The 71,338-nt window shown below is 39.2% G+C and overlaps 5 protein-coding genes and 1 long non-coding RNA gene across 7 annotated transcripts; all 6 read right to left on the reverse strand.

Annotated features, from left to right (window-relative positions):
• Positions 1-13,608: 13,608 nt before the first annotated feature.
• On the reverse strand, positions 13,609-24,357 carry LOC141362862 (cytochrome P450 2K1-like). Of its 2 annotated transcripts, none has more exons than XM_073865120.1 (9): positions 24,087-24,357; positions 17,941-18,103; positions 17,251-17,400; positions 17,009-17,169; positions 16,135-16,314; positions 15,054-15,195; positions 14,743-14,936; positions 14,434-14,575; positions 13,609-14,184 (listed from the first exon to the last, which is right to left on the reverse strand). In XM_073865120.1, exons 1-9 carry the CDS (start codon positions 24,282-24,284, stop codon positions 13,973-13,975), a joined length of 1,542 nt encoding a protein of 513 aa, XP_073721221.1. In that variant the 5' UTR covers positions 24,285-24,357; the 3' UTR covers positions 13,609-13,972. The 2 variants fall into 2 exon arrangements, with proteins under 2 accessions (XP_073721221.1, XP_073721222.1); XM_073865121.1 differs by having other exon boundaries at positions 14,752-14,936; positions 24,087-24,356.
• A 167-nt stretch (positions 24,358-24,524) lies between these two features.
• On the reverse strand, positions 24,525-34,838 carry LOC129436637 (cytochrome P450 2K6). The gene is made up of 9 exons (XM_055194872.2): positions 34,040-34,838; positions 31,964-32,126; positions 31,586-31,735; positions 31,176-31,336; positions 30,844-31,023; positions 30,231-30,372; positions 29,705-29,889; positions 27,676-27,817; positions 24,525-26,568 (listed from the first exon to the last, which is right to left on the reverse strand). The coding sequence occupies exons 1-9, from the start codon at positions 34,235-34,237 to the stop codon at positions 26,381-26,383; spliced, it is 1,509 nt and encodes a 502-aa protein (XP_055050847.2). The 5' UTR covers positions 34,238-34,838; the 3' UTR covers positions 24,525-26,380.
• Positions 34,839-38,486: 3,648 nt separating this feature from the next.
• Positions 38,487-45,438, reverse strand: LOC141362866 (cytochrome P450 2K1-like). Its single transcript, XM_073865126.1, has 9 exons — positions 45,195-45,438; positions 43,811-43,973; positions 43,499-43,648; positions 43,257-43,417; positions 41,572-41,751; positions 41,269-41,410; positions 40,993-41,177; positions 38,801-38,942; positions 38,487-38,711 (listed from the first exon to the last, which is right to left on the reverse strand). The coding sequence occupies exons 1-9, from the start codon at positions 45,396-45,398 to the stop codon at positions 38,524-38,526; spliced, it is 1,515 nt and encodes a 504-aa protein (XP_073721227.1). The 5' UTR covers positions 45,399-45,438; the 3' UTR covers positions 38,487-38,523.
• On the reverse strand, positions 39,086-40,817 carry LOC141362868 (uncharacterized). Its single transcript, XR_012368429.1, has 2 exons — positions 39,913-40,817; positions 39,086-39,634 (listed from the first exon to the last, which is right to left on the reverse strand). It is a non-coding gene; the product is annotated as an uncharacterized lncRNA (long non-coding RNA).
• Positions 45,439-52,131: 6,693 nt separating the features above from the next.
• Positions 52,132-59,463, reverse strand: LOC129436642 (cytochrome P450 2K1). The gene is made up of 9 exons (XM_055194878.2): positions 56,884-59,463; positions 56,648-56,810; positions 56,317-56,466; positions 56,075-56,235; positions 53,665-53,844; positions 53,349-53,490; positions 53,077-53,261; positions 52,721-52,862; positions 52,132-52,606 (listed from the first exon to the last, which is right to left on the reverse strand). Exons 1-9 carry the CDS (start codon positions 57,085-57,087, stop codon positions 52,419-52,421), a joined length of 1,515 nt encoding a protein of 504 aa, XP_055050853.2. The 5' UTR covers positions 57,088-59,463; the 3' UTR covers positions 52,132-52,418.
• Positions 59,464-59,608: 145 nt separating this feature from the next.
• On the reverse strand, positions 59,609-70,127 carry LOC129436640 (cytochrome P450 2K1-like). Its single transcript, XM_055194875.2, has 9 exons — positions 69,531-70,127; positions 69,295-69,457; positions 68,965-69,114; positions 68,727-68,887; positions 61,210-61,389; positions 60,890-61,031; positions 60,618-60,802; positions 60,257-60,398; positions 59,609-60,115 (listed from the first exon to the last, which is right to left on the reverse strand). Exons 1-9 carry the CDS (start codon positions 69,792-69,794, stop codon positions 59,928-59,930), a joined length of 1,575 nt encoding a protein of 524 aa, XP_055050850.2. The 5' UTR covers positions 69,795-70,127; the 3' UTR covers positions 59,609-59,927.
• Between the last annotated feature and the right edge of the window lie 1,211 nt (positions 70,128-71,338).

The following is a 71,338-nucleotide window of genomic DNA, read 5'->3' on the forward strand; positions in this document are numbered from 1 at the left end:
AATCTTGGCATACTTCCACCTGGAACAAAATACAGAAAGTTGCAGTGTTGTGAAATCAGTCTACATGTAATTTTTATACGCTTCAAGAAAAAAACAGTATTGTAAATGTAGTCCGTATGACTTGTGCATTGTATTCTGTGTCTGTTTTGTAAGAATGGTTGCTCCCTAGACCAAACTAAAATGCATAAAACTTTTCTATACATGTTTCTCAAACCATTCTTAATATTTCACCACAAAATCTAACATCTTCTATCCATCTTATAAAGTGGATCTTGGCTCCAACTGAAGATTACAGTACATATATGAATCCATCTGAATCTGATTGAGTAACTACTGTGGACTGTAGATCAGTGAAAGGCTTATGTTAAATATTGTGTAGTAAAACAAACAATAAGTTACTTGCTCATCATTTTGACCCAGATATACTATTTGAGTTTTGTGCACTAAAGAAAACAAGCATGTGATTTTATTTCAATGGTTCAAAGGGGACATTTTACAAGACTTTTTTTAAGATGTAAAATACAATTTTGGTGTCCTCAATGTAAATACGTGAAGTTTTATCTCAAAATACTAGACAGATAATTTATTGTAACATGTTAAAATTGCCACTTTGTAGGTGTGAGCAAAAATGTGCAGTTTTTGGGTGTGTCCTTTAAAATGCAAATGAGCTGATGAAATGCAAACACTGATCACCATAATGATGGTTTATAATTGAAATTGAAACTCAATTGCTGTCAATTCTCTCTCTCTCTCTCTCTCTCTCTCTCTCTCTCTCTCTCTCTCTCTCTCTCTCTCTCTCTCTCTCTCTCTCTCTCTCTCTCTCTCTTTCTCAGTAAGTGCAATAAACTTATATAATTAATGATCAAATATCTTTACAGATATCTAGTCATTTGTCTTACAGATCACATATCTATCACACAAAGAAACTTTACAGCATCAGGAGCAGGAGCACAGACGAGATCCGCATGATGACAATCATCATGCAGCCCTAATCGTGAGCCTCAAACAAACGATTGGTTCCCCCTTCTTATGTATACATTGTGCATGCAAAAGACCGCTGGAAAACAGGCCAATCTCAACCAGAACACCAACTGTGACGTTACAGACGTGATGTACACCTTCAACATTAAATTACACATTAAATTCAATGTTAACCCTTTAGGCGCCAGAGGTTTTTTCCTAAAACATTTAATTTTGACATGTTACTTTCAAAAGGCTATATCTTAAACGTGATAAGAGATAGAGACTTTCTGTAAATTAGAGAAATATTAAGGATGAAACACTTTATGGAGGGAAATAAAAATTAATTAAATTTAATCATTAAATTTGCATATTATGACGTCATATGTGGCAGCCATCTTGAATTTTCATGAAAAGTCACATGTTTGAATGATAAAATGCAGCACTTCTTTCCCCCCAAAATGTCCCTCACCTTCTGTATGCTATATTGCACAATACTGAATGCTCAGGTAAATAGTAGGTAGTAAACAAACTGATCTGCGCGCCGATAGACTAACGTTATGCATAATGGCTCTGCCCCGTGTAATGTAACTCCGCCTCTGCTCCTGCTACGGCTCTTTGATTCGGCTCTTTCGGCTCAAGCACTGGCTCTACATTTTAGTGATGGCAGTCCGGCTCTCTTCATAGATTCGGCTCTTCTGGCTCGGCTCCCTTAGAAGAGCCGGCTCCCCTGCATGCGTCTGAAGATTCGGCTCTGCTCGTTCGCTACAAAGAATCAGCTCTTAGAGCCGCTCGTTCGCCAACGACCCATCACTAAAGGGCGATTTATAGTCGTGCGTAGGTCCTACGGCGTAGCTACGGCGTAGGCTATCCGTAGCCTGTGCGTAGCTCTGCGTAGCCTGACGCGCACCTCACAAAATTTCTAACAGCGCGTCGGCTCTACGCGGACCGTAAGCGCTGTGATTGGTCCACCAGAACCCCTCCCGTCAGGTAAAAAAACTGCGTCATAGGTATTTCCGTTTGAGACGGTGAAAACAAAGATGAGCCAAGTTGAGGAGTGATTTAACTCAAACTTTAACATAAGTCGCTTTTTATTTACTTCCATCATTGCTGGTCTTCTCAAATTATACACAACAAGTTGCTATTTCTTCTTCGTTTGTGGGTTTACTTGCTTAGCTTCTTCTTCTGTGACGACTTCTGCTGCTACTGTGGTTACACGCGTGATTACTGCCAACCAGCGGTTTCGCGTGTGTTTGCACGTCGACGCGGACGGCGACGCACAAGTATAAATGAAAACCGACGCGGAACCTACGCCGTCGCTGCTACGCCGTAGGACCTACGCACGACTATAACGAGCCCTTAATGGCCAGATCTTCCTTGCATGAGCCCCGAGTGGAGAGAATTTGCACAGCTTGGACTATTGCCTTTACTGTCGCCGTGATTGTGTGCACGGGACGGAGCACTGGAAGTCGTCCGCTCGCCCGACAGACTCCCAGGGCCCGTCGGGAAGACGCAGCTCGCTCTACATTGCTTGCACGGTAAAAAGACTGGACGCGCATATTACCTCCAGCCTCATTCCCCACACCTGTAACACGCCCGCTAACCCGATGAATTATCCGACCCCGTGTAACATTCCCACCACTGACATTGGGCAAAGGATTCATCATGTGCTTGGTGTATAACTTAGCTACACTTTCACTTTGTCCAGCCGCACGATTGCAAAGCAGGGGCGCGTCTGAATCGTGGTCACTAAATGAATCACCAGCATCTTCTGAAGGCAGATATTCCCCTTCATAATCATTGTCAGCGAATATAAGACCCAATACTTCATTGCAGGTAAGCTTTTTTGATGCCATTATATGATCATGTATTGAAAAAACTCGCTGAGGTTATCGCTCTGATAAAATGACTCACTTGCACACTAGCTTTGCTGTTGCGCACTTCAATGCGCTCTTGCTCTAATAGTTTGTATAGAAGCATGATGTTTTTCTGAGTCGGGTATAAAGTATGACATGTCTGCCATCTAGTGGAGGGGGGGATGAACGAAATTTGACACCCTATGTGACAAAATCGGCAGTTACATTCAGTGACGCATCTTGTCGACAAAAGTCGACCGTGGCGCCTAGAGGGTTAATCAATTAAAGTTCAATGTTGTTACAATATTTAAAACAAAGTTGTGACAGCTGAGTTAGCGCTATATGCTAGCATTTAGGCTGAAGTTTTAGTATTGATGTAAAATTACGTTTCGCAGGTCCATACTGAAAAAAAAACACATTCAGAAAAGACCATTAACCATCTTCAAACAATTTATTATTTCTCAAACTCTGTATCTTTTTCTGATACAGGCTTAAAAATAAAGTCTGTTTACACACACAGAGCTACTGAAATGAGCTGTTCTGTGAAACAGCCAATCAGAGCAGAGATCAACATTATTATTCATAACAGTGCATTCACAAGGAGCGTAAGCGTTAACGCTTCCCATTCACTTTTAATGGGTGACATCATGCATTGCCGAACTGAATTGTGGATCCGTTGGCGCCGCGTCAGTGCCGTTGCTCGCGCCAGAAGTTGAACATTCCTTAACTTTTCAAGCGGCAATGCGTGTGTCAGCCAATCAGATCGACTTATGCAAATAACCTAGGCAGAGCCAGCCAATAACGTTTATGGAAGACCGGGGCATGTGTATCGGCCACTGTGATTGGCTGTTGGCCACGCTTCAGACAAGCCTTCCGTTAAGCGTTAACGCTTATGGCCTGTGTGAATGTACCGTAACCCTTTCAAATGAGGTAATAATAAATAGATTAAAGAGATGTTGCTGATAAGAGAGACATCAGAGAGTCTGTGGTACAAGGCAGAGGATTTTTTTACATGTAACAGTTTATTTGGAATGTCTGAGGAGCATGTCATTCAAAAATATTGTTTGCCAAGCCATGTTATTTTTTATTTGCCGAAGGAAATAATATCAGGTGTTTCAAAACTTCTTGTGAGCCTTCTTTTTTTTTGTTGGTTCTTTTTAGTGTCCTATGGTTTTGTTAGCTGGGATTTTACCCCAAAATTTTAACTATAATGTCGGTGGTGCTGAACTCAAGTTTATCAGGCATTAGATCACCCACATGAGCATCAGCTCTGCTTATTTGTGGCCCTGAACTAATTTGTGCTGCTCTTAGTAGATTATTGGTCATTATGGAAATCAGCTGTTGTGTCTCTGTTATTTCATTTGTGCATTTTTTTTTGTCAATAACCTGCATATATGACCATTCCCATCAGCACTTTTTTTGGAATTGTGCTTCCGTGCCAATTTGCCCCGTTTAGTAAATCTTGCCCTAAGTATGTAACAATGAAATGTCTCCAAATTAGTACTCTTAATATTTTAAATCTTGAAAGAAATTATTTGTTTTTGCACGTGTCTGTGAACATTTAGTGTGGGGAATATAAACTCAGCTGATGTAGCTCTTACCATTCTAATAAAAACAATATTAATCAACCTACCTAGGTCAAATCTTAAACACGTTTTTTTTAAAAGTTGTCAGGTATGTAATACTTTATGGTTATAGCCATAGAACAATTTACCATTGTTTTGCTCATCCTGCACAAACCAATGGCACTAATTCCTACAATTTTAAATGACTTCAATTGAATGACCTCATAATACAGAGCACAGGCCATATAAAAATCTTTTTTTTTTTTAACTGGCAGATGTGTTATTGCATGGATATGAGTTATTAAGATTCATCTTTTGTGTAATGCAGAAAAATATGCAGTGAGGGTGGAAAACAATGAAAGACTTTAAAATTGTGATGACAATTTCTTTAAGAAAGCCTTATATTAAAAGGGATTATTTATACTGTAGGTCTATATCCCTGTGGTATATTAGCTGACACAAGATTGTTGAGTTGTTATGGGCAGTGTGAGATGTAGTCACATATTTTGGGGCAAACAAGACAAACCAGTTCTGCTCTGACTTCGAGCCCTCAGCCCTAGATGACTAGGGGAGTAAAGACACCACACATAACATACAAGACACAACTCGCCCAAGTGTAAATACATCTGGTTACCACATTTACAAAACATTTTCCCCCAAACCGAACAACATCACACTTATTTACAAAAAGTAAATGGCATGTGGGCTGAAGAGAGCGTGTGGCAGTAGATCACCTTATTAAAATTAAAAAATGTATATAATTTATAAAAAAGCTTTAATTTGGGTCCAGTGCACCGTCACACACAAAGACCTATAAATATCACCGTGTTTGTGAATTAATCACTGTAGCTGTGTGAAATAACAGCCAGGATAGGCAAATATAAATATGGCTAAACAGATCAGAAGTCATTTGGTTTCATAAGTAGGTAGCATATTTATCCAGTGGTTATTGGTCTGTAAATCAGTACATTTATCACAGAAACAAGCCTACTGGGGTAACTTATTAATATTTTGGGCTATAACTAACAATCCTATCGTAACTTATTTCAATGATTTTAAGCAAGGGGTTTTTTTTTAATTGATTTAGTTAAAATTTTTTAGAAACAAAAATATATACACTGCAAATGTATGGTTATATTTACTGGATTATGATCCTGAACTCTGTCTGCTATACTAAAGTTCACATTCTAGACTTTATTTAAATCAGTTATTTATCAGTCTGTCAATATTCAGTCGCAACCTTGAGTTATATGTAGAAATTGACTGAGAGCTTATAAAACCTCTTTTGGAATATGAGCTACCAACTTTTATCCAGGTTGCCAAATATAAGTTCTCGGAGAAGATCAGGCAATCCACCTCACCAACATACAGGTGCTGGTCATATAGTTAGAATATCATCAAAAAGTTGATTTATTTCCCTGTAGCCAGCAAACTCACCTGACCTTAACCCTATAGAAAATCTATGGGGTATTGTGAAGAGGAATAACACCTGAGCAGTGCCACAGACTGATCGACGCCATGCCAGGCTGCATTGCTGCAGTAATTCAGGCAAAAGGAGCTAAGTATGGGTGCTGTACATGCTCATACTTTTCATGTTCATACTTTTCAGTAGGCCAAGATTTCTAAAAATCCTTTCTCTGTATTATTCTTAAGTAATATTCAAACTTTCTGGGATACATATTTGGGGATTTTTCTTAGTTGTCACTAATAATCATCAAAATTTAAAGAAATAAACATTTGAAATATATCAGTGTGTGTGAATGAATATATTGCTACATCAAACAAGTAATTTAATTGTGGCAGGCCGAGACCAATGAGAAGAGTCAACCTGATCTCACGAATTTCCGTGGCATAGTCACAGAATTTTTTGCTCATTTTTCCGTGACATTCTCACGGATCTCCGCATATTTTCGTGGCCCTGCCACGGACTTTCTTTTCCGTGGCATTCTCACGGATTGGTTACTCAACTGTTTTGTCCTATTTTCTTATCATTGTCGCTTCGGTTTAGGGTTAGATTTACATAAAATGACATCCCTACCCAAACCCAACTCTAACCCCAATGCCAGGTGACAATTGATTAAAGTTTAGAAAATATAAAAGAATACATCAGAAAAAATTTTATAAACCAATACTCAGAGGTGGAAAAAGTACTAAAATATTGTACTCAAGTAAAAGTAAAGTTACTTTAATAATATTTTACTTAAGTAAAAGTAAAGTTACTTGTCTAAAAATCTACTCAAGTAAAAGTAAAAAGTAAGTCATTTTAACTTTACTCAGAGTAAAAGTTACTTTTTTAACAGCGGGGAGAGGTGGAGGATTCTAGTATAGTTCAAAAACGACAAGGGAATATAAATCTCAAACTAGTTGTTTTTAATTGTAGGAACATCTTTACAATTAAAGTGCAATAACAAAAAGTTAATAAAATAAAAAGCTTTTTTAAAGTAAGAAACATTTATGGAATTGTTTAATGATTTTTACATGTGAGTTATGCACTTTTGAAGGTGGTCAGCAGCTTGTAAATACAATCACTATAGTAAGGTTGTAATTGATGTATTGCTGGTAACATACATTATTTTATTAAACTATATATAGTTTAAATGAGCATACAATGAGATGAGTGCCATGTCTATATACATTTGACACGTTTATTATTTTCTTATCACTGACCTGGGTACCTGATGACCTTTATTCTTCTCTCTCTCTCTCTCTCTCTCTCTCTCTCTCTCTCTCTCTCTCTCTGCAATGTCTAATGACCTGCGCATTCTCGAAGACGTTTTGAAGTTGTGTTTGACTTGACGCGAAACTGCTAGACCTCGGAAGATAATGCGCATGATATTAAAAACGCGTCGTGCAATTTCGTACTTAAGAGCATGAATCCTACCTTTCATAGAAATGAAACACTTGCTTCGCGTCAGTGGAAAGTGGTCGCTTAAATATGACCAGGGGTTTCTTTCATAAGATTTGAACTGAGGCGGGTCTGCATTAGCGCGCGACTGTCTCGTCCGTCTCCATGGTTCTTTTTGCGCGTTCCCCGGGCCCCGCCCATTTACATCCGTTTCGCGTCTTTATCACTTTGCTTTTTTAAATATTTTTTTACTCAGTAACGGATATGATTTAAAATGTAGCGAAGTACAATACTTTAAATAAAACATACTTAAGTAAAAGTAAAAGTACAGATTTTAAAAACTACTCAAAAAAGTAAAAATACACAAAAAAACTACTCAATTACAGTAACGTGAGTAAATGTAATTCGTTACTTTCCACCTCTGCCAATACTTACAGTGACAAAGTAACGCAAGCACCAAATCTAACCCTAAACCGAAGCGACAACTTCCGGAAGACGCACCTGCAATCCTGGACAGGACGCGTCCGGGAAGAAAGGCATGTATGGTCACCCTAGCTTTAATTGGATAGAAGGTCATGTAACAAAGGTTGCATATCTCTAAAATCATTTATAATTCGGTGAAGCAACCAAATTTAACAGCCTCACTTTCACTTTACAGCATTCATATTATTAAAATGAGACATATTTGTAGCCCCAATTGTGTATGATGTAGATAACTCACTTGAGGATAATGTCTGAAAGAACTAATGGAACAGGGAGAAAAAAATTTGGGAAAATTCCATGATAATGGCATCACGATTTGACATTTGGATAAATATATGTTTTGACAAAAAGGATATTGTCAGAACTTGGTTTAATCTGTGAGCTGCAACGACATTGCCAATTTCACAATAGTACACACTGTCAAAAATAAAGGTACAAAGCTGTCACTGGGGCAGTACCCTTTCAAAAAGGTCCTAAAATGTACCATTTAGGTACAAATATGTATCTTTAAACTGCCAATATGTACCTTTGAAGTACTAATATGCACATTTTGGGTACAAATGTGTAACTTTTTAAAAGGGTACTGTCCCAGTGTCAACTTTTGTACCTTTATTTCTGAGAGTGCAGTTAACTAGGGAAATCTGTAAAAAACTGACTATAACTTTCTCCTGTTACAAACAAAAAATAAACTGTTGTAGCTGAATATTTTTTGATATGTGTGAGAAATGCCTTCAGATACACACTCCCCAGATACTGAAATGGCTTGTGTGCTAGTTAACTTAGCACAGGCCATTAGTATATTAATTTGAAAATTATTAAATCTTGTTACGAACCCCTGCTCTTTATTTTTGTGTAGTTTGTGTTTTTCTCTCTCCATGTAGTGGTTATCCATTTGGAATTGGACGGAAACCAATGATCTATGACACCTGAGGTCTTACTATTTAAGAGCAGTTGTGGTACCTTACAGAGGAGAGCTACCCATATGTTTGGAAACCTTTCAATTGTTGACATTTCTTTTGGTCTCGAACAGTGAGTTTGACTTTGTCTAGTTAAACTTGCTCAGAGAAAGTGTGGGTAACTGAGCTGACCCGGAAAACAATTTCCTGTGTTTGTTATTTTCTTTCTCGGAAGTTAGGAAAGTTTTAACTCAGGAGATCTTATAGTTCAGACTAGCTAGCTCACTGTCCTGACCTTATGTAAGTATTAAGCTTGGTCTTTAGTGCCATTATATTTTCCATTAGTTTGTTTTGGTTTTAATTTTGTTTTGATATGTTGCTTGGCCACAGTGACTTGTTTTCTATTTTTGACTGGCTTAATATGTTGGTCCCTGAATTAGACCGTAACAAACCTGATGAGCATACTGATCCCTGACTTGCCAATTTATATATGATTGAATAGGTTGTATTGATTAGCCAAGAGTAATACAAAATGGTTTCTGAATTCCAAATCTGGATTTAAAGGACGGCCACTACTATTCATAATTCAGTTCCTGAGATGAACGCCACCATGCTCGCTTCAGTTCTCAAGTTGGCCCCCACCATGCTCGATTTATTCTCTGGGGTGGTCGCCGCCTTTCACGAGCCTGTTTCCAAGACGGTCGAATCTTCTGAGTCGGTTCCCGAGACGGTCGAATCTTCTGAGTCGGTTCCCGAGACGGTTGAATCTTCTGAGTCGGTTCCCGAGACGGTCGAATCTTCTGAGTCGGTTCCCGAGACTGTCAAATCTTCTTAGTCGGTTCCCGAGACGGTCGAATCGTCGGACGAAGGCTCTGCCTGGATCAAGATGGTCGGTCCTGTTCTGTCGGATCCGTCCTGGCCACCCGATCTACCAGCTCCACCCTGGTTTCTTGACCCTAAGTCCCTCCCCCAGATCCACCCACCTAGACTTGAATTTTATACACACATATACTCGTATTATAAAAAGAGTGTCTCAGATAGCACCCTTGGTGACCGGAAAAGCCAGGTGTTCCTCTGAAAACGAAGAATCTCTGGGTTCCATCACCATGTAGCCGCTGGAATCATACCCGTTGCACCAAAACCACACACACAACACCATTATATTACTAAAGTAGATTATCTAGATACTTTGACTACTGATCTATGATACTACTGAAATGTTACTGTTGTATTACACTATTGTAGTATTTATTTACCTACACTGAGACATTTTTACTTGATTCTTTTATGTATTACTTATCATGACTTATTTTGATTGATATATTTTCTTTCTGCATTATTTTTAGTGATGATAAGTTTTACACCTTTTAAAGTTACTGAATTTGATTTCACATGTGTCTATTTCTTGATTACAAATAATGAGATATTAATAGTTTTTTTTTACATTTTCATATTTGGGTTGCTTTTAGTATGCACAGGGTCTAAGAATATTTTTTGCCTTCCTTTAAGCTAATATACTCACTTAAACAAACAAGAATGGTGCCATTTTGGGAAGGTTTTTGGTTCTTGTTCCCTTAAGGGAGTGAGTGCTGCATCTTAACCTCTTCTGTGTTAGGATCTACATGGAACTTTTGATCCATGAAAGCTCTTAGCTAGTATAACATCATGTGCGACAACGTTCTGCTGCAGCACTCTCATTATGTGATGGTTTTCTTAAAAGTACCCCCTCATGTTTGATGGACTCAGGAGTCCATGAGGGGGGAATATATAGTAGTTTTTGTTGGGTATATTACTGGTCATATGCTGTAATAATATTATATTAGGCTTAAGGCCTATTGTTTCTACACAAGGCTATAATGACACCCAGTTAAACTTCTAAGGCCTATTGCTTTTACACAAGGATATAAGACACCCAGTTAAACTTTCGTTTTCTCAGTTAACTTTCGTTTCCTAATCAAAAGAGACCAGGTGCAATCCTACGACTATACCCGATTGTTCTCGCCACGATTATCTTGAGAAGCAAGGTCGAAACAACCGATAAACAAGAGTACATCATTTTAGATTAGAGAATTCGTCCAGATGTACTTCGCTACATTAACAATAAGGTATCTGTGCAAGCTAGGCCAAGGCCATGAGAACCAATAAGCAGAATAGAGATGAGGAAGGATTCAGCTGCACTTCTGCTACATCAAACAAATAAAATTAATTGTGGTAGACCGAGACCAATGGGAAGAATGTACGTCATCTCAGATAAGAAGTGTTTGATCTTACTGTATAAAAATGGAGTCAGATGTTGGGAGGGCAGATGATCTTTGACCACCTCTTTGAGGGGTGTTGATTGTCTCACTTTGTTGGCTCAAGCAAATAAAGTAATTTTTGTTTGGCACCTGGAACCTTTGTCTCCTGAGTATTTTTCTTATGAAGATTCAAACTAAGACTATTTACCACTACAGTCGTGGCCTATGCCAGCAAAGCACTCAGTGGTGTAGATATTAAGTTCTCAGACACAGTGTGGACGACTGAACATTTGCGTAGCTATATTGGTGGACAAAAAGTCATAATTCAAACTTGTCATCAGCCTGTTCAGTTCCTTAATAGCCAAAGACTGAGAGATGATAGAGTGTCAAAGAGTCGTATTGCAACATGGATGATGGCGTTACAGGGCTATGAGGTGGAGGTTAGGTATGCCCAAAACAACAGGATGGCACTAGGCCAGTGGTTCTCAATCCTGGTCCTGGAGCCCCACTGCTCTGCACGTTTTGTATGTCTCTCTTATCTGACAGACGATGAGATCTCTGCTAATGAGCTGATGATTTGAATCAGCTGTGTTAAACAAGGGAGACATACAAAATGTGCAGAGCAGTGGGGCTCCAGGACCAGGATTGAGAACCACTGGACTAGGCCAAGGCCTGGCGGCATACCAGCATTGTAGTGATGAAGAGTACAATTCAGAAAGCAGTACAGTGACTACTGTAACCCCACTGACATCAGACCATAATTTTTATGATGAAAATGTCTGTACAGGTCTTCCAAAGGCTTACATTGATGGATGCTTATATCGGCATGAAGAGCAGGTACAAGTTGGAGTGGGGATGGTCTGGGATAAGGTGTAGCCAAGAGTGCTCCAGACCTACCTTTCGAACGTATAACTTACAGGGATATACGTAACAGAGAATGTTTCGGGAAACACATATTACGCACATGCAATTTATATGGCAAGCTTCTTGCGGGCTAAAAATTTTAATAACAATCCGCAGTGTCACGTGAAAACTCAGATCTTGCACGTGCAACCTTGCGTTGTTTGGTTGTCTCGCATGCATTTAGCTGTGAAACGTAGTCTGCGGACCGGGACAAAGTTGTCGGCGATTCTTCCTATGGTAAAGACATGCCGTGTGAAACCCCCTGTCACCGATCCGTTGTGCAGTGTGAAAACAGCAGCGACTGAATACTACCCCGGATAGTCATGCAGTGTGAGATCTGTGACCCGACTACTGTGACCCGACTACTTTGTGCCTAAAATAAATCAAACATTTTTAAATGAGATGGTGCTGCTCCCTGCTGGACGTTTGTTACAAAATCAAACCTGGCATGAAAATAGAGACAATGTGATACACATGTAAGTAATGCCGAGTTCAGACTGGATCATCCAAATGTCCAGCAGGGAGCAGCACCATCTCATTTAAAAAAAAAATGTTTTTTTTAGGCACATAATGAAGAACATGTAGTGAAATGAGTAAAAGCTGTGACTAATTTGCAGTCTTCTTATCAAAATATGAATGAAGCTGATTTGATTTCATCTAGAAGAGTATTTTATTTAATCATTACAGAAATATCATGTTCCTGTGCTCAACTTGTAGATCATTGGGTTAGCAGCAAGAAGATCATGGGTTTGATTCCCAGTGAACACACACTGATAAATGTATAGCTTAAATGCCCTGTAAGTCAGTTTGCATACAAGTATCTGTCAAATGCATACATGATCTACATATGAAGAGTTTGGTTCCAAAACGCAATAAACGCCATTTTTGAAAAAAATGAGTTACTGCCAAAATCAGTATTATATCAGGTCAGTAGTTAAAAGTAAATTCTTAATTTTACGCAAAATCCAATATCCGCCGTGTTATTCTGTCATCTTTTCTCCCTTTTTTCCCAAAATGCGATAAACGCCACTCCCCCTTTTTTACAGAACACAATAACTCCATTTCTGATATTACAGCCCACCGTTCACGCAATGTAAACAAACAATGGCGGACGCGCTGAGTACACGGAGTCCTGGTTTTCCTCATCTACTTTGTATTACGTGATCAACAAACAAAACAAAATAATACTTTAATTGCATTGATAAACCTGTGATGGTTTTCTCGTTGAGGGGAGGAAACGTAAGCCATCAGCATCTAATAATTTCCCTGAGAGGCACTCGGGAGACGGGTGCTTGTTCTCCCGACAGCATCAAGCTTCTCATGCTAACACATTGACCCCAGAGGATCTTATGAAAAACTTTACATTATTTTACTCAAAGTCAACGAAAATCGAGCAGGACCAAAAACATTTTACAGCTGATCGCTGTGAAAGACGTTAAGCGAAGACGTCAAGTAACCGCAATGACAGGGTTCTTAATATGACAAAGTAAGTGTTTTGATTAATGACATTAATGTTTATATTTTTAATTAGTGTGTACAACTAGTCAACTAAATGAATATAACATGGCAAAGATGAATGCACATTTATATAGGCTATTGATTCAATAGATTTATAGCATTTTGAATAAAAACTTGTCATGGATTTATTGCATTTTGTGGAAAAAATAATCCGTTTTTATAATAAATCTTTGAAAATCAACTTATGGATTTGAATTTTTTATGTTTTTATAACCTAAAGATGCTGTGTGAAAGTTTGTAACAGAAAATAGTTGTTTTCATCTTGTCACTTTCTTGGTATAGAAAACACGTTTTTACCAAAATTTGTCAAAATGGATTTATTGCGTTTTGGAACCAAACTCTTCATATATTTATACAGCATATACATTTTTACTCCAACTTGAAATACAATTGAATTTGTTTAGGCACAGAATATACATGTGTAATGTAAAAGCTAATGAGATAATATAATAGTCTAAGAGTCTTATAATGTGATATAAGAGTCCAGTGGCAGCTGGTGACTTCTCTTCGGGGTGCGATTTTAAAATATGTGTTCGATCATGCGTCATGTAATCTTATGTGCATCATGCGTCAAGTAAAAATATGATGCACATGTGTCGAAATGGTTAATGAGAAAAAAGACGTGCGCCCTCGAACAAGAAGTCACTGGACGACACAGTAAGTGTTATTACAATTATGAGGTATATATTTAACTGTTTATTCTGCTATTTTATTTATGAATTGAGGTTGTTTTTTCTGCCCTATTGACTGCACACAGTTTGTGTGGTGAGGGGTTCAAGACGATACCCACAACCGGTGTAAGATCCAATTCATCTTCAGAGACTCCAGGTGGAGGAGTGAAGTGAAAACACTGAAGAAGAGAAGTGAAGAACAGAAAGAGCTCCATCCTGGCCAAACCCTCTCCTAAACAAACCCTGCGACCTGAGAGAAAAGAAGGGAATGTGTTTGGTAATGACATACTACAGTACATACAGACTGTACTATTTTTGCATTATGTGCACCATGTTCTGTATTTATGGGTAATATCCCACATTTACCAACCATAGTGCATGTTTCAGTATTAAGCAATGTGCTTAAGCTGCGCTTAAATTTAGAATTTATTTAAATATAGTATACAGTATATATATTTTATGCTAAGCAGCATTCTATTAACCCTGTAAAGTTTATTACCTGCAGAGAAGGGCATGAAGGCGTCACGTTTGATCAGCTGACCGTTCTCATTCAGGAAGTGTTTAGGGTTGAAAGTGTTGGGCGTCTCCCACTCGCTCTCATCTCTCAAAACAGAATACAGCAGTGGCAGAACACACGTCCCCTAGATTTCAGAAAAAAACACAGACAACATTAGTGTGCTAAAGACTGGGGGTTTCGAAGCCTTAATTTTGACCGGAAACAAGAACAACAAAAGGAATTTTAAAGAAAAACTAATGACAGATAAGTTGAGCTGGACAACAGACTGTATAGTGTAAATAATCGCTATACAATACGAGCCTTCTTGATGAGATATCCATTGAAGTTGACATCACAGCTGGTTTTATGTGGCAGACTCAATGGCGCTATACTCGCCAGTCTCTGGATTTCATGGATCACAGCGTCTGTGTAAGGTAAATTCTTCCTGTCCTCTATAACTGGTTCACGTCCATCAAGCACCCTGTCAATTTCCTCATGAACCCGATCTATGACCCAGAAGATCACATAGAAACGTTTCATATCAGTGAGACATTTTATCCAATACAGATGTAATTTCATACATCTTTCCTCACTTTTGTAAATATAAAGAGAACAGTTATTACCTTGTATGTGAGGATATTTGGCCATGAGCAGTAAACCCCAGCGTAGCGTTGTACCGGTGGTGTCAGTACCGGCAGCAAACAGGTTGGACACAGTCATGAGCAGGTTCAGATCATTAAATTGAGAATCATTTTCTCCAGATTCCTGTTGTAAAAAACATGCTTTATTATTATTTAAGATGAGAATTCATTTTAAACATATGGTATGCTGTAATATTTTAGTATATCTTCTCAAGGGACAATACTATATTGGATTTCTTTTAGAGTAGTCAATGTGCTGCTTATATAGCCAGGGGTGGATATACTCCATGCATCATTGGTAAGAATTATAACAAAGGTTTTAAAAGTAATGTGTTGTTAGCAGCAAAACAACAGTCACTGCCCGATTGGTCAATTTAAGTATTTAAAGGACAAGTTCTGTATTTTACACTGTTTTCAGGGGCCTATTTTTCCAAACGCCTCACACCCGTATATTCTTCCATTGAGACCTTGAATAATAGACACTCCAGCCCAGTTGGTGGCGATAATCCGCCTTTGCCAATTGCAAGAATACAAACAAAGTTCCCGGCAGCGGAGTAATACCGTACCTCACACATCTAATAGAAGTCAATGGAGTTGGACAAAAACTACAATAAAGCCCTTTTGGAAAGCATCTTTTGCAGCGATTTTTGTGTGAGCATATCAGTGAACACCCCTGACCACTCGGTGAGTTTCACATCGTTGTAAACGAAAGTTTAATGCATTTTAGGAAGGATTGTTCCAGTGCACCTATACAGCCATTATAGATGTGGTGGGGTGATACAACAAACACCCGAAAATTCTCGGGCCAGAATCATGTGTCCAAATTTCAGTCAAAACCGTTTTATTTCATCATAAACAATCTGAAAACAGGGCTTTGAGAAATACCAAACTTGTCCTATAAGTTATTTTCAGAGGACAGTAAATCTATACTAGTATACAAGCAGCACTACTCTAAAATATATACAAATTTAATTTCTATTTGTATTGTCCCTTGAAAAGATATACAAAAATATTTGCGTACTCACCTTTGTGACATACTGTTTGTAAATTCATGATATTTTACCTCTAAGCTTTGTTTTTGGATGAGGAAGGCATCAATGAATCCTCTGCAGTCGAGAGGGTTTAAAGTCTCCCGTAAGCGATCCACCAGCACCTGCATGTCAGCCAGGTTGCTCTGGATATATTCAATTAGCAGTTTCCAGGTCTTTAACAACGGCCCAAGCACTGGTATTATGTTGTAGATCTGCGGGTCGAGCCACACAATAAAGTACAACATAAACACCAGGAGATCAGGCTGACTTTTCACAATTCTGCATTCTTGTAAAATTTACAGAACAGTTATGTAAATTTGTTGCAGCTTTACAGTAAATACATGTTAGTACAGATAGTAGAAACTAAGGTTGGGAATCTAATTTCAATTCCAATTGTGGGTGAATTCTGCACATTTTGACTGCCGACTCTGCTGATTGTTATTTATTAGTCGACACGTCAATAACCGGCACATGCTACACACACTAATTTGTTTAAAGGTGTAATATGTTTTAGCTGCATCTACTGGTGTAATTGCAAATTGCAACCAACCTCAATTCCTAAACGCAAAGACAAGCTATGGTATCTGCCACAGGACTTAACACGTTCTATAGAGCAGATTGTCCGTTTATGGCAACTATAAAAACATGACGGCAACTTCCATGTAAGTTGAAGTTTTAAGGTAATAAAAACAATACAGTTCAATATGTAAGGTCTTTTTACATCACTGATAACACTGTCAACACCTAAAAGTGACACAATGCACCTTTAATAAAAATAAAAAATAGCAATAATACCTTATAAGAAGTAATCATATAAATACCACAAACATCTTAATTTTCTAAACAATCTCGGCCTGTTTACAAAGGTTAAAAATATCACCTAGAGAGAAACTTCAAAATGGGAACCTGTATGGAAGCAGAGCCGGTCAAGAAGATGATCTGGTTTGCTCTGTTAACCATTTCTTTAAACTTTGGGTCATCATATTCAAACCGATTTCCATAAACAATAGCTGAGATGATGTTGGAAACGGCATAATTTACTGGCTGGGTTGTATCAAAAGGATTTCCTGCAAGAGATACAGAAACGAAGATCAGATTTTGTTAAACATCAGCACTCAAATTCGTATTTATAAACCGTTGATGTATACCTTGGAAGTTCTCAAACACTTCCCGCAGATATCGCGTCTCCTGAATTATTTTCTCTTCGCTCAGTTTCTTTCCCATCCCAAAGTCTCGAAGAGTTGAGACAGCAAATCTTCTCATGGTTTTCCACGTGTCACCATTCGTAAAAAGGATTCCTGCAGGAAAACAGCATCTTTTAGTTTGTGCTTATAACATTTTCATACTGTTTGTTGATATCTAATCTTTCTTCGGTGGCATAAAGGCTCTGGGAAACACATTATTTTTTTTTTTAAATATAAACAAAGAGCGCCTTTGTGATAACTAATCTTATATTTGAAAACTACAATACTAATTTCTCCCTAGAAATGCAATCAAAAGTGAAAATATAACTTTATTTGCACATAATTTGTGCTCCAGCTGCTTGGCTGCCATTTTATTTTTTTTAACTTGACCACCCTCGACCAATCACACCCCCCCCCCACACACACGCATAGAGTTGTGGGACAAGACAATGAAGGTATCTCAGGAGACAGGAAGTAAACCAAACATTGGATTACAATGTGCCTTGATGCCTTCATGCATTGGAATACTGCTTCATTACATTTAAATATACTCAAATTACAAAGTACAGACAAACAAAAAACAAATAAATAGAAATAAATAAAAAAATTGTTTAACTGACAGTCAATAGTAAAACCGTTAATGTGGTGTGTTACCGTGTTCTTTATTGATGTCTTGGACTATGCGTGTGATGTCCCTTTCCCCAAATTCGTCAGCCTGGTTCACCAGTGCTTGTTTAACCGTCTTGTATCCGGCCAAAACCACAATCTTTTTGGGTCCAAGATGAACTTTGAACACTGACCCATATTTCTTGGATAACTGAACCAGTAAACAAGAGCAAGGAAAACAGTTTAAACATTAACAAGCCTGTCCAACATAACATTACAAATTAAAAGCACTGATAAAACAGTTACATTCTATAAACAATGCAAGCTATGTGTTTCATGCAGATTGCATTCAATAGTTTTGTCAAAGTTTTGAAATCAATGTTTTTAATAGTATTCAACATGTGCTCTAGTTTTTTTTTCATTCTGTGTAATAAAGTCCATTCACAGAATGGAACTTTGTTTCCTTTATAGTTTGTTTCCGACACTGCAGCTAGCAACGTGTTAGAGACTATGGATCGGCCTAAAAGACAGAATAAATTGCTTTCTTATGTGGGTGACTATGAAGTTGGCTAGTCGCCTATTGTGGACCCTCCTCTAATCGATACCGTCCCATAGTAGAGCCAGCTCTTACTAAATCCAGTTGCCAATCCAGTATTATTGACATTCATGCTACATCTGCATTTACAAGCAGCCATATTAGGAAAAAAATAAAGCAGCGCCAGTACAATGACCTCGTTCAACAAATGGAGGAGGACAGGTTGGCAAAGCTGGAGTTACAGCAACTACAAACTCAAACTAAAGATGCCCAACGACCTGCTTAGGAAGAGGCTCTTATGGCAAAGTAGGCTTTAACTAACCAACTGGAAAGACGGCGGAAATAAAAAAGGCAGAAATCGAACCGGAGGTGGTGAGTTCTCTGCTTATCATTAAGTCAAATTGATCTAGAACAGGGATGGGCAACTTCGGTCCTGGAGGGCCAGTGTCCTGCAGAGTTTAGCTCCAACCATAATTAAACACAGCTGAAGCAGCCAATTAAGGTCTTACTAGGCATACTAGAAACTTTTAGGCAGGTGTGCTGAGGCAAGTTGGAGCTAAACTCTGCAGGACACTGGCACTCCAGGACTGAAGTTGCCCATTTCTGATCTAGAAACTCAAACATCACCTGACTCAACCTAGCCACAACCTTCGTTCCAACATGCCAGTTCAGTCCAACCAGCTATGTTTGTCCATCCAAAGTTCTTAACATGCCCACTAGTGATTGGACAGATAAGGCAAATGAGTCAAAGGCACTGGATTAGCCTATTTTGAGTGGGGGGGATGCTCATTATGGCCCCTAACTCCTTAACTCAGACTGTACGAACTGCCTAGTCTGGACGTATTTCTCCTGTAAAGCTTGTAAAGCAGGAGTATATGGTTGAGGATGGTGCATGTATGCCTTAACCAGCTGCTGGGCGCTAGGGAATTTTTAGATGGCTTAGTAACAATTGATATTTGTACTGCCACCTGCTTATTGAGACAGCTTTGCAAAATACTGCCTAAGCCATGGCATTCTCCAAACTGGTAGTGATTGAACCTAAACTCTTCCTGAGTGCAGTGCTCGGCCCTCCAGGGTCAGATTTGAATGGCCTGCCCTACAATATCATGCCCAAGAGCACAAAGACACCATGACTGGCTTAGCTTACATAGTGGAGAACTCATTTTATGTAGACAACTGCCTGCACAACGCTCCAGACCAGGGTGATGCCAAAGACATGAAAGACGGACTGCGTCAGTCTCTACTGAAAGGAGGCTTCGAAAAAAGGCAGTGGTCATGTAATATACCTGCAGATCTCAAGCACCTGCCACCAGAGGCCAGATCTGCTAGCAGCGAGTGCTGGTTGTCTGAAACTAGCAATGACATGCAGGAACTTACCCTCAAGCCTTCAATGGAACTGCAATGATGACACTCTTGGATATAAGAACTGATTAGCAGAGACCATACCATGAGAAACCTGTACAAGACTTTGGCAAGCCAGTTTGATCCCCTGGGGTTTATCATCCCATTTACCACACGTGCTAAGACCCTCATTCAAGACCTTTGGAAACGTTACCTCGGTTGGGATGATCCAATTGAACATCTGCATTTGAGTGAGAACTGCCATATATGGGTTTCAGAGCTTTATGAAATCACTAAACTACAACTGCCTTGTTCGTATGTTCCAGCCTATGCAGACACTCCTTCAACTGTCAGGGACTTGCATGTCTTTTGTGATGCTTCAGAGAAACCATGCAGTTCTGTAGCCTATCCTTGGGCCACAGATGAACATCTTGACTCAAGCCTTAGCTATGTTGCCATCGGCACCCTTTTTTCTTTCCTTGCGTTGCTTTATAGCTTGGAGAGGGAAACCATTTGAAATATTGGGCGACAACTGTACTAACTTTGTAGGAAGTGATCGTGAGCTTAGAGACACATTTAACCAAATGGCCCCGGAGCTTCAAGAACAGTTGGCCGAACAACAGATTCAGTTTTGCTATAACCCAACAAGTGCTCCACACTTTTGGTGGAACATGGGACATGGGTGGAACTCATTGCGAGTGGTTCTGAGAGAGCAGTCTGTAACCGACTCTGTCTTGCCAACATTATTAGTGGAGGTGGAAGGAATTCTCAATTCAAAGCCACTTGGCTATGTCTCCTCAGATATTGCAGATCCAGATCCTGTGACCCCATATATACTCCTCATGGGGCGCCATGATGCCTCTCTACTGCAAGTCCTCTTTGACTCCAACCAACTCTAGGAGAGTTGAACTACAGGGTAGACAGAAATGGAAATCAGATGGCAAAGAGCTGGCAGTGGGGCAAGTGGTACTCTTAATTAATCATCAACTTCCACAAGCTCTGTGCCTGTGGGTACTGTGGCGGAGACATATGCAAGAGCTAATGGATGGATTAGAACAGCTAAGGTCCAAGTAAAAAACAAGATGTGCATTCTCCCAGTTGTAAAACTCATTCAGATTCCTCAATTCATAGATGATTAGTCAAAAACTGACTTTCTTAAAGCTCCGCTGTGTACTTCTTTTAGTTAATTCTTAGCAAAAACCCATGTTTTCTTTCAAAAGTATGTGCTCATTCATGTGTAATTACTTCAACCCCACTAATCAAAGTATTCTCGTAAGTGTAGAATCTGCTATTTAAAATACATACCGCCGTAACGCTCTCTGGCTGAATCCATGTTGTGCCTCCATCTTTGAAATACATTCGCCGACGAGGGACATTCCTGAAATTCAAGCTCCGACTTTCGCGCTTTCAGACAACACTAACGCTAGTTGCACGGAGGTTGCATGTGTAGGCGGTATACGTCATCAAGACAGACTTATTTCAGAATATTAACAATTATAAAGCTGACAATTATTCTTAGTTAATTGTAAATTGATGTAATATGCTTATGACTTGCGAATGTAATGCTCAGTTAATTTAAATAAACCAGGCTTGATGACGTATGCAGCCTGCGACCTGCGTAGACTGAATCCTTCGGCCGCACGCCGTGATAAACCTGCGATCTAATGCTTTGATTTGAAAGCCTGTTGAAGACATATTCTCGAGGACATTAAAACAAGTCGCCAAGGAAGCGAAACGGGGATTTTAAACAACAACGCGACAGGAAAAACATCAAGACCAAAGTCAATATTGGAGTTAGTTTTCCAAGATGGGGCTCAATCAATGGACACTGAAGTTACTTTCTATCTTCACCACAGGTAATTCAGCATATTCGTTTACATCTATACAGTCTATGTTGTAAACTTGAAGTTTTATAGTTCCTTGGCTAACTATAGCATGGTTATGCAGTTACTGTAAACACGCATGTGGTTTTGTGTGCTCGAACACCCACACGCCGTCTCTCCGCCCATTTATGTAATCTGAGGTACTGAGATAAATGTTTTTCATCTTTTCTGACCTCTAGCACAAACACACGGTGACAGCGCTATTTTTAGCCTTTCATTGATAAAACGCAGCTGATCTGCGCGTCGTTCGTTTCATTTTACAAGCGTCCTCAGTAATCTGGAAAGAAGCGGTCGAAAATGGACAAAAAGAGACGGATTTAAACACCAAGTGTAAACGTAATGTGTCTCTCTCGTCCACTTGTGATCTGATCGACGAAAACACATCTAAATACCAAGTGTAACAGCCCCTGTGATATTTTTCCTCGCGTGGATGAAAAAGGAGTGTCTAAGCTACGTTTATGGTTGTTTTTTGTATGTGATTTTAAGCGGACATATCATGACAATCAGACTTTTTACATGTTTAACATAAATCTGTGTGCTTTGACGGATCACACGATTGCAAATTGTTCATTTTTTTCATTGCTTTAGCTTTAGCTACTGGAAGCCATGTTAACCTTGACATGACAGGGCCACCGTACTAGTTAAAACGCGTTCCGAATGGTGGGGGCTAGAGCGTAATAATCAGTTGGTTGTCATATAGATTTTTACCGCTAGATGGGAGTAGATCCTACACAGTGGGGCTTTAAGAAAAATTAATTATCCTGACAGATAATTGGGGGCGGCTGTATCATAGGGCCTTTTTACACCTGGTCACTTCATGTGTTTTCTCTGATCGGATAGCTATCTGATTTGTTAAAACTGTTCCATTTACATTTGGCCACATAAATGCGTCTTGGCAAAACGGATATGAATCTGATCTTTTACCCCCGCCCAAAATGCAAATACAATATTTATTACTCCGCCTTAAAAAAACTTAAGATGACGTTTATGCAACAATAGGCAGCACTTACTATATGTTGTCCTGTATGTTGGGCAGGGGACGCGCGTCTCCTTGCTCGGCATGAGCTGAAGCTCGCAGTACAGCGCAGCAGGAGAGTGACAGCGCGGTGATTTAATGTACAGGTAGATGACGGGAAAAACATTCACAAAACTCTCTCTTAAAGTTTTATTTCTTTGTTTAATGTCATTTGTGTTTATCATTAGACTCTATTATTGATTCTAGGAAGCTATTTTACCCGCTGTCGTCGCTCCATAAAGCAACGAGCGCGTCGTCTTTGTTTGTTTGCCTCTTTAACGGCTAACTTCTGAGTGACGTGCTTACGTTTGGGAGGAGTTATGCACTGAAAGATGTGGTTTCATCAACCAGATGTATTTACACTTGTCCAGTTTCATCTGAAATCCGTCCCAGACCACCTCCTGAAGTAGTTTGAGCGATCGGAATTAAATTCGTCTCGAAAACGTTTCAGAGGGCATTTACACCTGGTCTTTTTACGATCAGATCCGATCAGAGAAAACACATGAAGTGACCAGGTGTAAAAAGCCCCATAATGTCCGTTTACGGAATTGAACTTTGTTTCGTTTATAGTTTGTTTAAGACGGACCAATAAGAGGTTGCCACTGATCAAGTGGTGTGACAGACAGCTAAGCTGTCTAATATTGTTCATGTTGTGTGTTCATGTAAAATATGTTAGTAATCATGCAAACTGTTACTTCTTTAGCCTGCTTTTATGAATGAATGATGTTATGCCAGTGTTTAATATAAGTGCGATCGCAGTAATTCCATATGTATATTATTTATTTTTTTATTTTTACAGACCACATTGTACTCCTACAATACTCATACAATGTCCATACTCCTAGCACTGTATATGGCTATCATTGCTTGGCCACTTAAATATAATAAACAGAAGTTTGAGGAAATAACTTCTCCATTGACTGATTCTCTAACAGAAATCTTTGTTCATATTTATCCGCTATGAGAGCAGTGAATTAAAACAGATGTGGGAAGGCTTCCACACATTCTCTCATACCCATGAGACACTACATAAGACAAGTATTGACAACAAAAAAAAGAGTAAAATATAATAATAAAAATTAAATGCTAAGGTAAATAGAATATAGAAATAAAAATTAAATAAGAATACAAAAATACAATGTGTGCCATTTTAGATATTTAACATTAAAGACACATGGAAGTATGTAATATTTACATTGTTGTGCAGACAGCGTAGCAGCGTAGTACAAAATCCATGTTACACAGGTGTTGCTTAATCTATGAACTACACACTAAGCCTTGTATCACACTCACGTTATAAAAACGTGCAAGACTTAAAACATTTTTGGTCTGTTTACACAATTTTGAGACAACCGTGCATTTCATTGGGACTGTAATTGGAAACTAAATCTGGGAAATTAATTCAAAAAAGTCTACTCACATTCCAGAGGCTCACATGAAGTTGTTTAAGGTCCAGAATGTGCAGGTTTCCCACGAGTGGCAGTGGTTTGGGTCCTGGAGATTCTTGGTCATCTTCTGGAGACCTGAAGCAGAAATAAATAACCAAAAGCAGCAGAAGAGCAGCGAGTAAAGCTCCTGTGCTGGAGACATTCAGGAGAAGTGTTTCCACTAAAGCCATAATAAAAGAGATTTACACACAGCTGTAGTGAGGCTTCAGACTGAACAGATAAGAATTCATGCCAGGACATGTGAGGGAGGTGCCAGGAAATATTTGCAACACAAACACAACAGCAGTAGGGTCAGTCGGTCCACAGTGGCCACAAAAGTATTTGGATAAGAAAAAAACATATGCATTATTATTTACAATAATATTTGAAGAGAGAGACACAAGACTCTAACATTGCATCTTATTGTTTTTTTATTTTGATTATGAATCAACCAAAATAAGCAAACATGATGTGTGTTGACAATAGTAGTTACAACAGTAGTGTCATTTTCATAGAAGAATTGGCTCATTTTTAAACCCTGAAACTGTAACAGCTAAAATTCCCATCATTTTGCTGAGGAAAATAACATCTCTTCACTCCAAACATTTTATTCTGTTTGATTATTTCCATATGAATATTTCGATTTGGCAAACTTTATCACAGACATACAAAAATTACAACACAAGCATATTTATTACATTGCTTTAACCTTATAAGTCCCTTGGTGTCAAAATGACCCCCAAGCCACTTTTCTTTAGTTAAAAAAAAATGGTTCCCTTCATCTCAGTGGAATAAGATTTTGTTACTTTTCTACATTATCTGTCACTATTCATATAAAAAACTGGGCTTGGCTCAGTGGTTCTTTATAACAAAAGAGGTCTTGGGGGTCAATAGAGGATATGCCTTGACGTCACATGCAGGAAGATGCCTCTTCCCCGAAAGAATGAGTGCCAAAACATTAAACAAAATGGCTGGGTTTTAAAAGAAAACGGCAGTATGACAAATTATTTTCAGCTTAAATTTAATTAAGTTGACCTTGACAGCAACCCTTAAACAACCATTAGTCCGGAGACCTTGGCTGCGTCCGAAACCGCGTACTGTATAGTTGGTACTGAATGAGATGAAGTACCTACTTACCGTTAAAACAGTAGGTAGTGTATAGTATGAATCCTGGTAGTATGAATGAGATTCGGACGTACTACATTCGCCTTGTTGCTACATCACTTGACATATGTCGTTATTACGTCATGTCATTCAGCCTATGCGTCGTCTTCTTCGTTGGTTAACTCCTCTCCCGGTGCATCATGGGATAGTGAAGTGTCCATCGTATGCACACTGCAAAAACTAACCGGAAGTAGTAGGTCATCCGGGTACTTTTCGCATACTGTTTTTCGAATACTATGTATTTGGACATACTACTTGCCACGCCTACTGCTTTTCGCGTACCATATAGTATGGAAGTAGGCGGTTTCGGATGCAGCACTTGGCATGTGACCAGACATCTCTTTTCCTGACATATATGTTTGTCCTGCCTAATACTACTAAACGATCACTACAAATTCTTGTTAAATCTGTTTGCACAGTCAACCAGACAACAACGTCGGTGTATGAATGTGTAAGTGAATGGGTGAATGTGAGGCAAACTTGTAAACCGCTTTGGATGGCCATAGGTCTGTTAAAGCGCTATATAAATGCAGTCTATTTACCTTTTCCCCCATTTTTAGAAGCCTTTTCCACGTTACATGCTAATGCTGTGGCTCAGCCTTTTTGCCACTCAGTGGACGTAACCACAGTCACTTTCGCCGAAGGTGACATCACGTGCATACCCTCTATATGACCCCAATTGAAAAATGAATGGGAAATACAAAAAACCTCAATGCATCCAGAATAAATCTGAAAATTTCCACACAGAAAAAAGGCCTTGTACTAGAGCAAAAATGCAATATAGAAAAGACATGCCCAATCACACACACACACAAAGGTATGACTGCCACAAAGAGCATTTTTTATAGAATTTGGCAAAAAAAAAGCCACAGATGCAGAACAAAGATGTGAAGTGGTGGGCTCTAATCATCATAACCACAATAGACAGTGAGGGGGACATGTCCTCTCCCCAATAATCAGAAATGTGATATTTTTAATATACATATACAAAATACACATATAGGCCTGAATGTTTTGCCTCCTCCCCCAAGTTCAAGATCTGGTTATGCTCTTATTGAATGGCATTATTCAGCTCCACCCCCTTGAAATCATAGCTTTGAGTCCATTTGCAGAGCCACAGAAATCAAAACCGTTTGACTGCACACAGTTTGTGAGGTGATGGATTCAATGTGAAGCCAACAACTGGAGTGAGATCCAATTCATCTTCAGAGACTCCAGGAGGAGGAGTGAAACGAAAATACTGAAGGAGAGAAGTGAAGAAGAGAAAAAGCTCCATCCGGGCCAAACCCTCCCCTAAACAAACTCTGCGGCCTGAGAGAGAGAGAGAGAGAGAGAGAGAGAGAGAGAGAGAGAGAGAGAGAGAGAGAGAGAGAGAGAGAGAGAGAGAGAGAGAGAATGATTAACAAATTAAGAGTTTGGTTCCAAAACGCAATAAATCCATTTTGACAAATTTATGTAAAAACGTGTTTTCTATACTAAGAAATTGACAAGATGAAAACCACTATTTTCTGTTACAAACTTTCACATAGCATCTTTAGGTTATAAAACCTAAAAAATTCAAATCCATAACTTGATTTTCAAAGATTTATTATAAAAACGAATTATTTTTTCCACAAAATGCAATAAATCCATGACAGTTTTTTATTTCAAAATGCTATAAATCTATTAAATCAATGTATAAATGTGCATTCATCTTTACCATTTTATATTCATTTAGTTGACTAGTGGTATACACTGATAAAAAATAAACATTAATGTCATTAATCAAAACACTTACTTTAACATTTTTCAAAGCGATCCGCTGTAAAATGTTTTGGTCCTGCTCGATTTTTGTTGACTTTGGGTAAAATAATGTAAAGTTTTTCATAAGATCCTCTGGGGTCAATGTGTTAGAATCAAATAAACTTCACAGATGCTGTCGGGAGAACAACCACCCGTCTCCCGAGTGCCTTAAGTTATTGGATGTTGCTGACTTACAATCTTTCCCGTCACAGAAAACAAACACAGGTTTATCAATACCATTAAAATATTATTTTGCTTTTGTTTGTTTGTTGATCACGAAGTACAAAGTAGATGAGGAAAACTAGGACTCTGTGTACTTAACGCGCCGCCATTGTTTGTTTACATTGCGTGGAATGGTGCGCTGTAATATGTGGAGTGGATTTATTGCGTTCTGTAGAAAATGAGAAGTGGCCTTTATTGCGTTTTGGGAAAAAAGGGAGAAAAGATGACAGAATAACACTGCGGATATTGGATTTTGCGTAAAATTAAGAATTTACTTTTAAATACTGACCTGATATAATACTGATTTTGGCAGTAACTCATTTTTTTCAAAAATGGCGTTTATCGCGTTTTGGAAGCAAACTCTTCAAATGATCAAAGTCACATCTATATGAGAAGCAATGAACTGAACTTTACCTGCAGAGAAGGGCAAGAAAGCATCTCGTTTGATAAAGTGTCCCTCCTCATTCAGAAAGTGTCCTGGATTGAAGGTGTGGGGCGTCTCCCACTCGCTTTCATCTTTCAACACAGTTATCAAAAGTGGGAACACACTGGTGCCCTGCACAACACAACACATCACATTTAAACTCAACTCATGTATTACTGGTGTGAACCCAAAACCAAAAGTCTAAATCTTACAATGCATACGTTTTCATTATATATAAATCTTCATGTTTTATTTTGAGTATTAACAGTATTTAAAGTGAATTATTAAATGTTTTGCCTTCTAAAATAATTCATTAAAAAAGTACATACACAGCAAAATCACCAATTTACCTATTTTATGTATTTTCTTGTTTATTTAGTAGGGGTAATGCGGGGTTAAGCCCGATTTATAGTCGTGCGTAAGTTATATGGCGTAGGCTATCCGTAGCCTATGCGTAGCTTTGCGTAGCCTGACGTGCACCTCGCAAATTTTTTTAAAGTGCATCAGTTCTACGCGGACCGCAAACGCTGTGATTGGTCCACCAGAGCCCCTCCCATCAGGTAAAAAAACTGCGTCATAGGAATTTCTGTTTGCGATGTTGAAAACAAAGATGAGCCAAGTTGAGGAGTGACTTAACTCAAACTGCAACAAAACTTGCTGTTTATTTACTTTCATCATTGCTGGTCTTCTCAAATCATACACAACAAGTTGCTGTTTCTTCTTCGTTTGTGGGTAAACTTGCCAAGCTTCTTCTTTGACGGTCGTGCTGCTACTGTGGTTAGACGATGCAAAAGTATAAATGAAAACCGACGCGGAACCTATGCCATCGCAGCTATGCTGTAGGACCTACGCACAACTATAATTGTAACACGGACTGTTTACATTGTTGCACAAGGTTGAGCGTTTTATTTCTCCTGTATTTTTTTCATGCTGCCAAAAGATGATCTCTCGCAAATTATTGTTTTTCCAGAGAGTTATTGATGAACGAGTGTTTTGGTGGCAAGCAAGTTAATTTTTCATCATATGTTTTTTTTTTCGGTTTCTAAGTTGGGTGTGTAAGATACCAAATCCAATGCTATGTCATATTAATCAGTGTCTTGTTGAATAAAACATAACATCATTTTGAAATATGTCTGCAGCTCTTAGCAACTTTTTTGGTGGGCTTGAAAATATTTTGACCGCTGTGTTACAACTAACCCCTCAGCACTTACAATATGAAAACCGCTAATGTTAGCGTTATTCTTGCCGTTGTTTTAAATAGGCTACACGCGAATGATTGCTGGCTGCCAACAAAATAAATGTGCCTGTCTTATCCAAAATCTTGTGTCAAATTTATTTTTGTTCATATCTTAAATATTGATTGAATAAGATCATGTCAAAGATTGAAATCATAACGAAATGAATGGCTAAAATCAGACTTTGATGCTCATTAACTCAGAATTTGATTTTTGAAACTGTAGTATGGTTATTACGGACTGGGTCATATATAAAAAAAATTGTCATAATTTTGCTGGTTTTTTGCAGTGTGAATTTTCAAACTTCTTAACATCAGCACAAAAAAAATGGTGCTGCAAACGCGCAATTCACGTATGCATTGTGTAAAACCAATTTTAGTAGTTATGTGTCTAAAATTGCCGAATGTAGCATCTATTTTCATATATATCTATGGTCGGAGGTGATACAAAAGAGTGGAGGCGGGACTCATTTGAATATTCATATCTATGTTCTGAACTGTATGATTGTGTAGAGGCTGATACTAATTCATATTCATAGATCCACGTATACTAAATGAGGCAAGGGTGTAGAGTTACATCCAAGCTATTTTAAAGCACAAAGAAATTACAGTGACAGGTAAAACTTTCACATATGCTATTATATGATGCTCAAAGATGAGTTTTAAGTGATAAAATGATCGACTACATGGGGACTTTAAATTACAATGTAAGTGTTGTGTTGGTTGGTTGGTTTCTTTGTTTGTTTGTGTTACAGTGTTGCACATTTTATGATTCAATGTCTGACCTTCTTGATGAAGTATCCATTAAGGTGAACGTCACAGGTGGTCTTGCGGGGGACACATATGGGAGCTATGCTGGCAAATCTCTGTACTTCATGGATCACAGCATCTGTGTAATGCAAATTCTTCCTGTCGTCCACCACAGGCTGACGTCCACCGATCACTCTGTCAATCTCCTCCTGTACCTTGGCTTTTGCCAGGAAAGCAAAGTTTACAACCAGCGAGACCACATATATATTCTGATGTGTTTCTCATCATAATGGTTACTACAGTGTGATTTTAAAATGAATGAAAGACTGTCGATTAATCAGCAACAAGGACTGTAACAACAGAGCTTCAATAAATAGATCAACCAAAAGTGAAATGGATTCAATATAATAGTCATATTGTAACTCACTTTGATGCTTAATCAGGCACTTAAGAAATTCAGCAAAAAAGTATAAGGGTGAGCAAATCATGACAGTATTTAATTTAATTTTGGTGAGCATTAATGTTTCTTTCTAAATTGATTCACTAAATTGATTTACAAACCTTGTATTTCAGGATATTTAGTTATTAGCAGAAGACTCCAGCGTAGTGTTGTACTCGTAGTGTCGGTACCAGCAGCAAACAGGTTGTTTATTGTATAAAACAGATTCTTCATATGGAAAAAACTCCCAGTTTCTCCAGAGTCCTACATAAATTAAATCTTTTTAGCATAAGATTGCTTATATAGTGGATTTACCATCTCTGATACAAATATACCAACACGATCTTACGGCAATATTGCTTTTTGCACCTGTGACAGTGGGGGTAGGGGTTGAGTTTAATTTTTGCTTTTTTTTATTGTGCATTTTTGTATAATTCACGTCATACAGATTCATACGAAATCACCACCACATTTACTGTGTATATATATATATATTTTTTTTTAATATAAAAAGTTACTTCTGGCAACTGGATGGGGTGTGTCCAGTGGTGCGACAAAGTTGAGAAAAGTTAAACTTTTTGCAAATGCTGAGCGACTACCAATAAGAGCGAAGCAGTGAAGTTCATGTCATTCGTCCTTCTACTGGAGTGGACGGTACCCATTTGTTTATGACATCCACATTTAGAAACGCCTTTTACTCCTTTGATTTCATCTATGTACATTAGTGCAAAATACCTTGTCTTGTTGTTGCCGTATAAGGAAAGACTCAGCAAATCCTCTGGGTTCCTGAGGGTTTAAAGTCTTCTTGAGATCGTGTAATATTTTGTCACTTTCTTTGTAGTTCTCCTGGAGGTTGTTTACTATACGCTGCTGATTCTTCACAAAAGGTCGAAGCCAAGGGAACAAGTTATAAAGCTAAAAGCAAGCAAAATTAAGTGAATCATAACAAAAACTTAAATTGTATTTTCCCTTTAAATAATGAACCAGTTTTTTCTAGAAAAATCGAACAGTGCTGTAAATAACTTTTGGTGTTTGTGCTATACAAAAATACTTTGAAGTAAAAATACCTGAATTGAAGCTGAACCTGTCAGTTTCATGTTTTCATATGCTCGATTTACCATTTCATGTAAGCGAGAGTCGCTGTAATCGAATCTGTTGCCGTAGACAATGGATGAGATGATATTTGATACAGCGAAACTCACGGGCTGTGATGAATCAAATGCTTTTCCTGCAATGGGGTGAACAAGACTCAATTTATCAACACAATCTCATGGTAATCCGTAGGTATTTTATGAGCTGGCTAATTCATACGCCCACGTTCATATGTTTTTATAGAATTTGCTTTCACTCCGGTGACGCTTGGGGTAAGGGGTAAGGTAAAATACTTCCGAATTCGTGATATCAGGCTAGACATACATACAAATACATTACAATCATATCACCATCTTGTCCATCCCAGACAGCAGGCCTACTGTACCTTTAAACGTCTCAAATTTTTCTTTTAAAAACTGAGATTCCGCAATGATTTTTTCCTCAATTTTTCTCTTTCCCATTCCAAAGTCTCGTAGGTTTGAGAGAGCAAAGCGTCTCATTTCTCTCCAGTTGTCACCATTGGAAAACGCAATCCCTACAGAGAAACATTTTTTTCATTAATCTATCAATTCAAACCTCATAACAAGCGATCTCCATTGAGCTATGCATGTGTCTTACAAAACTGTAAGTTGCTGCACCAGTAATATTGTATTAATGAAACTATTTTGGTCTGATGATCAGTTGCAAAGAAAGCTAAATTAAATGTTTTAATGCTGTTAAACAATAAACAACATTTTTTATTTTTATAAGACTGAATTCTTACCCATTCCCTGATTAAAATCATGAAATATAGGGGTGATATCTCTGTCTCCAAACTCCTCTGAAAGGTTCACAAGTGCCTGTTTGACGGCCTTGTATCCTGCCAATACTATGACTTTTTTGGGGCCAAAGTACACAGTGTAAACCGACCCATATTGTTTTGAAAGCTGTAATGCAGAAAAGATCAAATATACCAAAATGTGAGAAAAAGAGGCAAAAAAATGCAACAAATAAGAGAAATGCAATACTCATATGCACTTCATGCAGCGTAAAAGACACATAAAAGTTACTGTGATGATGTCAGCATTAACGCTCCCGGTACACAACCCTTAAACTCACCTGAGTATTAGACTACATTTCTCATATTCCCGGCGGCCCGCTGATTAGGTGCCAGCTGCAGCGTATGAGCAGGTCTATTTAACTTGGGACTTGGACACACTAACTTTGCCAAGTCTTGTTTGCCACTAGCAGCATTTCTGAGCGTTTCCCAGTGTTTGCTTTCTTGGTGTTTATTGGATTATTGCTGTTTGCCGCCTGCCCCGACCTTGGATTGGATTATCGATTACGACTGATTTCTGCCTGCCCCGATATTGTACTGAGTATCGTTCATGATTGCTTCTGCCTGCCCCGACCGTGAACTGTGTTTACGTTCATGCTTAACTGGAGTTGTGCTCTGTTTATCTACTGTTTGTTGTGTGCTTTCTACAATAAAGAGTTGCAAATGGATCCCCATCTGTCTGATTCGTCACAGGAGACTTCACCACAATCGGATCCAGTAATTTTAGCACAACTTACGTGCGAGCTCTCCTCACAGGCTCCCATCCTTGCGGCAACAGCACGGCTAACATCCCCTACAGAGGAACTAGTTCACTCTGTACAAGGCCTAAAGTTTGGATGAGTTTGTGACACTGGCCATTCGCATCGATAATTTGGTTCAAACCTGTGTATTCCTACTTCTGCCTTTGATCGTATGGAAGTACCCATCACCTAGACATGGCAAGTAGTGTTGTAGTACTCGAGACCAGTCTCAAGACCACTTTTTAAAGGTCTTGGTCTCGTCTCGGAATCGACTTTCATTATTCTTCAGTTTCAATTCATCATTACATATCGACCTGGTTCCAAAAACACCAAAGCTGATGCTCTATCACATCTGTTTAAAACTGTGCCCCAGTTTATTTGCCCTGAACCCATCATCCCCCCTCGTCATCATCATCATCATCATCAAACACAACGATGATGATGATGAGGAAACAGGATTCTATATATAAACTCTGGAACTTTATTCAAAACATACAACAATGACGAGGACCAGCTTCACATGACATTAACATTCAACGACTGACAAGGGAAAGACACATGAGGGCAGAATATAAAGGGTGAGTAATTATTTAAAGATAACAATGATCAGGTGAGAGAACTTAACTATAATGAAACACAGGTCACAGGTGTGATTAATAATGATGAAATAAGAACAAATAAACTAAACCAGATGATTAACAATGAACAGAAGAGAATGAAACACAAAAACCCTGACGAGATTAAAATCAGGGTTTAAAAGTAATGGAACAGGATTAAAGATAAACTAACTTTACTGTCAAATTAAAACCTAGATCGAAATGATGGTTTAAACGTAACCCTGGTGATTTTTAAACGAGGTTTAAAGTTTGGGGCAAAAAAATATCAAAAAATCCTTGATTTAAACCCGATTTAAGCCTAATTTTATTTAACCTGATGGTGAGCTGGATTTTCATTTTGGGAAATGTTTTCTGATTCTTTTAATATTTTGATAAAATCATTGCTGATTTTTATCAGATCAAGTTATATTTCAGTTGATATCTGGCAACCCTTCTGGCATCTGCACTTTAATCGTGGAAATTTGCTCTTGCATGTGAAACATGGATTGAAGAGAGGCTGCACAGGTATCCAGACTGAACAATTGCTGTTAAATTTAATGCAGATTTGAGAATCCACTGATTGAAAAATAGTTAGTCTTTATAAGTACATCACTATCTGTATGTCTTTTCACTGCAGCACAAATGAGTAATCATGTCATTCTGAATGTATTTACACATGATCTTACCTTGGTAAGACTCACGTGGGTTTGCTTCAGGTCCAGCATGAGCAGGTTTCCCAGCAGTGGTAATGGTTTGGGACCTGGAGGCTCTTTTTCTTCATTCTGAGAGCTGGAGCTGATGGAAAACAAATACATAAGCAAAAACAACAACACAGCAGCAAGTATTATACCTGTGCTGGAAATCTGCTGAAGAAACACTTCCATTATAGCCACAGTCACAGAAATGTATGTAACACCAGGACACGACTGTACTACTACTTATAATCAATGCAGTGGGAGGAGCCAAAAATTCCAGGACATAATCTGGACTGCTTAAAGAGAAATCTTGGCATACTTCCACCTAGAACAAAATTCAGAAGGTTACAGTGTTGTGAAATCAGTCTACATGTAATTTTTTCACGCTTCAAGAGAAAAACATTATTGTAAATGTAGTCCGTATGACTTGTGCATTGTATTCTGTGTCTGTTTTGTCAGTATGATTGCTCTTATAGACCACCTAAGATGCAAATCATTTTTCTATACATGTTTCTCAAACCATTCTTAATATTTCACCACAAAATCCAACATCTTCTATCCATCTTATAAAGTGGATCTTGGCTCCAACTGCAGATCACAGTACATATATGAATCCATCTGAATCTGATTGAGTAACTACTGTGGACTGTAGACCAGTGAAAGGCTTATGTTAAATATTGTGGAATAAAACCAACAATAAGTTACTTGCTCATCATTTTGACCCAGATATACTATTTGAGTTTTGTGCACTAAAGAAAACAAGCATGTGATTTTATTTTAATGGTTCAAAGGGGAGATTGCACAATACTTTTTTAAGATGTAACATACATTTTGGTGTCCCAAGTTTTACCTCAAAATACCCCATTGATAATTGATAATACGCCACTTTGTAGGTGTGAGCAAAAATGTGTCGTTTTTGCGTGTGTCCTTTAAAATGCAAATGAGCTGAAACACTGATCACCATAATGATGGTTTGTTGACCTCAATTGTGCTGTCAATTTTCCTAAGTTAACGGGTTGATCTTTTTCACATTTTCTCAGAAGCACTGGGGACCCAATTATAGCACTTATACATGGGAAAAGTCAGATTTTCATGATATGTCACCTTTAAAGTATAGCAATATGATAATAAAATACCATAATAAATCAGAGAATTATCTTTTTAAGATTAAGTGCAATAAACTTCATAATCGTTTGTTTTACAGATCATATATCTATTACACACTCGGTGTAAGTTACAACGTAGCCTAGTTTCAACGTAAATGAGCACTAGGTTACAACTTACGCACTACTAAATGTTTTTGCAATGCACCATTAAACTAAGTTTAAACGTAACTATACATTGTAACAAAATATTTATGGAAGCCTCTGTGCATGAATGACGGTCGGAATAAGATGTCAGCCAGATTAGATCACATCGACGAGCTCGTAATTGATCATGAAGAGCCGCAAGTTTGTCAACAAGTTTTACGAGACAAACATCATCCGTTGGATATTTATGATGAAAAAGAGAGGGAATAATGTGAATAACTGACTTGATAGCGTCTGATATTCAGCACGAGACAGAGAGAAATGGGGCTCTCTGCCCAAGCCTTGAAATGTGTGTTGCCTTACATTTTTTGCAACTGATTCGGTTTGTGACAGATGAGTTTAATTTGCATTTTTTTAATTTTGTTTTCTTTGTATCCATTAATAGGAATTTCTTCATGACTGAATTTTTTTTCCTTGTTTCTTTTCTCCTCCATGTGTGGGATAGATCGTTTCACGGGTTGTATTCAGGTCCAAGAAGGGTACTCAGAGGGGACACAAGTTTGTGATCCATCGTCATTCATCTAATTCATCTTTCAAGCACATTTAGCGGATTATTTTAACAAAGCCATATTTCTGAATGGCGAGAGGCTGAGATTAAGCACATTCGAAGCGAATATCATTATCTTATTTTTGACGGAGGTGGCGTTTAGCGACTTTTGCATGTGAGCTCTTCAAATATAATGTACTGTATGAGCTTTAACCTAAGTCAGTTGAAAATATATGCTTTTTTTCGAAAACAGAAAATTGTTTTTGGTAACTCATCTTTTTATTATCTGAACAGTTTGTTCACCAGAGCAGCTCTCACGTTGTCTCCTAACATTAACAGATCTCCTATTAATGGCAACAGTTTCTCCCTGCAGGTTCAATTCCCTCTCTTAGCGATCTGGAAACAGTGAACATGAGAATAACAACTTAAAGCAGGGATTAAAAACCTGATGAACTGCATTTAAAGCTGTATTTACAGAGAACAAAAGATGACAGAGAGAAAAGTTATTAAAGGTTTATATGTAATCTGGCGCAATACATAAAAAGGTGGAAACCTGTCAAAATCAGAATATTTCTTTATAGTTAAAGTCATAGAGCGCTTGACACAGTAGATTAAAGGATTAATTCACTCACAAATTAAAATTTTGTTATAACTTGCCATTGTTTTGCTCATCCTGCACAAACCAATGGCACTAATACTTCCCTTCAGTTTTAAATGACTTTAATTGAATGACCATATACCATATACAATTTTTGTGTTTTTTTAACTGACAGATGTGTTATTGCAGAAAAATATGCAGTGAGGGTGGAAAATAATAAAATAATTTTAAATTGTGATGACAATTTCTTTAAGAAAGACTTATTATTAAAATTGATTATTTATAATGTAGGTCTATACCTGTCATATATTAGCTGACACAAGATTGTTGTGTTGTTATGGCAGTGTGAGATGTAGTCACATGTCTTGGGGCAAACAAGACGAACAAGTTCTGCTCTGAACTCGAGCTCACAGCCCCAGATGATCGGTACCTTATCTTCACGATTTTAAACTCTTGGTTATTATGGTTAAAACACAAAGCTACGCACAAGCAACACTACTGACGTTGACGTGCTGACAGATAAAGTGAGGGGGGGTGTTGAATTTTTTATTTGTGGTTGTTACTATTTTGTTGTTACGGATTTAAACTCTCTATTAAATTCAAAGGATAAAACAGGAACACAAGGCAGGACAAAACTACACAGAATAACACTTAACATAGCGGGCGGACGCTGGGACCAGGGCGGAGCCCCGGGCAGAGGCTGGGACCAGTGGGAGCTGTGGTAAGAAGCTGGGACCAGGGCGGAGACACGGGGGGAGGCCATGACCAGGGCGGAGGCCGTGACCAGGGCGGAGCCGCGGGTGGAGGCTGGGACCAGGGCGTAGACTGTGACCAGGGCGGAGCCGTGGGCGGAGCCTCGGACCAGGGCGGAGGCTGTGACCAAGCCCACCCCACAGACACCAATGAAGTGTCCACCAGACTTGAGACAAACTGTCTGGTCTGAAAATTCACCAGAAACAATCAACATGGGAACCAATAAGAAAACAGATCTACAAACATAAGACTACAAGACAGAACAGGAAGTAGGAACTCAAATACAAACTAAAAGTCCAAAAAACAGAAAAGAACCGTTACAGTGGTATTTGTTTTGATTTAATTTATTTAGTTAACATTTTTTAGAAATGAAAAAATATACACTGCAATTGTATGGTTACATTTACTGGATCATGATCCTGCACCCTGTCTACCATACTAAAGTTCACATTCTAGACTTTATTTAAATCAATTATTTATCAATCTGTCAATTTTTGTCACAACATTGAGTTATATTTAGAAATTAAATGAGAGCTTATAAAACCTCTTTAGGAATTTGAGCTACCAACTTTCATCCGGGTTGCCAAATAAATGTCCTCAGAGAAGATCAAGCAATCCGCCTCACCAACATAAGCCTTAAGTTGGTGAACAGTAACAGATATTAATACTGATGGGTTTTTTTTTTTGGGGGGGGGGGGTTGTCTTGTATATGTTTTGGTCTTCTTACCTTCTAGACTACATTTTTGCAGGATCCCCATTTTAAAATAACAATGAATAACTTGCGCACCATAATATGGAAGCCCATTTCCGCCACATAAGAAAAAAACATGCCCTAGTAAATCATAATTATAAGATAAAAGAATCTGCTGCCATCAAATATATGTGAAAAAATCCTAATTATGAGATTAAAAAAGGCAAAGTTATTACTTTAAAAGTTAAAATTCTGAGCATGATTTTGTCTTATGAGGCAGGATGGGCTTCCATACAATACAAACATAGAAATAGGCTTTTGAATGTATTTCACATTTATTAAGCCACATTGTAATATTTTTTGTTGTAAATTTCAGATTTGTAGGCTTTTCATATTGACATTTTACCGTTGATCTTAATTTTTATCATACATACATCCTACTGTAATATAAAATGGCATCCCACCAAATGTATCAAATATAAAATAGGTTAATCTACTGAAAGCATAACCTTTACAATGAAAAGCAATAAAAGTAGTGTTGCGCACACAGATTTGGCTAATAATTTCCTTCATTATTTACAATACATATTTTTAAAAAATCTGTTAAAATCAGTTTATCCTTATGCGCATCTATATTTAGGAGCGTTTGACAGCACACAGTTTGTGTGGTGATGGATTCAGTGTGATTCCAACGATTCCTTTGAGATCCAGTTCATCTCCAGACACTCCGGGTGGAGGAGTGAAGCGGAAGATCTGAAGAAGGGAAGTGAAAAAAAGAAAGAGCTCCATCCTGGCCAAACTCTCTCCTAGACAAATCCTGCGGCCTGAGAGAGAGAGGGGGGAGAGTAAGATTGCTCAAATTTATACATACTGCATATGCACAACATCTTGTCTGGTGTAGATTTGAAAGTACCTGCAGAAAAGGGCATGAAAGCGTCGTTCTTTACAAACTGGCCCTTCTCATCAAGAAAGTGTTCTGGATAAAAGCTGTGTGGTTTCTTCCAAACACTTTCATCCCTTAATACAGACGTCAACAGAGGAATTACAGTGGTACCCTAGAAAACAAACAAAAGACCAAATTGCAACATGTAAATGTCACAAGTCGGGGTGGACCCAGATGTAAATAAGGTCACGCCCCTTTCTCCACCTCGAGGAGATTCCCAAAGCCACCCCAATGACCAGACACACAAGGTAAGCATAAATTAAAATGTACTTTATTTAATTACTTAAAAATGATAAATAGGGAAGGGAAAAAGGGGGTCTTAAAATAATGGCCACTCTAGGCTCTCCTCCTTCACCACCCACTGGATCTTCACACAGTCCATTCTCTTGGCGTGCATTACTCGTTCTCCTTTCTCTCCACAGGTGGCCGCTGGGACACAAAAACACTGTTAACTTGGATTTTGAGTATTTCTCACCGGCTCTGCTGTTTATAGCTCTCTGGGTAGGTATCACTTTACTCAGTCTGTTTTCTTAATGTACGCTCTCGTTCTCCTTTCCCTCCACAGGCGGCCACTAGGACACAAAACACTGTTACGTGGGCTTTGGATGCTTCTCGCCTGCTCTGCTTCTTACAGCTCTTGATAAGTATGGTTTCCTCCATAGGTCAGCAGAGGGGCGAAGGTCACACACCACCTCACCGGGTCGAGCGCTGCCCTATCTCCACTGCCCGTCGGGCGATCGAATCCCGGACAGGGGCGCCCCTTTGTAGAGACCGCGGGGGCGGCGGACCCTCTCGCCTCCGACTCTGCGACAAGGACAGACACAGGTAAGTTTGCACCACGAATATTTCCAATATTGTACTCACAGTCACTGACAGCTCTTGATCTGCGTCCCTTCACACTCCAAAACAGCACACTGCGTATGGTAGCTGTAAATTTCTGAGGTCGTTAGCCTCTCCGTCCTCTGCCCAGTAGAGGGAATGGATGGTACGGGGCTTCGTCTGACAAGACACACAGCAACCCACAGCAAATACACAGCACCACTCCAACGTGAAAAGCTTATTAATTGCAAAGTCTCACTCACCACACTATAAGTGTACACAACAAAGGAAACGCCCGGCGTCCTCCACTTCACTTGGGCTGAAATAAGGGCGATGGAAATACGCCCAGAATAGTGTTTCGTTGCTGTGGCTGCTTGGATTGACGCTTCTAACGGCTCACCCACCACGCTGTTTCAGGGGCAGGGCCGCCCTCCCTCTCCTGGAGGTATCCACACAATTTCACAGGTTAGTTTTACATGTGCTTAACACAAGAGTGATACTCACAGCGATCCTCCTTTATTTATGTTGCGCCACAAAGTCGGTTTCCTTCCCGCTTTACTCTTTTAAATGTGCCCCTCAGACCAATGTTTCTTCTACCCGTAGGGTTTTCCTTTAACTCCAGCGTTTTCACCGCAGACTGCAGCGAGAGAGGGAGAGAGAAAATATAGACAGCCACCACGTCTATCACGAGCACAGCTCCGTTCCTCTGCACACACTAAAACAAACTTGACAGCACAATGCTCCCTTCGGGGTGCTCCTTTTCTCCACCCACGTATCGTCTTCCTTTCGCCCCAGACAGCTCCTGTCTTCTCTCCGCGCGCTCCAAGCGCAGCCCGGATCAACAGAGCCTGCGGGCTCTTCAAAAGGTACGTATTTACTGTTCCTGCCCTAGGTAGAGGAGCTTTCCCCGCGTGCCTCCCTTCTCGTGCCCGAACTCCCCTTCTTGTGTTTCAGCAGAGCTATTTATTTCAACCGGCCTCCAATCCTGTTTCGCTGCCTTAATCCCTCTCACCTGCAGCTCGTCAAGCCCTAATTCCGTCGTCCTGGCAACCAGGAAGTGAGAAGGTCCGTCCTCATATATGGCCCGGTGGGGAAACTTTCCGGGCGGAACCAAAACTTCCCGAACTTTGGTTCCGCCCTTAAAAAAAAAGATTGTCACCTTGTGACATAAAGACTTTGCTCTTGTAAGTGTTCCTACTGTAAGCTACTTGAACCCACTAGGATTGGGGAGACAGGTGCTCTTTAAAGGACTCTAAAGGATTCAGTATATGTTGCTATAGCAGCTCTTGAAATAAGAAAGTGAGCTTTTACCCACTAGCTGCACAAATATCTTTTTGACTGACCTTTTTGATGAAATATCCATTGAAGTTCACATCACAGCTGGTCATATGTGGAAGATTCATTGGCACGATGTTGGCCAGTCTCTGTACTTCATGGATCACAGCATCAGTGTAAGGTAAATTCTTTCTGTCGTCCACTATAGGCTGACGTCCACCGATCACTCTGTCAATCTCCTCTTGAACTCGATCTGCATATAAACACAGCCCATTATTGATCCTTCAGAAATAAATTCAGCCAAACTGAGGAAAGTCTTTATACCGTATTCTGTGTTTTTTTACCTTGGATATGAGGGTATTTGGCCATAATCATCAGACCCCAGCGCAATGTTGTTCCTGTAGTTTCAGTACCAGCAACAAAAAGACTTAACACAGACATGAGAAGATTATCCTGATGGAAATGTGAGTCCTTCTTGTTGGATTTCTGACAAACACAAAATCATTCATTTTAGGAACTCCATGAGTCTTCAAAGTTCTATCAACTAAGCCAATCCTGCATCTGTTTGTGTAAGTGACTATTTCCTAACTTCCTTCTTTACAAAAAAATATGTTTAGCATGTTAAGGAAAATGCTGTAAAAACATACCTCATCGCTCTGTTTTCGGATGAGAAAGGAGTCAACAAATCCTCTGCTGTCCTGTGGATTCAGGGTCTCTAACAGCTCAGAGGTTAACTGTGTTACTGACTCTAAGTTTTTTTGAGTATTTTTCACCATAGCCTTTTTGCTGTTCAGGAATGGACCCAGCCATGGAAATGTGTTATACAGCTACAATAAGAGAGTAGAGACAAACAACATGAATAGTAGAATTTTTGTGACAGCTACAAAATTCAACGATTTGCGCAAAAAGATTACATATAAAGTCAATGCAAAGACGTGAATAGACGCGAATAGGCGCGGGCAATGCAAATGACGCGAATTGGGCGCCACGATTACTGCAAAAACAATTTTTGATTTGATTTAATGGTTTATTTAAAAGGGGACAGCGCAATTTCATAAAACACATGTACAAACATGGTTAAAAAAGCCAGAATTAGCCAAAAGTCTATTTTTCATCCGTAGTCCCCTGGCCAAGATGTAAAAAAGTAAGACACATATAATACACATATAAAAATATACACTGTTATGTTTACACGTTTGTAAGGCTCTATTAACCACTCTATGGGTGGCGCTAAGAGGCTAGCTAGCCAACCTCCACTAAACACCAGAAAAGAAGATCACACTCATGTTAAGCAGAGGCTCTGCTTTAATGCTAATAATGTCGTAAATAATGTTAAATTTCTTGCAAAAACCAATCGATTGGCTTCACAAGACGTTATTACAGTATGTCACCAGGAGTGGTGTGGATTACTTTTGTATTAGAGATATCTGCTTTTTGAACTGTCAAAGTAGTGAAAACCCTTGACTTGCATTATAGTTGGTTTCATTGGACCCACGTGCATTGTCGCGGTTACGCATCTGGTCGGAACTTAACTTCCGTGGCCGGTTGCATAAAACTTCATGAATTTTTTCTTCAAGCCTGATAATAAATGTTTTCAGTATGTTACATAGAAAGGTAGATTGGTCTAATTTAAATCCAAATAGTAAGACTGATTAGCCCTAACTAATCGCTAGTTAGTCAGAATCATTCTTAAGACGCAGTCTTAATGTCACGGCTATATTTATGCAACCGGCCACCGGTCTCTGTTTGTTTATTAGTCTGACTGAACTCTGGAACAAATACCTCCTTGAAAATAACTAATGTTTTGGTTTCCTAAAGACAGAGGGAGACGGTGATCATGAATCACCACTATATGAAGGGAGGTTTGTAGTTAACATTGTATATGTAAGGAATAATTGACGACGGGCCATTGAATTATAAGAAGATAATGCACACCAAGGTGGTAATGCGGCACGACGCAAAGCAGGTGTGCATTATTTTCAAATAATTCAAAGGACCGGAGTCAATTATTCCACTCTGGTGCCAATTTTTAAGACATTTAACAAGTTAGGTGTGCGGTTTACAGAAAAATAATCAACACCCATAGAACATTTCTCGGCCAATCAGAATGCAGCATTCAACGGACCCGTGGTATAAATTAATATAGTACACATTTTACACAGTAACGTTAGCTTGGTGTTGTTTTTTAAACGCTTTAGCTTTCAAACAAAGATGTAAAAGTGCAACTTTTAATGCAATATTGTGGTAAATCACCTTTTATGGCTCATATATATATTATAGTAAATGGCAACAATGCAATTTAAATTATTTTAAAATGATAGATCGACCCTACCAGCATAGAAACAGATCCACCAATCCAAACGTTTTTATTTGCCCTGTCAACCATTGCTGTGAAGCGAGGATCAGTGTACTCAAATCTGCTGCCGTACACAATAGATGAGATGATGTTTGATACAGCGTAGTTCACGGGTCGAGTAGTATCGAATGCTTTTCCTGTCAAAACAAACAAACTCTCTCAATGAATCTTATAAAGTACAAACATGACTTCAGATGTCCATTTGTGTATTGTCGTACCTTGAAATTTCTCAAACTCTTCTTTCAGATACTGAATTTCCTCTATGATTTTGTCTTCACATCCTCTCTTGCCCATCCCAAAGTCACGCAGGTTAGTCAGAGCGAAGCGTCTCATTTCTTTCCAGCTCTCTCCATTGGCAGAGATGATCCCTGATCAAAACACAAACACTTATTCTAGTATAAATACTACATTCACACATACCCAGATGATTGGTTGGAACATTGCCTTTCATTTGGGAGAACTCTGCCCTTATAAAGGTACACTATATGGTCGAATGCACAGTGAATACTGCAAATATACGTTCTCCTTACCACATCCTTTATTAAGTAGTTTGAAAATAGGTCGAATATCTCGATCCCCAAACTCTTCTGCTCGGTTCACGAGCGCCTCTGTAATCGTTTTGTATCCAGTCAAGACCACAACTTTATTGGGACCCAAAAACACTTGGAATATGTTTCCATATGTTTTGGAAAGCTGGAGGTTACAGAGTAAAACATGAGGAAAGAAATCTCTAACATATGCCCTTATTCTTGTTAACTCATTCCCCACCATTGACGAGTTATCTTGTCAATTAAAGGGATAGTTTGGCCAAAAATGATATTAAACACATGATTTACTCACCCCCAAGCTGTCCGAGATGCATTTGTCCATCGTTTTTCAGACAAACACATTTTCCGATATTTTAGAAAATGTTTTAGATCTTTCAGTTGATTAAATGTGAAGTTACGGGGTCCACGTCCTTCAAGTCCCAAAAAAATGCGCATCCATCCTTCACAAAATTAATCCAAACAGCTCCAGGATGATAAATAAAGGTCTTCTGAGGGTAATCCGCGCGGTGTTGTTGTAGAAATATCCATATTTAAAACTTCTTAGACTCCATCTTAGACTCCTCTGTATTCAGGAGAGAGTATTATCGTAGTTTACGCACTTTCTTAGTGACGTATGACAAATTTGGAGGGCGGGGGCACAGAGCAGCAGCAGAGTAGCCTCCGTACGCTGCGTAAAGCCCTGATCTTGAATGCGGACGCGACTAAGATGGCAGCATTACCGGAAGCGAGTTTTTTTTTTGTTTATAAAGTTTTAAATGTGGATATTTCTACAACAAAACTGCACGGATTACCCTCAGAAGGCCTTTGTTGATCATCGTGGAGCTGTTTGGATTTATTTTGTGAAGGATAGATGCACACTTTTTGGACTTGAAGGACGTGGACCCCATAACTTCACATTTGATTAACTGAAAGATCTAAAACATTTTCTAAAATAACTGAAAATGTGTTTGTCTGAAAAATGTTGGACATATGCATCTCGGACAGCTTCGATGTGAGTAAATCATGGGTTTAATTGTTTTTTTTTTTGTGGCTGAACTATCCCTTCAAGAGAAAACATTTGCATGAAAAATGCAATTATTTCAGCTTTTTGCTAAAAAATATTTTTCAAGAAACACAACCATATTTAAGAGTTTATAAGTAGAGAAAAAATATATAGATAGGAAGCAACATTTTTCACTTTTTTAATTGTTTATTTATTTATTGTTTGTTTGAAAGTAAAGTCATTTGATAATTGTTTATTTAAAAAAATTTAAAGAAAGTTTTCCTGTAAGGCATTTTGTGAAACTTTTATGAAAATCACAAAAAATGGTGACGAGCAACTTTCAAAAAAAAAAGGGCAGGTGGGGAATGCGTTAAGATGTCTCACCTCACAGAGAGAATCAAAAGGTCTTTCCAGGTCCAGCGTCAGCAGGTTTCCCAGCACTGGAAGTGGTTTGGGTCCTGGTGGATCTTTTCCTTCTTTTTGAGATTTGAAGTTAGATGAAAGCACATATAAAACCAAAAACACAAGCAAGGCAGCCAGTAATGTACCACTGCTGGAAAACTGCAGAAGTGTCTCAAAAACAGCCATCAAAAAATCTGAGTGCGTGTGCTGCACAGGAATCTCTGAACGTGTACCTGCTGCATTTACACGTTTATAGCAGATACAGGAGGGAGGGACCTTGTGTAAATCTAGGGGAAGTTATTTTCCAAAACAAATAAACAATAAGAACAGAGGGCTGGTACGATCGTGCCAGCATTTCGATAACAACACCTTTTGATGAATGATTAAACTTCTTCAGCTTGTTCAACAAGACAACAAAAACATCGCCTAAAGCCATAGCTACAAAAGTGTAACATATTTGCACACATATAATTGCTTATATATACAGTACAGTATACTGTACATACATACTTGATTCGTAGATAATGTGATATTTTCTAAACTAGTTAATCCATGTGAATGTGTGCACTTGAACTCTGACCCACAAATTTACCTTTGTCCCAAATTTGGTCTGGTAACATTTTGGACTGTCATCTATATGTGTGCCAAATGCCATAATTTTCCTACGTACGCTTCTATGGGTTTCAGGGCTTGACCTCTAACAATAAGAACTTTCTGGAATAAAAACTCACAGGTTAATGTGATGTCTCTTACACAGGCCATGTGTTACCTCTGTCACAATTTAAGATGTACTGACTTCTTACCTCTTTCGCACAACTGATTATGCAATGTTTGTGTCACAGATGCTACACTGGATCAAGGTTTAGGATATAAAATCTAGATGACCTGTCTGTTTATCTATGTGTGTCATCCAATCTAGTCCAGTGGTTTAACTGGTATAACTGCTGGGTCATGACCCAATTAATTACTCACATGTTCTGATGATTTTTTTTTAATGTTGACCATTCATTAACCGTGCTTGTGTTCTGACTCAAAGACTTCTATGCAAGTATGACAATACAATATTTTCAACCTTAATCAATATTTTATCTCTATTCTATATAAAATATTCTATAGCATAATGAAGCAACTTTATTTAGTGTACATTTGTCCTATTGAAAACCACAATAACCTCTTACCATCTAGGGATGGGTATCGTTTGTTTTATCCCGATATCGGTGCCAAATCGATATGTTTAAAACGGCCCTAGTGCCTAAACGGTACTGTACCTAAACCAATACAATGCAAAATATGTCACAAAATGTCTGTGGATGAAAGAACACCTTTTTATTGATTTTTTTTAACATTAAACAATATATTATATATAAACGCACACAAATATATAAATGTAGTTATTTTCAAAATACAACTTAACATAACAAACTGAAAAACTAAGCAATAATTTAGAACAGTTGTAGAACTAATAGAACTAATAATAACATTAAAGCAACATTCAGCAATTTTGTTAAAGAAATATAGAAAAGAAAGAAATAAAGAAAGAAAACTGCTGCTTTCTCCAGCCAGCCCCAGGCAGCATCAGCAACACGTTCAAGTTTGCCTTTGAAGCAAGGGTCCATCAAAGTAACCTTCTCAAGAAAGTTTTAAAGTGGCCATATTATGAAAAACTCACTTTTTCTGCATTTTTTGGGGTGTCGTTTTGTGTCTCTGGTGCTTCCATACGCATACAAACTTGGAAAAATCCATCCATGCTGTTTTGAGTGAGATACAGGTTTCTGAATGTCCTCTGCCTTGAGTCTCAGATTGCATGGTTTCAAAATCAGCTCCGTTGTGACGCAACTAGCCTTGTCGTCACATTCCGTTTGAATTTTTCTGCCCACCACCCCACTACCCAGGTCTCCACCCAACAGGTAGCTAGAGAGCAGTCACTTCGCTGATATCCTCTATACTGTTATCATGTCTCATGGAAATAACAGCGCTATTTGGATATTATGTATTATACTCCCGCCTACTTTTAAAGTTTTTACGCGTGTTAATGTGTTTACTGGAACCTAAAGTGTAATCTCATATACAGTGTGTTATGCCATAAATAGTCCTCAGATTGTACGGGATATTATATTCTATTACAAGACGTTCATGCGAAATCTGATGTAGACAACAGACTATATATTTATATTTCACAGATTATACGCATTTGTGGACAAAAATTGTCATTGGATGTTTATCGGAGGCGGTTTTCATGGATTATTCATACATCTGAAACAGACTGGATTCGATTCGCGATCGTTATATCAACACAAAGGTAAGAAGTCACGTTTATATTCTGCATGTTGTCATCTGGACTTCTGTCACAAAATACTACATTTATGATGCTAGAGCATCTGTATCTCAAAACAGAGATCATACATTCGTGCTAAACCCGTAGACCTTTTAAACAATGTATAGTAATGTTAATATTATTAATGTTTGTAGACAGGCTATATAGATATTGTTAGCAGCGTTAAAAACTGACGTCATCCCGCCTACAAATTGGTGCACATCAAGGGGGTGAACTTGTGTGTGTGTGTGTTTTAGCAGTCATTTGCCATTGAGAACGACAAGATGTTTGCGAAAATAATGTGTTTGAAAATGTTTTATAGCGGGAATATGTTAGCGTTGTCCAGGGCAAAACGAGTGTATTGTTGAAACTGCTACATCACAATTTACTCTGGAATCATTATGTGTCATGAGTTTCTTCTCCTGGAATGTACTTATTAGTGATACTTTTTTTCTTGATTTGTCTGCTGGCAATACCTAAACGTTAATAATAATATATTATATATAAAAATAATAATACAGTCTGTACTGCTCGCGATACCATTGCGCAATCGCACATAACGTTAGTAGTGGGACGTGGCCAAAGGAGCAGCAGCTCATAAACATATAATGACCACCTCAAAATGGCAATCTGAAATGCACTGAAACAGAGGCTACTAGAGATGGGTAACAATTTTTTCCTACAAGCTATTTCGAGCAAACAACTTTTGAAACATGTTTTATGGAACTCATACACCTATTTAACTTGTGGAAAAGCAGTCATAAGAAGGGCACTTTAAATATATCTTCATACTGAATTTTTAAATGTATTTTAGTCTCTTTTTTTGTAATGCAATTCTATTTAACCCAGTCAATGTAGTATAAGTACCTAGTAGTAATATACACGAAACCAACTTTTCTTTTAGCCAAACCCATTTCAAACAAAGTTATCTTGTTATATTATTGTTACCTTATAGACTAAAGAAAGCATTCATTACAGACATGAAAGATGCTCTAATTTGAATTCACTAGTGCCTCTCTCAATCGTAGCGTACGTGGATTCTGCTTGTGTCAGAGTGCGTTTGACACTGCCGTGGTTGGATAGTGCAAATTAAGGGGTGGTATTATTATAATAAGATCCTCTCGGAGGTGGAAAGAGTAATAACATATTGTACTCAAGTAAAAGTAAAGTTACTTGTCTAAAAATCTACTCAAGTAAAAGTAAAAAGTCAGTCATTTTAAATTTACTCAGAGTAAAAGTTACTTTTTTACAGCGGGGGGAGGTGGAGGATTCTAGTACAAAAACGACAAGGGAATATTGTCAGGGACGATAAAACACAGACAAGGATCCAAATGCAATGCTGAGTGTAGACAGGGAGAAGAAATACCTAGACGTAGCCAACGTGAAAATCCACTGTTTAGTAAACAGGGTGATGAAATCGTAGGACGCTACAGAGGAAGAGTCCAAAGCGCCAGCTCAAAGTGAAGAATCCGCGCTGTAATCCACATGGGGGAGCAGGAAACAGTTATCCGTATGAATAGTCTCTGAAGCTAGCAGCGAGCCGGTCAGCAAACACCATTGGACAGCGCCAGTACTGAAGAGAGGTAGATCACAGTCCAGCACCGCAGGTAAAAACAGTCCAACACAGCAGGTTCCCACAGATAGTAATCCTGTAGCAGAGAAAAGACAAGAGCACACCAGGCAGTAGTGATGTTAGGTTCTTGAACGAATCGTTCTTTTGAGCCGGTTCTCAGGAAGTAACCGGTCGAGCCGGTTCGCAAATCGAACTGAATCGAACTTTAGTTTTGGGCATGTTCCGGGTTGATGACGCAGGACGCACAGCCGAAATAGCACGTCGGATTCATAAAGAACCGAACGAAGTTTGTCGATGATTGCCGAGGCGAGGATTGCCGACGACTCTGACGGATGAGTTGCTGACACTGCGTGTGAATCACCGAGGATTTGAACGAGCCTGATGCGCGAAGTTTTTTGTTTGATTAGTTTCTTGATATGCTTGTTTTATTAGAAAGCTTTAGTTATGATACTATTTATTTTGCATGCAAATCATATTGTAGTTGTTTAAGGAAGACCTGAGTTTAACACACAAGTTTATTTATTATTTATACTTACACATATCCGTAATTGTGCATCAGTGTCTTTTAGGAATCTTATTCAAGTTGTAGGCTTGTCAAAACTGGTCAGTTATATCTGGCATTTAATATTTATTTTTATTTATGATCCGCGATTTAAACTGTGACCACAAACATTACTAACTTGTGAATGCAAGGCAATAAACCACCTATGCCTTCACAAAAACAACTGTTTATTTAAATGTTTTAATGTGTTGACACAAACGACTTTATTTGAATGTTTCATTGATACAATAAATGCGTATAGTAATGTCATTTCTTGATGACGTCAGGAACCTGTGAATCGGCTTTTTGAACCGGTTCAATGAGCCGAACATTCCGAAAAGAGCCGGTTCGCGAAAATGAATCGGACTTTGCATCACTACCAGGCAGCACGGGAAAAACACGACAGAATGCACAAGTAGACTAACTAAAAAACTAAGACTAGAAACAAACAAAACTGGGCAGATGGCGAAAACATGAAACAACGAAATCGCAGAGAACTGCGAGATAGGGGGAATTAAATAGCAAACTGAGAGGGAGCAAATAATTACCAACAGGTGCTTGACGCAGGTGTGAGCGATAAGTGAAGGGAGGAGCACCCGAGTGAAATACGCGCACGTGAAGCTGTCAAAATGAGAAAACACACAGACACAAAACAAAGACCCAAACAAAGCAATCGAACAAACTGAAATCGTGACAAATATAAATCTCAAACTAGTTGTTTTTAATTGTAGGAACATCTTTACAATTAAAGTGCAATAACAAAAAATTTATAAAATTAAAAGTTATAGTTCACTTTTTTAAACTATAAATGTTTAATGATTTTTACATGTGAGTTATGCACTTTTGAAGGTGGTCAGCAGCTAGTAAATACAATCACTATAGTAAGGTTGTAATTGATGTATTGCTGGTAACACATTATTTTATTAAACTATATATAGTTTAAATTAGCATATAATGAAATGAGTGCCATGGGCATGGCTAGATACTTTTGTCACGTTTATTGTCTTCTAGTTTCCCTGACGTGGGTACCTGATGTCAGACCTTTATATTCTTCTTTCACTCTTTCTCTCTCTCTCTCTCTCTCTCTCTCTCTCTCTCTCTGTCTCTCTCTCTCTCTCTCTCCTACGTCTAATGACCTGCGCATTATGGAGACGTTCTGAAGTTGTGTTTGACTTGACACGAAGCTGCTAGACCTCGGAAGATAATGCGCATGGTGTTAAAAACGCATTGTGCAAATGAGCGGTAAAAACCTGGTTGGCAATTTTGTACTCAAGAGAGCATGAATCCTACCTTAGGAATGAAACACTCGCTTCGCTTCAGTGGAAAGTGGTCGCTTAAATATGGCCTGGTGTTTCTTTCATAGGACTTGAACTGAGGCGGCATTAGCGCACGCCTAGCTCGTCCGTCTCCATGGTTCTTTTTGCGCGTTCCCCCGCCCATCAACCATCCGTTGCGTGTCTTTATCACCTTGCTTTTTAAAATATTTTTTACTCAGTAACGGATATGATTTAAAATGTAGCGAAGTACAATACTGCGTGTGAGAATGTGTGTATGAATATGTGTATGTGTATGTGACAGAGAAAGAGACAGACAGAGAAAAACCAGACTCATGACACTGCCGTTGTATTGTTACATTTAGGCCTTCTGGATTAGACACAGATACTGTGATCATGCACTCTGCCTGCTATACTAAAGTTCACATTCTAGACTTTATTTAAATAAATTTATCAATCTTTCAATTATTCAGTTGCAACTTTGAGTTATATGTAGAAATTTACTTGAGTTATATGTAGAAATTGACTCAATTTATAAGGAATATAATCTACCAACTTTTGTCCGGGTTGCCATATAAGTTCTCGCAGAGGATCAGGAGAGGATATGACTTTAAAAGTCATAATTTTGACTTTTTATCTCATAATTATTATTTACCTGACCATTATTTTTTTCTTATGTGGTGGGATGGGCTTCCATACAATACATACATGGAAATAGGTTTCAGCAAATTAATAAAAACAGATTCTACAGTCAGTCTTTTTATTAGCTGAGGTGTAAATCATTGAAGGTCTTGTGTTAAATTAATTTTTCAATTCAATTCAATTTTATTTATATAGCGCTTTTCACAATTTGGTAATTGTATCAAAGCAGCTTTACATAATAGATGCAGTGAAAAGCACAGAAAATCGACAGATAGCACAACATAATAAACGATAGCACAAGCAGTTAAATTTGCTATGGCTATAAATCAACATTATAAGCAAACGTATTACTAATGTAACGTATAGAAGTTAAGCCCAAAAAGGCTGCCTCCCCGGGTTGAAAAACCCCTTAGGAGAAAAAAACCCGGAATTTTAGCCGGGGAAGTAAAAAAAGTCATAGGAGGAAAAAACCCTTGGGAGTTATATATATATATATATATATATATATATATATATATATATATATATATATATATATATATATATATATATATATATACACATTGAAACGGAAGTGAATTAATTTGAAATTAATTCAATGTGTCCTATTCAATTTGTGTCACAGTTATACAATTTACCAAAAGCAGTTAATAATTTCATTGTTTATCTTGATAACTGCCTTTTATCAAAATATCTGAACAAATATAAAACTAATCTACTCAAAGCAACCTTTATGATACAATAAAAGTAGCATTGCACATTGTTGGGTAATAATTTCCTTCATTATTTACAATACATATTTACATTTTGTATGTTTTGTAAAATTAGTGCTAAATCTGTTTATCCCTATGCACATCAATATTCAAGACCATTTGACGGCACACAGTTTGTGTGGTGATGGATTCAATGTGATTCCAACGACTCCCTTGAGATCCAGTTTATCTCCAGACACTCCGGGTGGAGGAGTGAAACGAAAGGTTTGAAGAAGGGAGGTGAAGAAAAGAAAGAGCTCCATCCTGGCCAAACTCTCTCCTAGACAAATCCTGCGGCCTGAGAGAGAGAGAGAGAGAGAGAGAGAGAGAGAGAGAGAGATGGGTCATCTCATTGCTCAAATGTATACATACGGCAAGCAGAACATCTTGTCTCGTGTAGATTTGAAAGTACCTGCAGAAAATGGCATGAAAGCTTCGTTCTTAACAAACTGGCCCTTCTCATCAAGAAAGTGTTCTGGATAAAAGCTGTGTGGTTTCTTCCAAACACTTTCATCCCTTAATACAGACGTCAATAGAGGAATTACAGTAGTACCCTAGAAAACAAACAGCAGACCAAATTACAACATGTAAAGATTTTGCTCTTGTAAGTGTTCCTGCTGTAGGCTACTTGAACCCACTAGACATGGAGAGACAGGTGCTCTTACAAGGACACTAAAGGCTTCAGTATACTGTATGTTGCTATAGCACCTCTTGAGATAAGAAAGTGAACTTTTACTTTTACACATACTGTATATCTTTTTGACTGACCTTCTTGATGAAATATCCATTGAAGTTCACATCACAGCTGGTCGTATGAGGTACATTCATGGGCACTATGTTGGCCAGTCTCTGTACTTCATGGATCACAGCATCAGTGTAAGGTAAATTCTTTTTGTCATCCACTATAGGCTGACGTCCACCGATCACTCTGTCAATCTCCTCTTGAACTCGATCTGCATATAAACACAGCACATTATTGTTCATTCAGAAATTAATTCAGCTGAACTGAGGAAAGTCTTTATACAGTACTGTGTTTTTACCTTGGATATGAGGGTATTTGGCCATAACCATCAGAGCCCAGCGCAGTGTTGTTCCTGTAGTGTCAGTACCAGCAACAAAAAGATTTACCACAGAGATGATAAGATTGTCCTGGTGGAAATGTGAGTCCTTCTTGTTGGATTTCTGACAAAACAAAAAACGTAATCATTTTACCAACTCCATGAGGCTACAAAGTCCTATCAACTAAACCCATCTTGCATGTGCTTGTGTAAGTGACTGTTTCCTTTAAACTTCCTCCTGTAAAAAATCAATGTAAAGGTTTTTAGCATGTAAAGAAAAACACTGTAAATTCCGTACCTCGTCGTTCTGTTTTCGGATGAGAAAGGAGTCAACAAATCCTCTGCTGTCCTGTGGATTCAGGGTCTCTAACAGCTCAGAGATCAACTGTTTTATTGACTCTATGTTTTTTTGAGCATTTTTCACCATAGCCTTTTTGCTGTTCAGGAATGGACCCAGCCATGGAAATGTGTTATACAGCTACAAGAAGAGAGTAGAGACAAACAACATGAAAATATTTATAAAATATCTAGAAAGCCTTAGACGCCTTTTATGACTTTATTAGGAGATGCATAAATAACTTTACATGTTATCATTAACTCACCATAACATAGCAAAAATCATACACACAGCACAACAGGAGGGTAAAGCGCACTTCTTAGATATAAGAATGTAATCTGATTTTCTCCACGAAGAAGACCTATTAATATATTCCTGCAAAACCCTGACTGGACATAGCAGGTGAAGTATTTCATGGTCTGCCGACTTGTGAGGAGTAAGATGGAAGGCCTGTAGAACTAAGGTCCTAGCTGGACAGGAACCTTATAAACTTAACCTGGTCTCGGGTGAAGAATGGCTTTATTATTCCCTGGATCAAACTCAAAACAAGATAGGACGACAGAAACCACCTGTAAATTGCCTACCCTCCTCACAGTGGCAATGGTGAACAAAAACGTCAGCTTAAGGGATAGATGTTTGTCCAAAGCTGACTATAAAGGTTCTAAGGGAGCTAATTAAAACTATTGCCAAGTCCCAGGCCAGAACTCTAGACAATAGATGGAGATCATCCTCAAAGCGCCATGCAGGGAAATGTAAAACCAGAGGGTGCTTCCCTAAGAAGCCCTCAGATAGAGGTACATGAAAGGCTGAAATGGCCGCCACATAAACCTTTCAAGTAGAAGGTGCAAGACTGGAAGAAGCCACTGGGCAGTTAACTGGATCTATATGTCTATCACTACACCAAAGAGTGAAAACCCTCCATTTTAATGTATAAATTTTCCTGGTGGATGGCGCTTAAGAATGACCACCTAAAGCTGAGTCCAGAGCCCTCTCCTTGCCAGGAAGTGCTCTGGGCTCGGACCAATACCGAGCTCGGAGCCCTGTTCTCAGTCAACAAGCCAAATACGCATTCCAATAACTGACTTATTTGTAAGTGTGAACTCGTGAAAACCTCAGCAGAGAGACCCTGGTCTAAAAGTTCATGCCCTTCAGGGGCCAAATCCATAGTTTAAACATTTCTGGTCAGGGGTGAAATATTGCACCCCCAACATGAGTTAGAAGATCCCTCCTGATGTGAATCTCTCAAGGCGGGCCCCCCACTAAGGCTGGCCAAAACAGGACAACCAAAATTGATCCCTTTTAAGCAAACTCTCTCTCTCTAGCACTCCTGGAAGCAGAACAATCAGCAAAAAAACATACAGGCCTTGCCATGGACATGCCTGTACCATAGTGTCCAAGCCCAATGGGGCGTGATGAGTAAAAAAACATGGCTGACCATAACTCTGCTTCTGCTCTGCCGTATCTCTCCCAAATCTGCTCCACCACTTTGGGGTGGACTCTCCATTCCCAGAGTCTTAACCCCCATCTCAACAGGATGTCTTCACAAAGAAAAACCAAACAAATGTTTGATCTATTGGGCAATACTCCAAAAACACTTTATCATTGTTTACAGTTGATCTCAGAAAATGGTATTTAATATCAATATGCTTACATCTCTGTCTGCTAACAGGATTCTTTGCCAATGATAGATCATAGGAATGCCATACTGATAATCATCAATATGTTCAAGTAATTGTGTCAAGTACAAACACTCTTGTATAGTGGCAGCTAATGCCATGTACTCAGGCTCACATGTTGATAATACTACAGTTGGCTGCTTTTTGGTCTTCCAAGAAATCAGAGAACCATTCTTGCATAGGCTAACACAATAACCAGATGTATTACATTGGTCATTTGCATCCCCTGCCCATTTGTACTCTTCCCGGAAGCTATGGAGACAGAGGGTAGAGAAAGGGCCGAAGCTGTCTCAAATACCTCTGCTAACTCTATTTGCCAACCTCACGACTGCAGGCATCACGCCGCCCCAGCGAATGTTGGCCCAGAGCCATAAGGATTGTAAACATTACCCTCTTCATCAAATACGGAGACACAGGGGTGAAGCATCTTTTAAGCATGTTCCCATAGTGTCATTTCATGATGCAGCGTTGAAGTTCCCTCAAAAGGGAACGTCAGATGCTTTTCAACAAACCTAAATATAAGTTCATAAGGAAACCTGCAGTTTTATGTTTCAAACAAAGAGGGTGATAGAGACTAAAAGCTAGGTGAAAAGTGCAACTTTTAGTGCAGTATTATTGTTATAAAACCCTATTAAGTAAATGGCAGCAATGCAATTAAACATATTTAAAATTATAGATTGATCCTAAAAAAATACCAGAATAGAAACAGATCCACCAATCCGAAGGTTTTCATTTGCCCTGTCAACCATTTCTGTGAAGCGAGGATCTGTGTATTCAAATCTGCTGCCATACACAATAGATGAGATGATGTTTGATACAGCGTAGTTCACGGGTTGAGTTGTATCGAAGGCTTTCCCTGTTAAAACAAACAAACTCTCTCTATGAATCTTATAAAGTAGGAGCATGACTTCAGATGTCCAGCTGTGTATTGTCGTACCTTGAAACTTTTCAAACTCTTTTTTGAGATACTGAATTTCCTCTAGGATTTTGTCTTCACATCCTCTCTTGCCCATCCCAAAGTCACGCAGGTTAGTCAGAGCGAAGCGTCTCATCTCCTTCCAGCTCTCTCCATTGGCAGAGATGATCCCTGATCAAAACACAAACACTTATTTTAGTATAAATACTAATGTCACACATACAGAAAAAACTGCACTCCAAATACCCAGATGAGTGATTGGAACATTGTCTGGGAGAACTCTGCCCTTATAAATGTGTGCACTAGATGGTCGATGGGCATAGAAAATACTACAAGTATACATTCTTCTTACCATGTCCTTTATTAAGTAGTTTGAAAATAGGTTGAATATCTCGATCCCCAAACTCTTCTGCTCGGGTTACGAGCGCCTCTTTAACTGTTTTGTATCCGGTCAAGACCACAATTTTACTGGGACCAAAAAACACTTGGAATACGTTTCCATATGTTTTGGAAAGCTGGAAGTTACAGAGTAAAACATGAGTTAAGAAATCTCTAAATGATGGTTTTATTCTTGTTAAGATGTCTCACCTCACAGAGAGAATCAAAAGGTCTTTCGAGGTCCAGCGTCAGCAGGTTTCCCAGCAGTGGAAGTGGTTTGGGTCCTGGTGGATCTTTTCCTTCTTTGTGAGATTTGGAGTTGGATGAAAGCACATATAAAACCAAAAGCACAAGCAAGGCAGCCAGTATTGTACCACTGCTGGAAAACTGCAGAAGTGTCTCAAAAACAGCCATTTTAAATCTGAGTGCGTGTGCTGCACAGGAATCTCTGCACGTGTACCTGCTGCATTTACACACTTATAGCAGGTAGAGGAGGGAGGGACCTCGTGTAAATCTAGGAGGAGTTATTCTGCAAAATAAATAAACAATAAGACAGAGGGCTGGTACGATCATGTCAGCATTTAGATATAGGACACATTTTGATGAATGATTAAACTTCTTTAGCTTGTTCAACAAGACAACAAAAATATCTCCCAAAGCCATAGCTACAAAAGTGTAACATATTTGCACCTATATTATTGCTTATACATACAATGAAGTAAACATACATTCGTAAATAATGTGATATTTTCTAAATTAGTCAATCTATGTTAATATATGCACTTGAACTCTGACATACACATATACCTTTGTCATAAATTTGGTCTGGTAACATTTCGGACTGTCGTCTACCTTTGAACCAAATGCCATAACTTTCCTACGTACACTTCTATGGGTTTCAGGGTTTGACCTCTAACAATAAGAACTTTCTGGAATAAAACTCATAGGTTAATGTGATGTTTCTCACACAGGTCATGTCACAATTTAAGCTGTACTGACTTCTTTCCTTTTTTACACACCTGATTATGCAATGTTTGTCTGAGAGATGCTACATTCGATCAAAGGGTTTAGGATATAAAAACTGGATGACCTGTCTGTTAATCTATGTGTGTCATCCCATCCAGTCCAGTGGTTTATACAAGAACCAATTACTCACGATTTCTGGTAGAGTCAGACAAACAATGTTGAATGTTGACCATTCATTAACCATGCTTGTGTTCTGACTCAAAAATCTCTACGCAAGTATGACAAATCCTAGAGGTCTTGCAGAATCTTTGCTTTTCAACCTTTTCTGCATATTTGAACCCTGTTCACCAGTGACTGTATGATATTGAGATACATTTAAGAGACTCATAAGCAACTATTACAACTAGATACAAACAGTCAGTGATGGTAAGGAAGTCAATGCTATACATTTAAAAATGTTTATGTAAACTTTTGGACATTCTTCTACCATGGAACCAGTTTAAAGGGAGCTGAGGGCAAATCCCACTACAAGATTGGCAACCATTACTGAAAATGGATTTATTCAGGAGGCATAAGTAGAATGACTAGGGCAGGAGTATTAGGGAAAAAGTCGCCATACCAGCAGGGGAGCAGGAGAGAGGGCATGGAGGGTCAAGGAGAGGGACGTCAAGGACCAAATAGGGCAGGTGACAAAATAAAGAATAGCAAGGCTCGACAGGACACGACTAGACTACACTACACTAGACTCAGTTCAGTCTGATAACCTTTAACAAGACAGAATAAAATGCATAATTAAAAGCAAATATTTCAGCTGATATTATAAACAACATAAACCATCATATAAATGTAATGGTTTCAATAAGAATTTTGTTGGTTGTAATGGAACTATAATGGTCTCTGTGGATCTCTACTTCTATGTGTTGTGTTAAGTTTTATGAGTGAGAGCCATATGCAGAGTTTGGGGGACAGGGGGCACTGCCCCTTATGATTTTTGTTTTAGCTATTAATAAAATAAAATGAATACAGTTCATTCCCTAATACAATTCAACAAAATACTTTTTAGTTAATAAATTATTTTAACAGTATAAAAAAATACGTCGAACCTCACAGACTTTCACAATTGTAACAACATCACACATTTTGCTAAGTCTAGAGAAATAGTATTGACTACATTTTACCAAAAACAAGATAGTAACTTGATGATGCAGTTTGATGATGCAGTTTACCAAAGGTCATATGATAACAAAAGAACATTCTACGTACTTTTTCACCTTGGCAGTTTTCTCTGAGTAGCTAGTAAGACAATATGGTTCTAATACATTCATAAATCTAAGACATGGATTATACATTCATAAATGGTAACATCAAACATTCAAATATGTAATAAGAAATACATTATATGTAATAAGAAAAACATTTACTCCAACAGCTTGCAGTGACGAAACTGTGATGACTATTCGCAATAGGTCTAATACTCTAGGCTTAAAATACATTTAGATACACTTGCTAGTACACATTACTTGTATGCATTCCATTACAATATTATGCTGCATTCCAGGCAGGTTTTTGAGCCCGTAAATCACGACTTCAAAACCATGACTCATGACTCTGAACTGGGAGTACACATTCCAGGCAACCTGTAACCCGTGTTTTTCCAACCTTCTGCCCATGAAAGTGCACTGGAACGGCAGTCAAATCCGTGACTTCTCACCCGTGAACTCATACTAGATTGGTGTTCTGGTCCTCGAGGACCCCCTTCCATAAAGTTGTAGATGTTTCCTTATTTAAAACATTTGAACCAACTCATCAGCCTCCTTCCAGAATGTCTCCCTAACAAGCTAGTGAGTTAAATCAGGTGTGTTTATTAAGGAGACATCTAAAACATTCTGGAAGGGGTCCTCGAGGACCAGGGTTGAAGAATACTGTACAAGATCGATGTACTCCCAGTTCAGAGTCGTGAGTCGTGGTATTGAAGTCGTAATTTACGGGTTACAGGTTGCCTAGAATGCGTCATTAGTATACAGATTCTACAGTCAGTCTGTTCATTAGGTGAGGTGTAGATTACTGGAGGTCTTAAATAAATTCAGTTTCCTATTCAATTGCTTTTCAGCAAAATATCTTGGCAAATAAGTAAGTAATCTGATGCATACTTAAAATTAGCTTATACAATAAAAGTAGCTTTGCACACTGCGGCTAATACTTTCTTCCAGTATTTACAATATGTATTTACATTATGTGCATTTTGTAAAATTGGTGCTTAAATCTGTTTATCCCTGGAAGATGGATATTCAGGAGCGCTTGATGGCACACAGTTTGTGTGGTGATGGATTCAATGTGATTCCAACGATTCCCTTGAGATCCAGTTCATCTTCAGACACTCCTGGTGGAGGAGTGAAGCGGAAGATCTGAAGAAGGGAGGTGAAGAAAAGAAAGAGCTCCATCCTGGCCAAACTCTCACCTAGACAAATCCTGCGGCCTGAGAGAGAAAGGGGGTAGAAAGAGAGAGAGAGAGAGAGAGAGAGAGAGAGAAAGAGAGAGAGAGAGATGGGTCATCTCATTGCTCAAATGTATACATACGGCAAGCACAACATCTTGTCTGGTGTAGATTTGAAAGTACCTGCAGAAAAGGGCATGAAAGCATCATTCTTAACAAACTGGCCCTTCTCATCAAGAAAGTGTTCTGGATAAAAGCTGTGTGGTTTCTTCCAAACACTTTCATCCCTTAATACAGACGTCAACAGAGGAATTACAGTGGTACCCTAGAAAACAAACAGAAGACCAAATTATAACATGTAAAGATTTTGCTCTTGGAAGTGTTCCTACTGTAAGCTACTTGGACCCACGAGACATGGGGAGACAGGTGCTCTTACAAGGACACTAAAGGCTTCAGTATATGTTGCTATAGCAGCTCTTGAGATAAGAAAGTGAGCTTTTACTCACTAGCTGGCCTTTATTAAACATATATCTTTTTGACTGACCTTCTTGATGAAATATCCATTGAAGTTCACATCACAGCTGGTCGTATGCGGTAGATTCATTGGCAATATGTTGGCCAGTCTCTGAACTTCATGGATCACAGCATCGGTGTAAGATAAATTCTTTCTATCGTCCACCATTGGCTGACGTCCACCGATCACTCTGTCAATCTCCTCTTGAACTCGATCTGCATATAAACACAGCACATTATTGATCCTTCAGAAATGAATTCAGCCGAACTGAGGAAAGTCTTTATAGAGTACTGTGTTTTTACCTTGGATATGAGGGTATTTGGCCATAATCATCAGAGCCCAACGCAATGTTGTTCCTGTAGTGTCAGTACCAGCGATGAAAAGACTTACCACAGAGATGATAAGATTGTCCTGGTGGAAATGTGAGTCCTTCTTATTGGATTTCTGACAAAACAAAAAACATGTAATCATTTTACCAACTCCATGAGGCTACAAAGTCCTATCAACTAAACCCATCTTGCATGTACTTGTGTAAGCGACTGTTTCCTTTAAACTTCCTCCTGTAAAAAAAATCAATGTAAAGGTTTTTAGCATGTGAAGCAAAACACTGTAATTTCCGTACCTCGTCGCTCTGTTTTCGGATGAGAAAGGAGTCAACAAATCCTCTGCTGTCCTGTGGATTCAGAGTCTCTAACAGCTCGGAGGTCAACTGTGTTATTGACTCTGTATTTTTTTGTGCATTTTTCACCATAGCCTTTTTGCTATTCAGAAATGGACCCAGCCATGGAAATGTGTTATACAGCTACAAGAAGAGATTAGAGACAAACAACATGAATGGCAGAAATTTTGAAGTGGCATTTATAAAATATCTATAAGACCTTTTATGACCTTTATTAGGAGATGAATAAATAACTTTACACGTTATCAGTAACTCACCATAACACAGCAAAAATCATACACAAAGAACAACGGGAGGGTAAAGCGCACTTCTTGGATATAAAAATGTGATCTGATTTTCTCCACGAAGAAGACCTATTAATATATTCCTGCAAAAACCTAACTGGACATAGCAGGTGAAGTATTTAATGGTCTGCCGACTTGTGAGGAGGAGGATGGAAGGCCTGTAGAACTAAGGTTCTAGCTGGGCAGAAACCTTATAAACTTAAACTGATCTCGGGTGAAGACAGCTTTATTATTCCCTGGAGCAAACTCCAAACATGGTAGGGAGACAGAAACCACCTGTAAATTGCCTACCCTCCTCAGAGTGGCAATGATGAGCAAAAACATCAGCTTAAGGGATACATATTTGTCCAAAGCTGACTGTAAAGGTTTGAAGGGAGCCAGTGCTTTAAGTGGCACAAAAGAGGTAACGGTACACTATTATTTTTTATTTTTTGCTGACTCGACTCCTCCTATATTGAAGGGGTTTTATATACAGCAGTCAACAGAAGACCTTGTAAAAAATAATAAATACTTTTATAAGTCTGTGGATTTGCTTGAGCTAGAAAAAGCTACTGAACATAAATAAAATGTGCAAAAGGATTTTGAAAAAATACCCGTAGAAAGAGCTATTATTGAACATAAATAAAATGCAAAAAATATGCAAGTAAAATTTTCAACATGATTAAATGCTAAAACTAGTTGTTCAGATAGAGTTTAAAAGAAAATGTCACCAAGACCATGTCTATGGGTTCGAGAATAATCCTGGCCATTTGAAACTCTAAAGTCATAATTTTATTTTGTCCCATTGTTTTCCATTTTGCGGGTGGTAAAACTCCTGTGCACGTCGTTAAAATTCATTGAAATTTCGTTCACTTGTAGTTTAGCAATTAAACTAAATGTGTATTACAATTTCAATAATGTTTTTACTCTGCAAGTTGCCTGAGGAAATCCGAAGTTGCGTCAAGGGGAACCAAACTGATAGCAGCGATAGCAGAGATTGTCGCGTACCTATTGGAAAAAGCTTGCGTCTGACCTGCAGCGATATCATTCTGGCTTGGTGGGATGTCAGCCAGTGAGTCCTCTGATTCTGACCTTGTTCTTTTACTACTCAAAGTCTAAAACAAGAAAGGCATATTAAGTGTTCATTTTAACCGAGCAGCTATGGTTGCGCGTTTCACACACAAACACACACCTCTCCAGACCATGTTGAGTTGATGACGCTGACAGCAGCAAAAGCGATGACGCATGGACTTTTAACTTGTAAAACTCAAGGGTGTATGAGCAGTGTTGGGTAAGTTACTTAAAAAAAGTAATCCACTACAAATTACTAATTACTACTTTAAAAATGTAATTTGATTACATTACTGATTACTACATGCAAAAAGTAATCTAATTACTAATTACTTTACTTTTAAGTTACTTTGACAAATCAAATGTAAAAAAGCTACAAAGTGAAACTGTCCGAAACAAGGACGGATGAACCCAAACGCAGGCGATGACGGGGGTGAACAGAAAACACTTTATTATAACAAAGACAAAACAAGAGCCCACGTGGGGGCAGAACAAACACGGAATACTGACAGATGACTTAAACTAGACTTGACTATGATTCTAACACTAGACAGAATCACACAGTAACAGTACAAAATGAACGAGCACATGACTAAGAACACAATGGCATTATAAATATGAAAAACTAAACAGGATAAGGAGAAAACAAGTGAGGGTAATGAACTAATGATTAAACTATTAAAAGGGAGAAGAAGGGGGCGGAGACAAGAGATGAGACACCGAAGGTCATATTTGAATGCTATTTTGGTGTGATTTGCACTCTCCTAAATTACTGGTCATAATGATGCAGAAATATTTGTAGCTTTTATAATAAGTTACACATGTTTAACATTTCTCATTAAACACTCTACATGTGATCTATGCACATTCATTCGCGGAGACAGAAACTAGAGTTTTAACACGTCAACGCATTCGCAAGGGCTTTTTGGTCAAGTTAAAGAATGTTAATATTCATGTTAGTTTGTTAAATATAACAATCAAAAGTTGTTTTGGTAATTGTTTAAATAAACATATGATTAATTAATGCAAGTGCACGCATTGAGCTCATGATTAAATAACATAGTTAAATAATGTTAACAAAGAAAACCTTATACATTAGTAATTTAAAAACACACCTGTACAATCGCTTCTGACAGACCAGATGTCATCGCGCAAAGCCCACTTTTTTGGACATGTATTGTCTGTATTCCACTTGAATGATTAACCACCGCTCACACAGCATCCATTTGCTTGCGTCTCCGACGAGTGATTATGCAGTATGCACATGCTTGTTAACTGACGCTGCGCGCATGCTCGTTAACTGACTCTGCGAGCATGCTCGTTAACAGACGTTGCTGAGCAACGGCAAAACGTCATTTTAAAATACATTTTAATTAATTTTTCAACACTTAATTTGTAACGCTAGTAACGTAATTTTGTTGTCATTGGTAACTGTAATCAAATTACATACATTTAAAATGTAAAGCGTTACGTTACTGCGTTATCAGGAAAAGTAATTAGAGTACAGTAATGCGTTACATAGTATACCCAACTCTGTGTATGAGTAATGTATTCTCTGCTCTTTGTGGGACGAATTAGGAAGCATACATTGAGAAGGGCACTCTGAAAAGCGGCAGCGCAGCCAAAGGATTAAATTAAACCTCTGATTTAAACAGAGGTGCAAATGAGCATTCCGGTATGCTAAAAGCACGTTCTGGACGCACAGAGAGGTGGTGGTAAGCTCAAGAGCTATATTTGGAAGTGACGATACTGAGTACCAGCGTGTACCGGCCCACTTAAAGCACTGAAGGGAGCTAACTAAAAGTACTATCAAGTCCCAGGCCAGAACTCTAGCTCAGTTGTTCCCAAATCCAGTCCTTGGGACCCCCCTCCCAGCATGTTTTAGATTTCTCCTTATATGAAACACCTGATTCCACTCATCAGGCTAGGCTGGAAGGAGCCTTATGAGTGGAATCAGGTGTTTCATATAAGGAGACATCTAAAACATTCTGGAAGGGGGGTCCCGAGGACTGGATTTGGGAACCACTGCAGAGGCCTCATCTTCAAAGTTCTGGGTTCAGGCCTAAAGCAGAGCCCGGAGCACTCTCCTTGCCAGGAAGCGCTCTGGGCTCGGGTCAATACTGAGCTCGGAGACCTGTCCTCAGACAGCATGCCAAATGCACATTCCAATAATCTGACTTATTTGTAAGTGTGAACTCATGAAAACCTCACCAGAGAGACCCTGGTCTAGAAGTTCATGCCCTTCAGGGGCCAAACCCATAGTTTACACAATTCTGGAAATATTGCACCCCCAGCCTGAGTTAGAAGATCCCTCCTGATGTGAATCTCCCAAGGCAGGCCTGCCACGAGGGCTAGGACATTTGAAACCAAACTCTCTTCAGCACTCCTGGAAGCAGCGCAATCGTCAAAAAAGTGTCACAAGTCGGGGTGGACCCAGATGTAAATAAGGTCACGCCCCTTTTTCCACCTCGAGGAGATTCCCAAAGCCACCCCAATGACCAGACACACAAGGTAGGCATAAATTAAAATGTATTTTATTTAATTTACTTAAAAATAATAAATAGGGCAGGGAAGAAGGGGAACTTAAAATAACGGCCCCTCTAGGCTCTCTTCACAGCTCGGTTTCTCAGGGTTCACGCTGGCTCTCTCTCTCTTCCTCCACAGACGACAGCTGGGACACAAAGGCACAGTGAATCGTTCTCAATTAGTTCTCTCACTTCTTCGCTGATTACAGCTGCTGGTACGTATGGTTCTCCTTCACAACGGGTCTCCTTAGAGCTCACGCTTGTTCTCTCTCTCTTCCTCCACAGACGACAGCTGGGACACAAAGGCACAGTAAATCGTTCTCAGTTAGTTCTCTCACCTCTTCGCTGATTACAGCTTCTGGTACGTATGTTTCTCCTTCACAACGGGTCTCCTTAAAGCTCACGCTTGTTCTCTCTCTCTTCCTCCACAGACGACAGCTGGGACACAAAGGCACAGTGAATCGTTCTCAGTGAGTTCTCTCACCTCTTCGCTGATTACAGCTTCTGGTACGTATGTTTCTCCTTCACAACGGGTCTCCTTAGAGCTCACGCTTGTTCTCTCTCCGCAGCTCTCTCAGCACACTCCTCTTCCCTGTTGATTGACAGACTGAAAGGGTTATGCTATACTTCTCAGGGTGGCGGACTTACGATAACGGCTAGGCGTACTGCATCGACCGGCAGTGGTTTCCAAGATAGCGCCGGGGACCAAACCCTCTCGGCTGACTCGTTGGTTCAACAGAGGGGCGGGAGTGTCACGCCGTCACACCGGGTCGAGCGCTGCCCTTTCCTCGACGCCCGTTGGCAATCGAAAACCGGACCGGGGCGCCCCTTTGTAGAGACCTCGGGGCAGCGGATCTCCTTCGCCTCTGACTCTGTGATGATAAACAGCACACGGGTAAAGTAGCAATGAAACTGGTAATACTCACACCGCCAGTCGTACAGATCTTCACCGCCACTCCTAACACAAGTCCGCCAAGCGTCTGGCTACGAAAGTACTTCAGGAACTACTCCGTAATTTCTAAGGCTGAAACACACTCACAGCATAATCGTACACAGGGTTATTCTAGAATCCGTTTTCCTCTTCAGCGCCCCTAGCGAGTGACTGGAGGCGGGGTACGTCTGACACGACACAGCAATCTCACTGCAATATACACAGCACCACTTCAAAGTGAAATTTCTACATCCAAGACTCACCCACCACGCTCAGTGCACACAATAGACGCCCGTCTTCCTTCGCCTCGCTCTGGGCAAGAATGTGGAGATGGTAACACGGCCTAGCAGTTGTTTTCCGTCACTGTGGCTGTCTCACACAAAGATCCGGTGGCTCACCCACCACGCTGACTCAGGGGCAGGGCCACCCACTCTCGCTGGAAAGCGCTTAAAAGATATCCAGGTCAAGTACATACAAGGTACATTCAATGAATGAATTCGTTTACTCACAACTGCGGTGCTTCGGTTATCTCACGCTTCCTTAGGTTAACTTCTCCTTACGATGATTCCAGCTACACAGATAACGGTTTCTCCAGTCGTCAATACCACCACTACACAGATGGGTACTCACGATAGCACGTTCCTTCTTCTTTCACTTCATTCATACAAGGTCAGTCTCCGTTTACTTTCCAACCCGTAAGGTCTTCAATATCTGCATCAGCCGAAATCCCACGATGCACAAAGGGAGAGAGAGCAAGTCCAACAATCCGACTGGCGTACCCGGTGAGTTTAACTCAGCGCTACAGCACACACCAACACTGGTCATAACAACAGCGACTTCGGGGTGCTCCTTTTTAAAGATCCACGGCCTGCCTTCCTTTCGCCTCCTGTGGCTCTGTCCTCTTTCCAGTCGCTTAGCGATCCCCGGATCAGCAGAGCCTTCGGGCTCTTCAAAAGGTGCTTGTCTTTGTTTGCCTTTGGCAAAGGAGCTTCTCCCGTGTCAACCGCCGCTCGTGTACATCGCTCTCGTGTCAATCGCTTCTCTTTCTGTATGTCAGCAGAGCTATTTAAGTGCTTCATTTTTTTCCCCAGCCTCCAATCACACTTTGCTTACTTGATGCCTCACACCTGTGGCTCGTAAAGCCCTGTTAGCGTTGCCCTGGAAACCAGGAAGTAAAAAGGTCCGTCTTCATATGTAGCCCGGTTGGGAAACCTTCCGGGCGGAACCAAAACTTCCCTAACTTTGGTTCCGCCCTTAGAAAGATTGTCACCTTGTGACAAAAGCATACAGGCATCGCCTCGGCCATGCTTGTACCATAGCGTCCAAGCCCAATGGTGCTCGAGGAGTCAAAGAAAACCATAACTGGCAGTGGGTTGTCTCTTGGGATGCGAACAGGTCTGCTTCCGCTCGACTGTATCTCTCCCAAATCTGCTTCACCACCTTGGGGTGGAGTTTCCATTACCCGGGTCTAAACCCCCGTCTCTACAGGATGTCTGCTCCCACATTCTGTACTCCAGGGATATCGCTCTGAGCGACAGAAACTTATCCTGGGCCCAGAGAACCTGATGCGGCAGTCTGCACAAATGACGTGACCTCAGGCACCCCCGATGATTTATATAAGAGACCACTGTCGTATTGTCTGTTCTCACCAGAACATGATGGCCTCTGAGAACTGCGAGGAAGTACCTTAATGCTTTTACCACAGCTAACATCTCTAGACAATTTATTTGCCAATGAAGATGTTGCAGATGAACTGCCTTCCACGACTGCCCCCCAGCCTGCAAGGGACGCATCTGTCGAAATTGTTGACATTGCACCCCTAGGCCATTGTCAGGCCATTGTTCAGGAACCTGGGATTTCTCCATATTTTCAGGGAATGAAGCCACCTGCGCGTTACCCTGATTATCCAAAATGGTTGCCCCTCGAGGAAAACCCTTTGGTTACACTACTGTAACGGCCTCATCTGCAGCAGACCAATAGGAATTATGTTGGATGCTGTTGCCATTAGACCCAATACTCTTTGAAAATATTTTACAGTGTAGGCCTGGCCTAGCTTCATTCTGGATACTATTGCCAGGATCGATTGGACTCGCGCAAGAGAAAGGCGTGCCTGCATCAATAACGAGTACCATACTAGCCCCAGAAAGAAACCATGCTGCTCGAGCAGTCTAGCATGCTACCAGTTGGAATGCTAGAAGCCGACTTGCGGGTTCCCGCACTCTTCCCGGAAACGATGGAGACAGAGGGTAGTGAAAGGATTAAAGCTGTCTCGAATCCCTCTACTAACTCCATCTGCGAACCCCACAACTGCAGCGGTCACGCCACCTCAGCAAATGTTGGCCCAGACCCGTAAGGAACGCAAACATTACCCTCCTCATCAAATACGGAGACACAGGAGTGAAGCGTCTTTTAAGCGGGTTCCCATAATGCCATTGCATGATGCAGCGTTGAAGTTCCCTCGAAACTGAACCTCAATTGCTTTTCAACAAACATAAAGATAAGTTCATAAGAAAACCTACAGTTTTATGTTTCAAACAAAGATGGCGATAGAGAGTAAAAGTTAGGTGAAAAGTGCATCTTTTAGTGCAATATTATGGTGAATGGCTCAAGTAAATGGCAGCAATGCAATTAAACATATTTAAAATGATAGATTGATCCTAAAAAGAATACCAGCAGAGAAACAGATCCACCAAGCCGAACGTTTTCATTTGCCCTGTCAACCATTGATGTGAAGCGAGGATCTGTGTACTCAAATCTGCTGCCATACACAATAGATGAGATGATGTTTGATACAGCGTAGTTCACGGGTTGAGTTGTATCAAAGGCTTTCCCTGTAAAAACAAACTCTCTCTATGAATCTTATAAAGTAGGAGCATGACTTCAGATGTCCAGCTATGTATTGTCGTACCTTGAAACTTCTCAAACTCTTTTTTCAGATACTGAATTTCCTCTATGATTTTGTCTTCACATCCTCTCTTGCCCATCCCAAAGTCACGCAGGTTAGACAGAGCGAAGCGTCTCATCTCTTTCCAGCTCTCTCCATTAGCAGTGGTGATCCCTGATCAAAACACAAACACTTAATCTAGTATAAATACTAATGTCACACATACAGAAAAAACTGCACTCCAAATACCCAGATGAGTGATTAGACATTGTCTGGGAGAACCCTGCCCTTATAAATGTGTGCACTAGATGGTCGATGGTCACAGTAAATACTGCAAGTATACATACTTCTTACCATGTCCTTTATTAAGTAGTTTGAAAATAGATTGAATATCTCGATCCCCAAACTCTTCTGCTCGGTTCACGAGCGCCTCTTTAACCGCTTTGTATCCGGTCAAGACCACGACTTTACTAGGACCAAAAAACACTTGGAATACGTTTCCATATGTTTTGGAAAGCTGGAGGTTACAGAGTAAAACATGAGTTAAGAAATCTCTAAATGATGGTTTTATTCTTGTTAAGATATCTCACCTCACAGAGAGTATCAAAAGGTCTTTCCAGGTCCAGCGTCAGCAGGTTTCCCAGCAGTGGAAGTGGTTTGGGTCCTGGTGGATATTTTCTTTCTTTGTGAGATTTGGAGTTGGATGAAAGCACATATAAAACCAAAAACACAAGCAAGGCAGCCAGTAATGTACCACTGCTGGAAAACTGAAGAAGTGTCTCAACAACAGCCATCATTAAATCTGAGTGCGTGTGCTGCACAGGAATCACTGAACGTGTGTTTGCTGCATTCATACATTTATAGCAGATAGAGGAGGGAGGGACCTTGTGTAAATTATTGTCCAAAACAAAGAAACTATAAGAACAGAGGGCTGAACGATAATGTCAGCATTTAGATATAGGACACACTTTGATGAATGATTAAACTTCTTCAGCTTGTTTAACAAGACAACAAAAATATCTCCTAAAGCCATAGCTACAAAAGTGTAACATATTTGCACCATATTATTTTTTATATATATAGTACAGTATACATACATACTTGATTCGTAGATAATATGATCTTTTCTAAACTAGTCAATCCATGTAAATGTGTGCACTTGAACACTGACAGATCTCACATTTGTCCTGAATTTGGTCTGATAACATTTTGGACTGTCGTCTACCTGTGCGCCAAATGCCATTTCTTACGTACGCTTCTATGGGTTTCGTGGATTGACCTCTGACAATAAGAACTTTCTGGAAAAAAACTCACGGGTTAATGTGAAGTTTCTCACACAGGTCATGTGTTACCTCTGTCACAATTTAAGCTGTACTGACTTCTTACCTCTTTTACACCTGATTATGCAATATTTGTCTGAGAGATGCTACATTCGATCAAAGGGTTTAGGATATAAAAACTGGATGACCTGTCTGTTAATCTGTGTGTGTCATCCCATCCAGTCCAGTGGTTTATACATGAACCAATTACTCACGATTTCTGCTAGAGTCAGACAAAACAATGTTGAATGTTGACCATTCATTAACCATGCTTGTGTTCTGACTCAAAGATCTCTACGCAAGTATGACAAATCCTAGAGGTCTTGCAGAATCTTTGCTTTTCAACTTTTTCTGCATATTTCTACCCTGTTCACCAGTGACTGTATGATATTGAGATACATTTAAGAGACTCATAAGCAACTATCACAACTAGATTTTCAGTGATGGTGAGGAAATCAATGCCATACATTTAAAAATGTTTATGTAAACTTTTGGACATTCTTCTACCATAGAACCAGTTTAAAGGGAGCTGAGGGCAAATCCCACTACAAGATTGGCAACCATTACTGAAAATGGATTTATTCAGAAGGCATAAGTAGAATGACTAGGGCTGGAGTAATGGGGAAAAAGAGCCTCCACAGTCACCATACCAAGGGAAGCAGCAGGGCGAGCAGGAAAGAGGGCATGAAGGGTCAAGGAGAGGGATGTCTGGGGTGGAGGGGGGCACAGGAGAAGCCAAGGCAATAGATCTAGGACCAAACAGGGCAGGTAAAATAAAGAATAGCAAGGCTCGACAGGACACGACTAGACTACACTACACTAGACTCGGTTCAGTTTGATAACCTTTAACAAGACAAGAAAAAATGCGTAATTAAAAGCAAATATTTCAGCTGATATAAACAACATAAACCATCATATAAATGTAATGGTTTCAATAAGAATTTTGTTGGTTGTAATGGAACTATAATGGTCTATGTGGATCTCTACTTGTATGTGTTGTGTTAAGTTCTATGAGTGAGATCCATATGCAGAGTTTGGGGGACAGGGGGCACTGCCCCTTATGATGTTTTGTTTTAGCT

This window comes from Misgurnus anguillicaudatus, unplaced genomic scaffold (genome assembly GCF_027580225.2).
Source record: "Misgurnus anguillicaudatus unplaced genomic scaffold, ASM2758022v2 HiC_scaffold_29, whole genome shotgun sequence".
NCBI lineage: Eukaryota > Metazoa > Chordata > Actinopteri > Cypriniformes > Cobitidae > Misgurnus > Misgurnus anguillicaudatus.

Excerpts from the sequence above, each read along its gene's own strand:
- LOC141362862 (XM_073865120.1), bottom strand. The coding sequence starts at position 24,284 with ATGGCTTTAGTGGAAACACTTCTCCTGAATGTCTCCAGCACAGGAGCT. Across the intron at positions 16,315-17,008 it reads CCGGCTCTGCTTCCATACAG|ATCTACAACATAATACCAGT; the intron begins GTTCCCATTTTG and ends CTCGACCCGCAG. Across the intron at positions 14,937-15,053 it reads CAAATATCCTCACATACAAG|ATCGGGTTCATGAGGAAATT; the intron begins GTAATAACTGTT and ends TCTGGGTCATAG.
- LOC129436637 (XM_055194872.2), bottom strand. The coding sequence starts at position 34,237 with ATGGAAGTGTTTCTTCAGCAGATTTCCAGCACAGGTATAATACTTGCT. Across the intron at positions 29,890-30,230 it reads TAAATATCCTGAAATACAAG|CCAAGGTACAGGAGGAGATT; the intron begins GTTTGTAAATCA and ends TCCTGGCAAAAG. Across the intron at positions 26,569-27,675 it reads TTTCTTGCCCTTCTCTGCAG|GCCGCAGAGTTTGTTTAGGG; the intron begins GTAAAGTTCAGT and ends TCTCTCTCTCAG.
- LOC141362866 (XM_073865126.1), bottom strand. The coding sequence starts at position 45,398 with ATGGCTGTTTTTGAGACACTTCTGCAGTTTTCCAGCAGTGGTACATTA. Across the intron at positions 43,974-45,194 it reads CTTTTGATTCTCTCTGTGAG|CTTTCCAAAACATATGGAAA; the intron begins GTGAGACATCTT and ends TGTAACCTCCAG. Across the intron at positions 41,411-41,571 it reads TCCGAAAACAGAGCGATGAG|AAATCCAACAAGAAGGACTC; the intron begins GTATGTTTTTAC and ends TGTGTTTGTCAG.
- LOC129436642 (XM_055194878.2), bottom strand. The coding sequence starts at position 57,087 with ATGGCTGTTTTTGAGACACTTCTGCAGTTTTCCAGCAGTGGTACAATA. Across the intron at positions 56,811-56,883 it reads CTTTTGATTCTCTCTGTGAG|CTTTCCAAAACATATGGAAA; the intron begins GTGAGACATCTT and ends TGTAACTTCCAG. Across the intron at positions 52,863-53,076 it reads ATGGATATTTCATCAAGAAG|GGTACTACTGTAATTCCTCT; the intron begins GTCAGTCAAAAA and ends TTTGTTTTCTAG.
- LOC129436640 (XM_055194875.2), bottom strand. The coding sequence starts at position 69,794 with ATGAATGCAGCAAACACACGTTCAGTGATTCCTGTGCAGCACACGCAC. Across the intron at positions 69,458-69,530 it reads CTTTTGATACTCTCTGTGAG|CTTTCCAAAACATATGGAAA; the intron begins GTGAGATATCTT and ends TGTAACCTCCAG. Across the intron at positions 68,888-68,964 it reads AGAGTTTGAGAAGTTTCAAG|GGAAAGCCTTTGATACAACT; the intron begins GTACGACAATAC and ends TTGTTTTTACAG.